Below are 72,089 nucleotides of genomic sequence, written 5' to 3' on the forward strand. Positions count from 1 at the left end.
GTGTTCTGATTTTTAAGGATTTCCATACATCCTGGGCAACTAGGATCAAAAAAAGGCAATTCTAATTGTTCACAACTTGAACATAATGGAGCATCAGAAGTGGGATGAATGATTGGATAAGTCCTCTTTTCCTTTATGTTACAAATGGAATTGTCTTTTTCTCGATGTTTATTTAATGAAACAGTCATGATCTACAATTTTTAAAAAATTTGAAAAAATTAATAAATTATTAATGTTAAATATGAGTTATACAGAGCATTGAACAATTTATTAATTCTCATTTTTTCAATCTTCTGAACTTTTAAAAGTTTAAAAGCACATNTTTTTATTTATGTGAAAGCCCATATTTTACACTACTTTTCTACATAATTCCCATTAATATTGAGACACTTATCGTATCGTGGGACCAGCTTTTGTCCAGGAGATTGCATATTATTAAGATGTAAAAATTCCTCCTAGTGTGGATAAATGGGAAGCAGTTAGATAATGATGTCATTTCAGGATTATTTGTGAGAAAGCTAGGAAAACTGAATAGTGACCTTAAAAAAGGAGACATCACTCCACTCCTAAGGTAAACTACAGTAAATGCAATTTTAATTTAATATTTCCATATTTTATTTACTGTTTTCATGTTTTAATTTTATTATTTAGAGTATTTAATTGAGTTATTTTTATTTTAAATTATTTGTAGTTGTTTAAATTTATTGAAATTGGTATTGGTTATGGTCTGGGAATGGATTAATTCACTTCTATTATTTCTAATGGGATAAAATTAATTTTGACTTCAAATAATTCAGAGTTTGAATGATCTGCTAGAATGAATTAAATTCAAAGTACAAGGTACCACTATATATATGTATATACATATACACACATTATATTCTTTAGTAAGATTATCATCATTAACGATTATAACCAAATTAGTTATATCTTACCTTTGCTCCTCCTACTATAACTTTGTCACCAAGTTTCAGTCTTAAAGATTTTAAAACAGTTCTGCCAGTAATATTGCTATAATCTACTAAATCATATTCAGAATATTGAATTTTATTTTGAAGTAATTTTCTCAAATGACAAATAATATCTACGACATCAGACATACTCTCTACCTCAGAAATTTGTGGAATACAATCTGAAAAAGAATTTGCTTTAATCTAGTACCTATTAACTATTGAAATATTTTTAAAATGTTTAGTTACCATAAGGAGTTCTTTTAAAATCATCTTTTATATTTACATCAGCACCATATTTTATAAGGATTTTTGTAGCTTCGACACACAAATTATATGCTGCAATATGAAGCGATGTTCCACCATCAAATTCTTGGCATGGAATGTTGATATCTATTTTGAAAAATTAGTTATTAGAATATTAGATAAATAAATATTTTAAAATATTCTATTGTAAAGCCAAACCTATATATTATTTTTTACATATTATTAATTAAAGAAATATTTTATGCTTTCTACATGATACTTTGCAAAACAATATTTTTTAATGCTGAAACTGATAACATATTGTAACTTGTTACAACATGAGAGTTGCAATACTTGTGGATACTAACTTGTTAACTATAAAGATATAGTTTACTTTATACTGTATACTAAAAGATTTTTACTGTCTAATCACCAAATATTTCAGATTATGTAGGAAATTTTATATCAATAATTCTGATAAATAAAACCTGTATATTTTTATTGGATTATATATGACCAAAATATATAATAAATAAAAATAAAAACATGTTAACAGTATATTTCCAATACTGATGTGATGTTTGTCATGGAGGACTTCTTTCTTTTGTATAGTCCTGTGATGAGAGATTGGTTAATACTAACTGTCCCCATTTTAGGGGAGATAGGGTGATATGATAGAATAGTTCTTTGAGTATAAACTTTAACTTTTTCTGTTCTTAAATACTGAAATTCATCAAAAAAATGAAAATTTAAAATATAAGTTAAGAAAAAACATTAAGAAAGTTTTATAATACAGAAAAGTATTTAATTTTCTATTATGATTTTTATGTTAAATAAAATATTTTTTTCAGAAATCTTGATTAATTAATCTAAATCTATTCTAGATATGACTCAACAATCATCATCTTCATTTTATTTCATTTTATTGTAATGAATTTATACTAATAAAATTTATTCACAGGTAATTAAAGTGTTGATTTTTGATAAACATTATATTTGAAATTGACTGTTGAAAATCAATTATTCCATGCACAGATGTTTATTTCATTTATATCCCTATGGATACATCATAATTTGAGATTGTGGAGAATCAAAAATATCATTAAACTACATCCATCAACTACTCATGACTAGTGTTCATCACACAACAATATATATAATTGGTGGTAATTTGATTAAGCAGAAAGAATTTCACAAATTTATTCTTTCTGCTTACTCTTTCAACCTTTGTTTTAGATACTCTTTCATAAATGCCAACTTCAATATTTTATGGCATCTCATCTTTGTTACTCCTGAACAAATTGAAAGAGAAAAGATGTAAAACTTGGCATTGTCATTATAAATAAATAAATAAATTATTATTATTTATTTAAAAATTTAAAAAATTTAATGATACAAATAATTTTTGACTATATTTAGATCATCTCTAAACATTCGTGTAAAACTGTTCAGAATGACATTTAGAATGTAAACATAGAAATTATATGCAAATATAGAACAAATAATGCTTTAAATTCTATATATTTTAAAAAAAATATTCTAAATACAAATTTTAAATATGAAAATTTGTTTTCTGTAAAATTTTTAACTGGTTGTTACATAACGATGTTCTAAATGAGATTATATTTTTTAAAAATATGCTTATGTCATAATTTATTATCTTTCATAGAATATTTGCTTGGAAACATCTTTTGTGAAGTGAAAAATCATTATGATTTTAAATCTTCTATTTTTAAAATATTTCCTTTCATTTCAATTTAATAGTAAACAATAGCAAGTCCAACCATTTCTATCAGAAATTCTTCTATATTTCAGTTTGATTTTTCTTAATTTCATTTAACAGTTTCACTATTATTTACAAATATTTGCTTTTCTTAATGTGTTCTGCTGTCCTTTGTTATTTTCATTCATTATCTTGCCTAACAGTTCAAAAAAATATAATTGTAGTAACATTCTATTATTAAATTTCCTGAACTGAGAAAGCTAAGAAGTGATCTTATTTATTTAAATTAAATAAGATCACTTCTCTTTCAGTCACTTTGATAAATGTTAGAGCAATCTCAGTCAGCTCTCCAGTGAATGGTGAACTAGTCAGCAGCATGCTGATTGGTTTGCCATTTTTCTAGTTTTAAAATATTCAATTTGTTAAGTTTTAATTTAGTACAGAATGAAGAATGAAGTTAGTAAAGAGGTGTTTATGTAGCAGAAATCTTATGATGAAAAATTATTATTATGAAAGAATATAGAAAAAGAACAAAGTGGAAGTGAAGACAAGAATTACAAAGAATTAAAATAAAATAAAGTTGATGTATAGAAACAAACAAATACAAAAAGCTTTGACAGAGACAGATGTGCAGTACAATATACAGATTAATAAGAAAAAATAAAAATTAGTTNAAGTTTTTGCATATTTAGGTAGACAAAAGTCTCAAGTTAAAGGTCCACTCTGCCAAAAGACTTGTATTCCTAAAGGTGTGAAAAAGGCAAAGTGAAAGACACTTAACTAATGGGTCCATCAGTGGCCAAGTGGTCTTCGTTCCCTGAACTCTGGAAGTTCGGTTGTGGATTTGTGCCTTGCTTGGATGGGCTGGCCACATTGAGTTTTCTGGTTTTCTCCACATCTGTAACATCTAAATAGGGACCAGTTTCCCTTAAAAAGACCTCCTGGGAGGCATTCCCCCTAGGCAGATAACTCAAGTGTTGCATTGCCATATGTGAACCGCCAGGGAGGGTGTAGGTCTCCCGATCCGGCAACAGGTTGATGAACCTTCTCACTGGTCAGGATGGATTAAAATTTTACTTTTCCCGCGGTAATGGGATTAAATGTTTCGGGTCGAGTGGCGGAGGGAGGAGTGCGTCGGTAAGATGACCGGCGATATACGAGTAAAGATGACACCACTTTAACAGGATAACAACGATTTATTAGCTACATAGAGATTACAATAACCAATTTCAAAAGGGAAAATCTGAGTCCCTGAAACGCGAAGAACCGAGAGAGAGTTCACAAAAATAAGGATCTACAATTTTTAAAAAATTTGAAAAAATTAATAAATTATTAATGTTAAATATGAGTTATACAGAGCATTGAACAATTTATTAATTCTCATTTTTTCAATCTTCTGAACTTTTAAAAGTTTAAAAGCACATTCTAACCAATACCTATAAACTGAAATAAATATCAATTAACTAGTTAAGTATTTTATTTACGTAAAGAAAAATAAAAATAAACACTTGAATTAATCTAAAAAAATTGTTTATTATATTTCAACAGAAATTTTAGTGAAAAGTTAATCAAATTTTATTACAAAAATATAAAAATTTCAGCAAGAACTGTAAGAAAAACTATAAATGTAGTATAATTTCAAATAAGTTGTTAATGTAATTCTTAAATATCATCAATCAAAATCAAAAATTTAGTCTTTTTCTTGATAAAAAAAAAGTTCAAATAATTATAATTAAATTTAACTTTTTACCACTACTTTTTCAGTGTTTCTTCTATTTTTATGAACTTTATAATTAAAGTTCATAAAAATAGAAGAAACACTGAAAAAACAGTGGTAAAAGGAGGGGTAAAAAGTGTTCTCTAGTCTTTTTCAAGTCTCAGGAATATAACAAAGTCATCTTATATAATTTTATCAATATATTTTCATTGAGTCTTGCTAAAAGAAAATTTTTTCAACAAGTTTTTGCATATTTAGGTAGACAAAAGTCTCAAGTTAAAGGTCCACTCTGCCAAAAGACTTGTATTCCTAAAGGTGTGAAAAAGGCAAAGTGAAAGACACTTAACTAATGGGTCCATCAGTGGCCAAGTGGTCTTCGTTCCCTGAACTCTGGAAGTTCGGTTGTGGATTTGTGCCTTGCTTGGATGGGCTGGCCACATTGAGTTTTCTGGTTTTCTCCACATCTGTAACATCTAAATAGGGACCAGTTTCCCTTAAAAAGACCTCCTGGGAGGCATTCCCCCTAGGCAGATAACTCAAGTGTTGCATTGCCATATGTGAACCGCCAGGGAGGGTGTAGGTCTCCCGATCCGGCAACAGGTTGATGAACCTTCTCACTGGTCAGGATGGATTAAAATTTTACTTTTCCCGCGGTAATGGGATTAAATGTTTCGGGTCGAGTGGCGGAGGGAGGAGTGCGTCGGTAAGATGACCGGCGATATACGAGTAAAGATGACACCACTTTAACAGGATAACAACGATTTATTAGCTACATAGAGATTACAATAACCAATTTCAAAAGGGAAAATCTGAGTCCCTGAAACGCGAAGAACCGAGAGAGAGTTCACAAAAATAAGTTCCATACCTCTTTATGTCTTTTAATATTCTTAAGGAAAAAGGTTTTGATATCCAACGGGTTGGTAGGATTAGGATAATAATTTTTCTTCAGGACACAATATCGTATAGGACACAGTATATTAATAGGACACAATATTCTTAGGACACAGTTGTAAAAGTGACGGCGAATGAACGACTCCCCCGAGAAGGGGAAGGAAGGGGTTTTTATAAGTTCGGCGTGGGAGAATGGTCATGTGACCAATTGTTGTGAGGTAAAAGGTATGCAGATGGGTCAGAGTTGTTCCCGGGCCCATGTTAACTATAAACTTTAGCGTTGGAATGTGGGATTAGTTTCGAATTGAACGGATGTTTATGTCGAACATAAACGAAAAGTTTTTTTTCCCGTTAGGTTCCACTTTAAGTTAAAGGAAAATTTAATTAGATTTTAAGCAAATACAGGACAATTGATCGACAAATAGTCGACAAAAATTCCGGATTTCACACATAACTAAACAAACAAACAAACTTAACTAATGATGAGATAATTAATCAGGATGGGAAAAATCAGGTATTTTCCGGCAATCAGAATCAAGCAATCTTGTCATTATTCCGATCTTTAAAATGATTTTTCCACATTTAATAAGAAAATTAATTATTTGTTTCAGTTGAAGATTAATTTTTTTTAATTACAATATTAACAATTAAGTATTAGTTTATTGGAAATTTTTATGTTGACATAGAGAATACTCAATATCCAATACTGATGTGATGTTTGTCATGGAGGACTTCTTTCTTTTGTATAGTCCTGTGATGAGAGATTGGTTAATACTAACTGTCCCCATTTTAGGGGAGATAGGGTGATATGATAGAATAGTTCTTTGAGTATAAACTTTAACTTTTTCTGTTCTTAAATACTGAAATTCATCAAAAAATGAAAATTTAAAATATAAGTTAAGAAAAAACATTAAGAAAGTTTTATAATACAGAAAAGTATTTAATTTTCTATTATGATTTTTATGTTAAATAAAATATTTTTTTCAGAAATCTTGATTAATTAATCTAAATCTATTCTAGATATGACTCAACAATCATCATCTTCATTTTATTTCATTTTATTGTAATGAATTTATACTAATAAAATTTATTCACAGGTAATTAAAGTGTTGATTTTTGATAAACATTATATTTGAAATTGACTGTTGAAAATCAATTATTCCATGCACAGATGTTTATTTCATTTATATCCCTATGGATACATCATAATTTGAGATTGTGGAGAATCAAAAATATCATTAAACTACATCCATCAACTACTCATGACTAGTGTTCATCACACAACAATATATATAATTGGTGGTAATTTGATTAAGCAGAAAGAATTTCACAAATTTATTCTTTCTGCTTACTCTTTCAACCTTTGTTTTAGATACTCTTTCATAAATGCCAACTTCAATATTTTATGGCATCTCATCTTTGTTACTCCTGAACAAATTGAAAGAGAAAAGATGTAAAACTTGGCATTGTCATTATAAATAAATAAATAAATTATTATTATTTATTTAAAAATTTAAAAAATTTANACAGTCCACTTTTTCAATCAAATCGTCGATAATGACTGAAGGTCGCCCACTTCGTTCCTCATCGTGAATGTTTGTGCGGCCATTACTAAAGGTCCTAACCCATTTTCGTATCATTCCTTCACTCATAACGCTTTCACCATAAACTTCACTGATTTGGCGATGAATTTCAGCCACTTTCGAGCCTTTAGCACTGAAAAAATGAATAACGGCACGCACTTCGCAGTCGGCGGGATTCTCAATGAGCGGCGGCATTTCAATAACACACAAACAACAGTAAACACAATCGACTGGCTCCGTAATGGCGTTTGTGGCTTCCCAACAGATGTAGGTACACAGCGCGCATGCGCTAAGTGCCGACTGCAGCGCTCAAGCGGCGTTATATTAAAACGGTATTTACTTTAAAAACACGCCTCGTATATCAAAATTCAAGAAATGTCTAAACATCTTTAAATGATTCTATATAAAACATGTAATAAATTTATATACTAAATATCTTGGTACACTTAAAATTACATTACTAACCATGACCATTCTTTCAGTAAGATTCATTCTCATTGAAAAATACATAACTCTAAAAAACATCCAAAGAATGAATTATATACTTTTATATATTCCAAAATATAGTATTTCTATTTGAGATACATTGCAATCTTTTTTCTAACAAATATTCAATATGAAGATATAATATACACTGAAGGAATATGAAATCCCAACACCAAGAAAAAATTAGTTTAGAGGAATGAAATTCAGGCAAAGCATTTGTCTAGGTAAAATATTTACTTGTTTGAATTTTTAAGGTCACAGGCTAAAGTATGTGTGAGAAGATCCATTTCAAATGTGAAATAATGGTACATTAATAACCGCTGCAGTCACCACGATTTTGAATGCAAGCATGCAAATATGTATGCATTGTGTCGTACAGGTGCCATATGTCATTTTGTGGGATGGAGTTCCATGCCTGCTGCACTTGGCAGTCAAATTAGCAACAGTTAATGTTGGTTGTGGATAATGCTGAATTTGTTGTCCAATAATGTCCCATATGTGCTCAATGGGAGAAAGATCTGGTGATCTCACAGGCCAAGGCAACATGTCAACACTTTGTAGAGCACGTTGGGTAACAGCAGCAGTATGAGGACGATTATCATCCTGTTGGAAAAGCTCCTTGGATATTGCTCACAGATGGCAGTACAACTAGTTCAATCACCAGTCTGACGTACTGATTTGCTGTCAATGTGCTTGGTATAATGATGAGAGTGATCCTGTTGTCATAGGAAATCACCCCCCCCAGACCATAACTCCTGGTGTAGGTCTAGTGTGTCTATGCCACAGACAGCTTGGTTTCAAGTGCTCACCTGGCCTCCTTTAACCAACATACTGCCATCACTGGCACCAAGACAGAAACAGCTCTCATCTGAGAACACAACAGATCTTTCTCCACCCTCCAATGAGCTCTTGCTTGACACCACTGAAGTCGCAGATGGCAGTGATTTGGAGTTAGTGGAATGAACACCACAGGGCATCTGGCTCGGAGTTGTCCCTCAAGTAATCAATTTGTTACAGTTTGCTGGGTCACTCTGGCACTAACAGAAGCTCTAATTTCTGATGCAGATGCAGTACAATATGCCACAGCCATATGCCGAATATGGCGGTCTTCCCTCTCAGTAATGGCCCGTGTGTGGCCGGACCCAGGTCTTCTTGAGACAGCACCTTCCTGTGACCACAGCTGCCAACAATCATGCACAGTAGATACATCCTTGCCAAATCTTTCTGCAACAGTGCGGAAAGAATAATCCACCTTCTCGTAGCCGTATTACACGGCCTTGTTTAAACTCAGTAAGCTGCTGATACTGCCTTCTTCGTCTCCTTAAAGGCATTCTTGACTCAAACCTTAACTCACAACATTCAATCTGAACAATAAATAATGCTCAACAAGTTTACATCCAGTATTTACAGCAAACGTGATTTGCATGTTCATAGTGGCACTACTCGTGCCACTCTTATTCATCTAGCACGAAATTTGAATAGACATCATCTTTCAGATATGAAAACACACCTACCAAGTTTTGTTTATCGAGCACAACTCTTTCTTGGTTTTGGGATTTCATTTTCCACCAATGTATATAAATTCCTATAATAATATTTCAATATAAACTTAATAATATTAAATGAATATTTACACTGAAAGATGTATTGTAGAATATAAATATATGATTTATAAAACTTAAAAATCTGCTATTTTTTGAACTTATTTCTTTCATCAAGAAGCCATACATTTGTTTATTTGTTGGGCGAGTGTGGCTGTTTGACAAAAGGAGGTTTAAAAAGCAGCAGATAAAAAAGAAAAGTGAGTGAAAAAAAAAACTTAAAAAAATATTAAAAATCTGCTTTATCAATTTTAAAGATTGAAGTTTAATTCATTATTTATATTATCTACATTTCAATACAAAAACAACAGTTGTATAAATGTAAAAAATATGAATTCAAAACAGTGAAATGATCAATCCTCATAACAATAAAAATTCTATTGTCATCAATTAATTCCTATTTAATTTGTTTTCATTTTAATTTAATCATCATACTGTTATTGCTTTTTAAATTTCACAAATAAAATATTTTAATGATTTCTTTTCACAAAACTCAATAAATTTGCACAGTAAAGTAAAACTTAAATATCATTACAAAATTTAAAAAATGTTCTATTATAGTATATTCTTAAGTAAAAAGTTGATACTTTCAATATTAGTTATGTTAAATAAATTCAAAGTATAGAAACCGATATGTAGTTTAAAACTGTTAATAGTAAATCAAATGCATTTTCCTTCTAAAAAAAAAAACAAAAAGTAACAAATATATATTCAACTATGTCCAAAAAGTATTTTCATGAGCTTAATGACATTTTTAAATTATATGAATTTTTTGGAATAACTTAAAGAGAGTTTTCTTTTGTTGTCAACACTTAAATTATTACTACTTCCTAAACCAGTGTACATTAAGTTTAAATATTTTAACTATTTTAAAATGCTTTGTTCTATTCTGTTATGTTTTTCAACATAACTTTAGTGATGACATAATTAAATTCAACAAAAGCATTGATGGACAAAGAAAATTTAAATGCAATAAAATTTGTATAAAACAGAATTGCATAGTACCAAATTTTCTTTTCTATTTTGGCAGTTTTTCTATCTTGAATAGGTTTTAGTACTTTTCCTTTTAGGAAAAAAAAATAGTAAAAAAATTTTATTACTTGGATTTAACCCAAATTAATTCAAAATGGTCCAATTTATGATTGTTCCTGAGAACTTGTGCTAGTTATTTGAATACTTCTTGAATATGATACTTATGAGCTCACATGACAACAAACAAGCCAATCTAAATACCAAGAACAACTGTCTCAGCTTGTCACTAAAAATTCTAATTGTATTACAGTAATATAAAAATTACATTATTCTGACTTCTTGAGGAAATTTAATACTCTAGTTAATTATTTACTTCAATTCCTGAAATTGCCAACAATGTTAATCAACTTGTTCTCAAATAATCAATTCTAGTTAGTTTCTAATGATTATACAAGGCAAATTGCAGAACTATATTACCTCATTCTCATTGTTTTCAAGAAATTTCTTGAAAACTTTTTTGATTCTTGAAAGTTTCCAATTCTTAAAAGTATTCAATTCTGTCCCTGGTTAATTCCAATATGTCTTCTTATCACATATCCTTCATTTCTCTAGAAAGGTTTGAAACCATTCTTGGAATATAGTTTGTCATGCTCTGCAATAACCATTATACCTGAAGACGATTTTACTTATTTATCTATAAGTGGAATTGCAATTTTCTGCTTTATTCAGATTAAATTATGTTCTTCCTACCTAAAAACTACTTGTTTCCAAGTAAGACAGATTTCCAGTTTATAGTAAAATTTAACAGAAAATTGCTTCGTTCTGAAGATTTTTTTCTGTTTAGACAGGTTTCCATTTTATTCAGGTTTTACTATATTGTTTAAATATTAAAATTGTATATTCAAACAAAAATGGTATTATATGTAAATATTTATTTGTTTTTTACATATTTGGATTACTTACAACTGAATCTATTTCATTATAGTTTTATTTAATGTAAGAGAAAAGAGGTACAAAATATATAATAATTTTGGATCTTCCTCTTCTACTAGAACCACTTTATTTATGAGTTAGCAATGTGGAATAGATTTTTCTTTCTATTCATCTATTCTGCATTGTATAATAATTTTGTGGTATCAGGCAGAATGATTCAGTTTTTTTTCATAATTTTAATAAAAATATAAGTTACATATGTATAATATAAAAATATAGTTTACATTATTATTTTTTAGTGTATTTTTATTAAAAAAATATAATTTCAAAACAAAATATAAACTAAAAAATAATAATGTAAACTATTTATATAATTTTAAACTAATTAGAAATCAATATACCTATGTTTTTATCAGTTTCTAGGAGAACTTCCAAGACTGGTACAACATCAAAATAAACAGCATAATGGAGAGCAGTCATATCAGTCCATCTACACTTCAGCCGTGTATCTGCTCCTTTATCTAACATCATCTTAACTGTTTCTGTTGCCATGTAAGCATCACCAACACCAATTGCTCCAGCTTTACAAGCATATTGCAAGATTGTCATGTCAGTTAAGCCATCTCTATCATCCACATGAGCACCACGTTTTAATATCTGTACAATAACAACAATTAGTAAATTGTAAAAAATGATTAAATTACTTATACTTTGTATTACTACTTGGAAAAAAAATAATCTAAAATATTTCATTACAAATTAATTGAAATTATAAAATTTCTACAATACTTACCTAATTTTTTAAAAATTTTACTAGCAAAAAGATATTCTAAAATTATTTTTTATTCAAGAGAAACAAATATATATACCTCATTTACAAGAACTTGAATATTTTGTTGGGTTTGTGGCATCCATTGTCGAATTATGGCAAATATCTGACTTATTGAAGTGTTCTGATTTTTAAGGATTTCCATACATCCTGGGCAACTAGGATCAAAAAAAGGCAATTCTAATTGTTCACAACTTGAACATAATGGAGCATCAGAAGTGGGATGAATGATTGGATAAGTCCTCTTTTCCTTTATGTTACAAATGGAATTGTCTTTTTCTCGATGTTTATTTAATGAAACAGTCATGATCTACAATTTTTAAAAAATTTGAAAAAATTAATAAATTATTAATGTTAAATATGAGTTATACAGAGCATTGAACAATTTATTAATTCTCATTTTTTCAATCTTCTGAACTTTTAAAAGTTTAAAAGCACATTCTAACCAATACCTATAAACTGAAATAAATATCAATTAACTAGTTAAGTATTTTATTTACGTAAAGAAAAATAAAAATAAACACTTGAATTAATCTAAAAAAATTGTTTATTATATTTCAACAGAAATTTTAGTGAAAAGTTAATCAAATTTTATTACAAAAATATAAAAATTTCAGCAAGAACTGTAAGAAAAACTATAAATGTAGTATAATTTCAAATAAGTTGTTAATGTAATTCTTAAATATCATCAATCAAAATCAAAAATTTAGTCTTTTTCTTGATAAAAAAAAAGTTCAAATAATTATAATTAAATTTAACTTTTTACCACTACTTTTTCAGTGTTTCTTCTATTTTTATGAACTTTATAATTAAAGTTCATAAAAATAGAAGAAACACTGAAAAAACAGTGGTAAAAGGAGGGGTAAAAAGTGTTCTCTAGTCTTTTTCAAGTCTCAGGAATATAACAAAGTCATCTTATATAATTTTATCAATATATTTTCATTGAGTCTTGCTAAAAGAAAATTTTTTCAACAAGTTTTTGCATATTTAGGTAGACAAAAGTCTCAAGTTAAAGGTCCACTCTGCCAAAAGACTTGTATTCCTAAAGGTGTGAAAAAGGCAAAGTGAAAGACACTTAACTAATGGGTCCATCAGTGGCCAAGTGGTCTTCGTTCCCTGAACTCTGGAAGTTCGGTTGTGGATTTGTGCCTTGCTTGGATGGGCTGGCCACATTGAGTTTTCTGGTTTTCTCCACATCTGTAACATCTAAATAGGGACCAGTTTCCCTTAAAAAGACCTCCTGGGAGGCATTCCCCCTAGGCAGATAACTCAAGTGTTGCATTGCCATATGTGAACCGCCAGGGAGGGTGTAGGTCTCCCGATCCGGCAACAGGTTGATGAACCTTCTCACTGGTCAGGATGGATTAAAATTTTACTTTTCCCGCGGTAATGGGATTAAATGTTTCGGGTCGAGTGGCGGAGGGAGGAGTGCGTCGGTAAGATGACCGGCGATATACGAGTAAAGATGACACCACTTTAACAGGATAACAACGATTTATTAGCTACATAGAGATTACAATAACCAATTTCAAAAGGGAAAATCTGAGTCCCTGAAACGCGAAGAACCGAGAGAGAGTTCACAAAAATAAGTTCCATACCTCTTTATGTCTTTTAATATTCTTAAGGAAAAAGGTTTTGATATCCAACGGGTTGGTAGGATTAGGATAATAATTTTTCTTCAGGACACAATATCGTATAGGACACAGTATATTAATAGGACACAATATTCTTAGGACACAGTTGTAAAAGTGACGGCGAATGAACGACTCCCCCGAGAAGGGGAAGGAAGGGGTTTTTATAAGTTCGGCGTGGGAGAATGGTCATGTGACCAATTGTTGTGAGGTAAAAGGTATGCAGATGGGTCAGAGTTGTTCCCGGGCCCATGTTAACTATAAACTTTAGCGTTGGAATGTGGGATTAGTTTCGAATTGAACGGATGTTTATGTCGAACATAAACGAAAAGTTTTTTTTTCCCGTTAGGTTCCACTTTAAGTTAAAGGAAAATTTAATTAGATTTTAAGCAAATACAGGACAATTGATCGACAAATAGTCGACAAAAATTCCGGATTTCACACATAACTAAACAAACAAACAAACTTAACTAATGATGAGATAATTAATCAGGATGGGAAAAATCAGGTATTTTCCGGCAATCAGAATCAAGCAATCTTGTCATTATTCCGATCTTTAAAATGATTTTTCCACATTTAATAAGAAAATTAATTATTTGTTTCAGTTGAAGATTAATTTTTTTTAATTACAATATTAACAATTAAGTATTAGTTTATTGGAAATTTTTATGTTGACATAGAGAATACTCAATATCCAATACTGATGTGATGTTTGTCATGGAGGACTTCTTTCTTTTGTATAGTCCTGTGATGAGAGATTGGTTAATACTAACTGTCCCCATTTTAGGGGAGATAGGGTGATATGATAGAATAGTTCTTTGAGTATAAACTTTAACTTTTTCTGTTCTTAAATACTGAAATTCATCAAAAAAATGAAAATTTAAAATATAAGTTAAGAAAAAACATTAAGAAAGTTTTATAATACAGAAAAGTATTTAATTTTCTATTATGATTTTTATGTTAAATAAAATATTTTTTTCAGAAATCTTGATTAATTAATCTAAATCTATTCTAGATATGACTCAACAATCATCATCTTCATTTTATTTCATTTTATTGTAATGAATTTATACTAATAAAATTTATTCACAGGTAATTAAAGTGTTGATTTTTGATAAACATTATATTTGAAATTGACTGTTGAAAATCAATTATTCCATGCACAGATGTTTATTTCATTTATATCCCTATGGATACATCATAATTTGAGATTGTGGAGAATCAAAAATATCATTAAACTACATCCATCAACTACTCATGACTAGTGTTCATCACACAACAATATATATAATTGGTGGTAATTTGATTAAGCAGAAAGAATTTCACAAATTTATTCTTTCTGCTTACTCTTTCAACCTTTGTTTTAGATACTCTTTCATAAATGCCAACTTCAATATTTTATGGCATCTCATCTTTGTTACTCCTGAACAAATTGAAAGAGAAAAGATGTAAAACTTGGCATTGTCATTATAAATAAATAAATAAATTATTATTATTTATTTAAAAATTTAAAAAATTTAATGATACAAATAATTTTTGACTATATTTAGATCATCTCTAAACATTCGTGTAAAACTGTTCAGAATGACATTTAGAATGTAAACATAGAAATTATATGCAAATATAGAACAAATAATGCTTTAAATTCTATATATTTTAAAAAAAATATTCTAAATACAAATTTTAAATATGAAAATTTGTTTTCTGTAAAATTTTTAACTGGTTGTTACATAACGATGTTCTAAATGAGATTATATTTTTTAAAAATATGCTTATGTCATAATTTATTATCTTTCATAGAATATTTGCTTGGAAACATCTTTTGTGAAGTGAAAAATCATTATGATTTTAAATCTTCTATTTTTAAAATATTTCCTTTCATTTCAATTTAATAGTAAACAATAGCAAGTCCAACCATTTCTATCAGAAATTCTTCTATATTTCAGTTTGATTTTTCTTAATTTCATTTAACAGTTTCACTATTATTTACAAATATTTGCTTTTCTTAATGTGTTCTGCTGTCCTTTGTTATTTTCATTCATTATCTTGCCTAACAGTTCAAAAAAATATAATTGTAGTAACATTCTATTATTAAATTTCCTGAACTGAGAAAGCTAAGAAGTGATCTTATTTATTTAAATTAAATAAGATCACTTCTCTTTCAGTCACTTTGATAAATGTTAGAGCAATCTCAGTCAGCTCTCCAGTGAATGGTGAACTAGTCAGCAGCATGCTGATTGGTTTGCCATTTTTCTAGTTTTAAAATATTCAATTTGTTAAGTTTTAATTTAGTACAGAATGAAGAATGAAGTTAGTAAAGAGGTGTTTATGTAGCAGAAATCTTATGATGAAAAATTATTATTATGAAAGAATATAGAAAAAGAACAAAGTGGAAGTGAAGACAAGAATTACAAAGAATTAAAATAAAATAAAGTTGATGTATAGAAACAAACAAATACAAAAAGCTTTGACAGAGACAGATGTGCAGTACAATATACAGATTAATAAGAAAAAATAAAAATTAGTTTACACTTTTGATGCTGATTCATACCTACTGAGAGGTGAAAAAGAAAAATTAACAACTATAAAAAATAACAGTAATCCACAGATAAATTCAGCTGCTTTGATAGTGCAAAAATTGATTGGATGTCTGCTGTAAGAAATTAGTTAAATCAGTTGCAAATTTGTTCATAATGAAGACTGACAAAAATTTCTTAAACTACAACAATAATTTTTCTCTATTTACTAAAAAATAAGTTTTTGTAAGAAACTATTCCAACTTGAGTGTTCTTTACTTTATTTTTTTCATAGCTTAAAGCAATTGCTAATTACAAGAAATAAATATAATTCTATATACATTTATCTTGACATATATATAAATATCCCAAAGCCCGATATTATAGTAATATGCCAAACAAAAAACATTTTGACTTAAACTTATTCAACAGACATGATTAATTGGCACATCAGTGCACTAAGACTATTAAAACTACCAAACTTGTAAAGCAACATTAAGATGAAGCAGTATAAACAATAAAAAAAAAACACAGAATGGTCAAAATGATACAAAATATGAAAATTAGAATAGTAGAAAATGAATGCTGATAACAATAATTAGAAATATCTAACAAATGACAGATTTTTGTTAGTGAAAATAATGTTTCATTTAGTATCCAAGTAATTAGAATTTTTTTGTGTTTGTCTATTCTTTCTAAAATTTCATTAATTTAATTTTACTAGTATATTAGAATATTGCATAATTTAGAATATAAATAATGCTCAACAAGTTTACATCCAGTATTTACAGCAAACGTGATTTGCATGTTCATAGTGGCACTACTCGTGCCACTCTTATTCATCTAGCACGAAATTTGAATAGACATCATCTTTCAGATATGAAAACACACCTACCAAGTTTTGTTTATCGAGCACAACTCTTTCTTGGTTTTGGGATTTCATTTTCCACCAATGTATATAAATTCCTATAATAATATTTCAATATAAACTTAATAATATTAAATGAATATTTACACTGAAAGATGTATTGTAGAATATAAATATATGATTTATAAAACTTAAAAATCTGCTATTTTTTGAACTTATTTCTTTCATCAAGAAGCCATACATTTGTTTATTTGTTGGGCGAGTGTGGCTGTTTGACNATATAGATATATATTAAACATTATTGTCCGTAACTTAAAGCTAATGTATATTTATACTTTTACAGTAACTTCTGTAACATCAAACATATGAGAGATATTAAAAATCCATGGTAAATATAATTTCCAAGAATGCTGAATCTTATAATGTTGACAATAATAATAGTAATTCTCCTTTTACAAATACATAAACTTATTATTATTTTACTAAAAATAAAAATCATCTTGGAAAGCTTTAAAAAAACTTGGCAAACTTAATAATAAACTAACATATTAATTAAGTTTATGCACACATACTTGTGTATATGTATATACACGAGTGTATGTGTGTGTGCACATGAACTTAATTAATATATATATTAAATTTGCATTGTATTCACTAATAAATATAAACAATGTAAAGATATTAGCAGATCATAAGTGGATCATACACAGTATATTAAATATGCATCAAAAACATATACAATCTATTATTCAACATATAAAGTTGAATAAAAGACCAAATTGTTTTCATGAACTGAATAAAAAAATAAGCTTCAATTTAATAAAACAGGCACAATTAAAACGTTCAATTGTTTTAAAAGCTATTACATTAAATATTATAATATTAATATATTAAAATCCTAATATTTTACATCCCAAATAAAGATATGATATAATACCTGTCTTTCAAAATTTGTCAGATAAAAATAAATTCTAAACATTCAAAGCAAATTTTAAATCTAATAATTCAGTTCTAAAATAAACACTAGTATTTTAATGCTTATAGTAAAAAAGACACTTGTTATCATTTCCTAATAATGTTTAGACCTAAATTACCTATTTCATACAATAACTTAACTATACAATTCATACACAGATCAACATTTTCAAAAACAATTTTCACAACAAATGCAATTTAATTTCAAAAATTTTAACCTGTATATAAATCTTACAATGATTAAAAGAGCTTTTTGTTCATGCTTATTATATTTTTAGCCAATTCTGCAATGAGGTAAACAATGGTGAAGAATGAAGCTTGCTATATCCCAAATGATCTGGCTTGGAAAAGCTAGACCATTCACAAAACTTTCAGGATCAGATCTAGTTTTGAACCTATAACTATCACAGTAAGCAAGTATATGTGTAATTGTTTCAGTTTCCTAAACATAAAACAGCAATATTTAGTAACAAATATAAATTCAAAATTACTCTCTCTCTTTTAATTTTATTATAAAGTTAGAAAAGAAAATACTTTATAAATATTTTCTATAAAGGCATTTCATTTCAGATTATCAGCTGCCTTAATATATAAAAAATTCAAAAATACATTCCTGGATTTGATATTTCTTCTATAATATTTCCATTTGTAATATATAAATATAAATCAATTGAGATTTTAGAAATATTTCTAGAACTTTGAGTTTTTGTCTATTTTTTAGTTTTTTTTATCTTTTTTTTTTATTAACAAATTTAATCTTAGAAAATTTAATTACAGTAAAATATTAATATTTTTAAATAATTTTTTTCATTTCATGTTTAAAAATCTAAATAATCTGAAAATTCAGTAAATTACTGAAACTTTTTACAAATTTTATTTAGCAACAAATGATATCACAGAATTGGAAGATTACCAATTATTGTGTAGGAAAAATTGAAATTTTAATTAAAAATTAATAAGTATAGCAAAGCCATAGCAAAATTTGAAACCATGGCTAGTAAACAAGAACTCTAACTTTGCTTTGCTTTTTCATTATTTGTAACTCATATATGACATTTGAAATTGATCCAACTCATCTGGAAGACAATTACAAGTATATTAGATAAGACTTGTCATATGTAATCAATATTATTTTTCTAAAACATTTGCTTCATTAAACAGTTATATAACTATTATTTATTAATTAGATTATTAAATATATTACATATTTAAATATTTAGATTGAGGTTTATCTTATATTACAAGATGATAATTTTTCAAATTAAATGGTCTTTGGATCCAAGCAATTATTAAAAACTATAGCTTTATATGTAACTATAAAAAAATATTAGTAATAAAATTAAGTTAAATGATAAATAATTTTGAATTTGTAATATTCTTATTTTAATCTGGTAATGTAATTTTATTATTAAATTAGTGTATCTCAAAGTCATATAGATTCAATGATACAATCAGTAGCATAACTGGAAGAGGGTGTGAATTAGAACATGAAAACCTAGATACATTCACCCTTTACCATTATAACTATAGACACTAGTAGTGTGGATGTAAATGTATGTTTTTGTCACATTTGAATATATTTCCTGTACTTATTGTATTCTTTGTTAATTTATTTACAAACCAGGTCCAGGGGATTTAACAAAAGCATCACCATTTCATTAAAGTTTTTAAATGAAATACTTTATAATAGTTAAACATTAATTCATTAATGTATGGTACATTATGAAGCAGATAAATTAAAAATTTCTTATAAAATTTTAGCATATTCTATTTTTAGTAACACTTCCAAGACCATTANATATAAATTCCTATAATAATATTTCAATATAAACTTAATAATATTAAATGAATATTTACACTGAAAGATGTATTGTAGAATATAAATATATGATTTATAAAACTTAAAAATCTGCTATTTTTTGAACTTATTTCTTTCATCAAGAAGCCATACATTTGTTTATTTGTTGGGCGAGTGTGGCTGTTTGACAAAAGGAGGTTTAAAAAGCAGCAGATAAAAAAGAAAAGTGAGTGAAAAAAAAAACTTAAAAAAATATTAAAAATCTGCTTTATCAATTTTAAAGATTGAAGTTTAATTCATTATTTATATTATCTACATTTCAATACAAAAACAACAGTTGTATAAATGTAAAAAATATGAATTCAAAACAGTGAAATGATCAATCCTCATAACAATAAAAATTCTATTGTCATCAATTAATTCCTATTTAATTTGTTTTCATTTTAATTTAATCATCATACTGTTATTGCTTTTTAAATTTCACAAATAAAATATTTTAATGATTTCTTTTCACAAAACTCAATAAATTTGCACAGTAAAGTAAAACTTAAATATCATTACAAAATTTAAAAAATGTTCTATTATAGTATATTCTTAAGTAAAAAGTTGATACTTTCAATATTAGTTATGTTAAATAAATTCAAAGTATAGAAACCGATATGTAGTTTAAAACTGTTAATAGTAAATCAAATGCATTTTCCTTCTAAAAAAAAAAACAAAAAGTAACAAATATATATTCAACTATGTCCAAAAAGTATTTTCATGAGCTTAATGACATTTTTAAATTATATGAATTTTTTGGAATAACTTAAAGAGAGTTTTCTTTTGTTGTCAACACTTAAATTATTACTACTTCCTAAACCAGTGTACATTAAGTTTAAATATTTTAACTATTTTAAAATGCTTTGTTCTATTCTGTTATGTTTTTCAACATAACTTTAGTGATGACATAATTAAATTCAACAAAAGCATTGATGGACAAAGAAAATTTAAATGCAATAAAATTTGTATAAAACAGAATTGCATAGTACCAAATTTTCTTTTCTATTTTGGCAGTTTTTCTATCTTGAATAGGTTTTAGTACTTTTCCTTTTAGGAAAAAAAAATAGTAAAAAAATTTTATTACTTGGATTTAACCCAAATTAATTCAAAATGGTCCAATTTATGATTGTTCCTGAGAACTTGTGCTAGTTATTTGAATACTTCTTGAATATGATACTTATGAGCTCACATGACAACAAACAAGCCAATCTAAATACCAAGAACAACTGTCTCAGCTTGTCACTAAAAATTCTAATTGTATTACAGTAATATAAAAATTACATTATTCTGACTTCTTGAGGAAATTTAATACTCTAGTTAATTATTTACTTCAATTCCTGAAATTGCCAACAATGTTAATCAACTTGTTCTCAAATAATCAATTCTAGTTAGTTTCTAATGATTATACAAGGCAAATTGCAGAACTATATTACCTCATTCTCATTGTTTTCAAGAAATTTCTTGAAAACTTTTTTGATTCTTGAAAGTTTCCAATTCTTAAAAGTATTCAATTCTGTCCCTGGTTAATTCCAATATGTCTTCTTATCACATATCCTTCATTTCTCTAGAAAGGTTTGAAACCATTCTTGGAATATAGTTTGTCATGCTCTGCAATAACCATTATACCTGAAGACGATTTTACTTATTTATCTATAAGTGGAATTGCAATTTTCTGCTTTATTCAGATTAAATTATGTTCTTCCTACCTAAAAACTACTTGTTTCCAAGTAAGACAGATTTCCAGTTTATAGTAAAATTTAACAGAAAATTGCTTCGTTCTGAAGATTTTTTTCTGTTTAGACAGGTTTCCATTTTATTCAGGTTTTACTATATTGTTTAAATATTAAAATTGTATATTCAAACAAAAATGGTATTATATGTAAATATTTATTTGTTTTTTACATATTTGGATTACTTACAACTGAATCTATTTCATTATAGTTTTATTTAATGTAAGAGAAAAGAGGTACAAAATATATAATAATTTTGGATCTTCCTCTTCTACTAGAACCACTTTATTTATGAGTTAGCAATGTGGAATAGATTTTTCTTTCTATTCATCTATTCTGCATTGTATAATAATTTTGTGGTATCAGGCAGAATGATTCAGTTTTTTTTCATAATTTTAATAAAAATATAAGTTACATATGTATAATATAAAAATATAGTTTACATTATTATTTTTTAGTGTATTTTTATTAAAAAAATATAATTTCAAAACAAAATATAAACTAAAAAATAATAATGTAAACTATTTATATAATTTTAAACTAATTAGAAATCAATATACCTATGTTTTTATCAGTTTCTAGGAGAACTTCCAAGACTGGTACAACATCAAAATAAACAGCATAATGGAGAGCAGTCATATCAGTCCATCTACACTTCAGCCGTGTATCTGCTCCTTTATCTAACATCATCTTAACTGTTTCTGTTGCCATGTAAGCATCACCAACACCAATTGCTCCAGCTTTACAAGCATATTGCAAGATTGTCATGTCAGTTAAGCCATCTCTATCATCCACATGAGCACCACGTTTTAATATCTGTACAATAACAACAATTAGTAAATTGTAAAAAATGATTAAATTACTTATACTTTGTATTACTACTTGGAAAAAAAATAATCTAAAATATTTCATTACAAATTAATTGAAATTATAAAATTTCTACAATACTTACCTAATTTTTTAAAAATTTTACTAGCAAAAAGATATTCTAAAATTATTTTTTATTCAAGAGAAACAAATATATATACCTCATTTACAAGAACTTGAATATTTTGTTGGGTTTGTGGCATCCATTGTCGAATTATGGCAAATATCTGACTTATTGAAGTGTTCTGATTTTTAAGGATTTCCATACATCCTGGGCAACTAGGATCAAAAAAAGGCAATTCTAATTGTTCACAACTTGAACATAATGGAGCATCAGAAGTGGGATGAATGATTGGATAAGTCCTCTTTTCCTTTATGTTACAAATGGAATTGTCTTTTTCTCGATGTTTATTTAATGAAACAGTCATGATCTACAATTTTTAAAAAATTTGAAAAAATTAATAAATTATTAATGTTAAATATGAGTTATACAGAGCATTGAACAATTTATTAATTCTCATTTTTTCAATCTTCTGAACTTTTAAAAGTTTAAAAGCACATTCTAACCAATACCTATAAACTGAAATAAATATCAATTAACTAGTTAAGTATTTTATTTACGTAAAGAAAAATAAAAATAAACACTTGAATTAATCTAAAAAAATTGTTTATTATATTTCAACAGAAATTTTAGTGAAAAGTTAATCAAATTTTATTACAAAAATATAAAAATTTCAGCAAGAACTGTAAGAAAAACTATAAATGTAGTATAATTTCAAATAAGTTGTTAATGTAATTCTTAAATATCATCAATCAAAATCAAAAATTTAGTCTTTTTCTTGATAAAAAAAAAGTTCAAATAATTATAATTAAATTTAACTTTTTACCACTACTTTTTCAGTGTTTCTTCTATTTTTATGAACTTTATAATTAAAGTTCATAAAAATAGAAGAAACACTGAAAAAACAGTGGTAAAAGGAGGGGTAAAAAGTGTTCTCTAGTCTTTTTCAAGTCTCAGGAATATAACAAAGTCATCTTATATAATTTTATCAATATATTTTCATTGAGTCTTGCTAAAAGAAAATTTTTTCAACAAGTTTTTGCATATTTAGGTAGACAAAAGTCTCAAGTTAAAGGTCCACTCTGCCAAAAGACTTGTATTCCTAAAGGTGTGAAAAAGGCAAAGTGAAAGACACTTAACTAATGGGTCCATCAGTGGCCAAGTGGTCTTCGTTCCCTGAACTCTGGAAGTTCGGTTGTGGATTTGTGCCTTGCTTGGATGGGCTGGCCACATTGAGTTTTCTGGTTTTCTCCACATCTGTAACATCTAAATAGGGACCAGTTTCCCTTAAAAAGACCTCCTGGGAGGCATTCCCCCTAGGCAGATAACTCAAGTGTTGCATTGCCATATGTGAACCGCCAGGGAGGGTGTAGGTCTCCCGATCCGGCAACAGGTTGATGAACCTTCTCACTGGTCAGGATGGATTAAAATTTTACTTTTCCCGCGGTAATGGGATTAAATGTTTCGGGTCGAGTGGCGGAGGGAGGAGTGCGTCGGTAAGATGACCGGCGATATACGAGTAAAGATGACACCACTTTAACAGGATAACAACGATTTATTAGCTACATAGAGATTACAATAACCAATTTCAAAAGGGAAAATCTGAGTCCCTGAAACGCGAAGAACCGAGAGAGAGTTCACAAAAATAAGTTCCATACCTCTTTATGTCTTTTAATATTCTTAAGGAAAAAGGTTTTGATATCCAACGGGTTGGTAGGATTAGGATAATAATTTTTCTTCAGGACACAATATCGTATAGGACACAGTATATTANAAGATATTTATCTTAATTATGAAAATATAGTAGCATATTTTTTAATTTTTGGAACCTAACTCTCCTTTTCATACTAGTTCTTTGATTTGCATAACACGGATTCGCAAAACACGGCAATTTTTTGGAACATAACTACCGTATTATACGGGGGTTACCTGTATATAATACTAAAATAAAAAAAAAAGTAATCTAGTTTTAAAAACCATATGTAACAATTATAATTTTGAAAAAATACACACTATATTATAAGGTTGGGCAGGGTAGTTGAGAGGGCCTCTGGTAATATACAGGCCCCTTTTGCTTTTATTTTTTTGAACAAATGAAATACATTGAACATTTTTTTTATTAATAAAAGGCAATATTAAAGATTTTATTTTATGCTAGTAAAATTACTTTATAGGATTAGGCTCCCAATTTTTTTTTCAAGCCTAGGAGAAATTTTCAGCTTCCCCTCCTCCTTGATAGCCCTGGGTTTGGATTTAACTTTGATATTTGAAAAACACAAATCTGTGATTACCTTGCAATTTTGCTATTTGTAATTCACATTGCGTTCACTGAAATAGCTGTAGATATTTTTAATGTTCAAATATAAAAACATTTCTATAAAATTTAACAAAATGAATAAAAGATACAATTCACTTCTGGCATTATAGCTGCTTTGAAATATAATAAATCTCTTTCAGGCGATATATTTTCCCCCCTCCTGTTCAGAATCAAGGTCAAAATATTCGAAAGGGGCATATACATTTTCCATTCATCAATCACTATTAATTCTGTACTGGTGTATAAAATGATGTATATTCTAGCGGTATTTACAATTATAAATATTAAAAAAACTAAACCAAATTATTTAAAAACAATTATTTTAAAAATTTGCTGATTACACAGCATTTTCACAATATTTCAGAAAGTTTATAAAGAGTAACATCACTGATTATTTAAGCACGTGTTTAAGATGAAATCGATGAATTTTTAAAAATTTAAAATTTGAATTGACTTACGTCAGATAGCAATCCACTTCTTTAACCCTAACATAACAGACGATATTCGTGGCACGCATGCGTACGTACACGTAATTCGGACATGGGGGAAAAGCATCCCACGTGACTGAGTTTATCATTAATGTGCGTCTTTTAGTAATTTTATTATTTTATTAAAATATATTTACGCATTAACTTCATAATTCGTATTGATTATGGATTTACATTCTTGATTTTTAACAAAAATGAAACAAAAAATTACAGCGGATGACGTTTAATTAATCCTTTTTACTGTAAATTTCCCTATGTTTAAAACAGGAATTTCCCTAAATTTGACAGCTTAAAGTGTAATTAATCTGTTTAAATGTAAAATATTATTAAGAATATTTACTTAAAAATATTATTTAATTTAAAGAAAGAAAGTGCTAAAATATTTTCAATTATTAAAAACATAGTTTATATAAACTTATAAATGAATCGTAAATAATTTTATTATTAGATATAAACTTTTAAAAGTGTAATAAATTTCCATAATTTTCTTTAAAAAAATTAAAATATATATGAAATTAATTGAAATTTGAATACATAAATTAAGAATGGGGAAAAACGACACTTTAGGGAATATTATCTAATAGTATCTATCTTATTTTACTAATAAGTAGAAGTGTTTTTGACAGGTAGAAGTGGCTACTAAATTAAGTATTAACGAAAAAGTGACGTCGATTTTGACGTGTGGAGGGGAGAGATCCTCAAAATCGTTCGGTGGTCGACTTATTTAATAACCACAACCCGGAAAGATCCCCAATTCCATAATAACCTATAAAGAAAAAGATCCCCAATAAATCAGGCAACGACGGGAAAAAAAACAGGATGCTGACTACAAAAAAATTACATATATTAATTTTTCAACATCCTTTTTTTATTTCGAATAATATATAAAAATCTGAATAATTAAATTCATACATTCATTAAACAATGTTACTTAATGAAACTATATAAACTTTTTAAAATACTATTAAAAGTGTTTTCATATTTTTCTATTATTTATTATTATTAAATAATTTAAATTACATTTATTTGTTTTCTTCGTATTAACAAACAGACAGCGTTATTTATTTCCCTTTAAAACATTAAGACAAAATTTTTAAATATAAAAAAATTTATAAATTAATTAATAAAATACCAAAGTAATTAATTTTTTTTCCTAATTTTTAAAATTGGTTAATTAAAATTAATGTAGAAATTTATTTTAATTTATATTAAAATTTTATATGTAATTATAATCTGTTATGTAATTAATTATAATTTTATTTCACAAATTGAGTTTTAAAAAATAACAAAAATAATTGCTTTTGTGAGAAAGACACAAGTGTGGAAATTTTCCCATAATTATCATCAAAATTGTGTTGTATCTTTGTTGAAGTTCTCTGCTTTATTAAAGAAAAACTTCCTATCAATTATAAAGAAGCTTACAAAACTTTAGACACAAAATATAGAATTGTATTTTAAAAAATTAAAATTTTAACATTAATATAATCAATAAATAATGATAAATAGGAGGGAGTTTAATAAATTGCCATTTCATTTTATTCAGCTTGTTGAATTCAATAGTGAACTTTTTTCTAAATTTTGACTTTAAAAATAGTTTAAAATTGTGCATAATAGCTGATTATATAAAATAGAATCTTTATTAATAACTAACATCAGATAAAAGTACTTAAACTGTATTTAGAAACTTGATATCAAAAACTTTAGAACCTTTTTTTTTGTTTTCATTTTCTATTTATAACATTAAAATGTATGAGAGGCAATTCTAATAACATCTGATGTAAACCAAAATTATAAATTTTCTATAATTAAAGTACAGAAAATGAGTCATTACATTTCGTTTCATTATTCTATCATAATGATTATATTTAATCATGCATTAAAATTAGTTACATTTGCATTATTTGATTTAATTCAAATGTATTGAAATTAAACCAAATACTAATTTAAACTGTAATAATATTTTTACATGCTAAAATTAAATATGGCAACTTGATATTAAATCTTTAAAAAACGTGCGTCATTGTTTATTATTTTTTCCTTTTTTACGGAAATATTTATAAAAATAATTAATTTTTTTAATAAATATTGTATTTGTTTTATAACTTATTTTCATTTTGAATCAGGATTTAAGCGACCAATCAGAATTTCGGTGGAGTAACTTTTGCTTCCGGTTGGTAGACCGACGAGGTTATGACCCCGAGGGACATACGTCACACCTACGATTTTCGACGGCAGCGACATCTCAGTCTGCTCGATACATATTGCCGTCTCCGATTGGCTGATCGTCGTCATGTGACCGCATCAATTTTACCATTGCCGGCATAGGTACTTTCCCGTCCGACTCCAATAAGCGAGTCTCCTATTGGTGGTCGGCTACAGACAAGGATATGGTGGATCCGTCCAGACTATGTCTCGGTTCAGTTGTTGTGACGAGCACGTGGATGAATCAGTGGTCGAAGGAGATGCAACAAAAATAATAACACCCGGTTTCGAACTTCTTACAACATGAGCCATGCTAGAGAATCGCCATTAGTAGGTCCTTGCCTCACCTGACACGATGCGGTCATCTGTGGTTGTCGACTCACCATTAATTATAATGTGCTGGTTAGTAATGTTCGCACTGTCTGTCTTAGAGGCATCAACGGAAGATAATGAAGGTGAGTCTATGTAAATTACATCATTAGTAATAACAGATTGTAAACAAATCAAGTTCTTTGGTTGTAAAACAAAGGCGCGCGTGCTCTCGGGTCACTTCGATTCGGTCTGCCATCGCTCCTCGACGTTGGGCTGCCGTGCAATGCTTTGTATATAAGAACCGTTTCTTAGAAGAGCTACCGTCACGTCGGCGCCCGATTGTGTTACGGATTACTACTACGACCTTGCATTTTTCTTACATCTGTACATGGCATAAACTACAGAGCGATTACTACTCGCTTATCGCTACCTTGAAACTAGAAAAAAGAATATAATGACATCATGAGGATGTAAATCGAATCCTACATCCAGCTGAGTGTTACCCATACAGTAAACTTATACAGTGTTTCACATATCGTTATATAAGTCAGAAGTATTTGAATAGTTTTCCAGAAATTCTTCCTCGGATCCATTTATTCATAACTTCAATTTTGTGTATGGTACTGCCGATTCGGACCCTTGAGGGATTTACTTATATGGAAGAAAAGTTACTGCCCAGAAAGGTTTTCGTTTTAAAGAAGTTTTAACATAAAATAAAAAGTATATATATATTTTTTTTCCAGTTTTTTTTATTCTATGTCCTTCTTTTTTTAAAAAAAATTTATAAAAATAAAAATATTCACTTTACAAAAGTGAATATTTTTGTATGCATTTTCAATACTTTTTTTCCATATTTACTTTGGAAGTTTACTAAAATCTTTATGCGAATTTTTTAGCTTTATACAACTTTTAAAATGTCAAACCGATGTATTATATGTTATATTTTTCCTTAGTTTATAAGTTTAAGATCTATAAAAGTTTATTATTAATTTAAATAGGTTTTTGTATAGCTTTAGGGTATTTTAAAGTATATTTTTAATGCATCTAAGTATATTTTTAAAAATACGGAAAAATTTTAAACCACTTCAACAATTTTAAACCAAAAATTCTAAACCACTACAGAAATTATTACAGGATTTATAGTAATGCCAGTAATTTAATAAAATTTTACTTAGGAAAAATCGTATGTATAAGTTTATTTTCTTCACATTTAGATGCATTTTAAAAATAAATTTTCTTAAAAATCCATTATTTCAATCAAAATAAACTCCTATCCTCTCTGACGAACAATATTTGAGCCTTCATGAAAGCTGAGCGCATTCTGATGAATCAAATAACATTTGTTTCTTCACGAAAGCCCTTCGATTTGTAAGCACTTCGACTAAATTGAAAAATAAAAATTGATCCAAAGATTACTAGACGTAAAATTATGATCCTCAGATCAATTATAATACCTTAAATATATAGAAGAATAGATTTTGCATCAACACAGAATTCTTCTTAAATTGAGGATCGTCAGCTTCCAAGAATATTTTTATTTCAATTAGAAATATATATAACATGTATATTAATTTCCAGACTTTTTGTTAAATAAATACTTTAGTGTGAAATAAGTCATATATTATAAAGAATTAAAAAAGTTCTATCTCGTATCCAATTTTGTTTGTACATTATTTCGTTGGTAGTAACGTCATTACTCTTTATCTCGCAATGGTTACGATAAATGGAAAATTCCGTCAGTTGAATCCGATTCCTATTATACAAAGTAGCAGAATGGTTTATATTGATTATCGTTTCGAGTTTGTAATATCTCTTACTTAATTTATCTAATTATTGCCGACTTGTATTAGTTGGACAATGTCGAAAACGAGATAAAGCACGGAAGTAATATCGGTCATCTGTAAGGCTTTTATCAAAATTCAGAAACATAACAGATGAAAACCAACAGACAGATGACATCTTAAAACAAAAGATCGATAGCTTTTCAACGCACTTCTAACAATACAGACATTGGCTCCACCGTACAACGTACTGTACACTAAACCAGCCTCGTCTTCGGTCTTCAATATACACCACCCTTTAAATGGGAGAAGCATCCCGTCTGTGCCATTAGTCTTTCTATCGCTAGGAAATGTTTTTCTGCCCGTCTAACCGTAAAATATTCTTCCTTATTTTCCCCTATCTCCGCTTCTAAGAGGGGTGGGTTGGCCCTTAGGTTTATTAACGTGTTCCCACTCCTCTCGACTTCCTACCAGCTAGATTACTTCGCCATTTTTATGTTAGAATTGCATAATTTCCCGTCCAGAATCAATAATTAAGCTTGATTTAGTGGTTTAAAAAAAATATATATCTTTAATTCGAAGAGCGTACGGTGGCGCCAATTATCCCCTACCGGCAACGGGAAGTGGTGTTGTTTTAATGGTATAAATGTAATTATCAAAAAGTTTGATCTTCTTTTTTCTTCCTCTATTCGTACACCATCGATTGTACATAAAAGTGGTAGGGTTTCACTTAAGCTTTCTCTTATTGATTATAGTATTCAGATAAAACTTTTATGGCCAGATAGATCGTTAAGACACATTCGAACTTGTCACTATACAAGATTTTTTTTTTTTCACTGGCTCGAAACTAAAAATTGACAAAAGAAAATAAATAAATCAGAAATCTTGAAATTTCGGAGCAAAAGTATCGAATAGTTTCTTCCTATGTTTTATTATTCAACATGCTGTAAAGTTCTCGCTACTTTATTGACTTACATTAATGGAACCTCGAGAATGTTTGAAGAAAATTCACTGTGGCTTTTTTTTTCTTTTTTAATTTTATTTTTATAAAAACACAAAACTTTAATTAAATAATCAAATATAATTCATATATTTTTAAAAATTATATTTATAACAGGTCATTCTTTTGTCTTGATTATTTTCCTGGTGATGTCGACTGTAAATACTCTTTATGATGTGTTTACTTACGTTTTAATGAGGTCAAATTTGACATAAATAACTACTCTGTAGTATTTAATAAATCTTATTTTTTTTATTTATCATCATGTTTTTTTAAAGTTCCTATTCATGTTTATGTTATATATTAGTTCCATCTGTTCGTTTTCCGAATGCAGTTACGGTCTCGAACCTTAATTTGATTTCTCTTCTCTTCATTCTCTGAAAATAATTGACGATAAGTAGCCATTTATAGCTACATCGACAAGGATTATAGTTTCTTATTTTTAATAATAAATAAATATCCAAATTTTTAAGAATGTAATTCGTTAATAAACACGCGATTTAATTAATTCAGAAATTTCATTGAATAATTAAGCTTTAAATGCTCGTAAGTTTGAACTAATTTAAGGAATTGAATAATTGTAATAAATTACAGTTTAATGTGGATAACTGAAATGAGATTTTCCATGGTTTAAATTAAAAATGGGCATGATTTATATGATTTAATTTATTTAAAAATTGAAGAGGTGCAGTGGTATAAAAAGATGTAAAAAAGTTAAGATGTGTAACTCCTTACATAAAATAGAAGTGTTGTATGACAGAAATGTCAAGGCTTTAACTGAAAGAATGCAGGATTTTCTTAAGAACCAGAGACAAATATGTCTACTTTTCTAAGCAGATTACTGCATAATCATTAACAGTTATGCCTCTTTTATGTGTAGTTAATTTATCAAACGACCAGCAAAATCCCTTTTTAAAATACCTTAGCTCATTCTGTGTTTGATAGGCAAGCCACAGCCGCTAACGTTACATTTCTCTTCTCTTTTTTTTTTTCTTAAAAAACGAAGAAGAAAAATGAATTACATAAAATTAAAGTGCACGAACCGTGTAAAACTGGAGTGCAAATCATGTAAACATTGATGAGACGCGTATAAAAATTTGCTCGAGGTCGAGACCTATAAAGAAAACCAAATCTGATATAATGGCTTTTTATTAAATAATTGAACAGCGTGTAAGAAATTATTCAGTGTCACCCCGAAAATTATTTGTAGAAGTGATGCAATAATGTAATAAGGTTATCAATTATTAAAATAATAGTGTAAGACTGTAATAGTGTAATTAAATATAGTGATAAATATAAATTTTTTATATAAGTTATAGAATTTTATGTCAAGATATTAAGCTAAAACAACAGCGATAAGTGTTCTTTATGTAACTAATACACAATCAATTACACAATACTTCCAGAAGCATCGGTTATTCTAGAAGCGAGTTGTAGAATTAATAAAACTAATGTTAGATTTTTTGTGTTAAAAAAAACTGGAAAATTCAATTTAGTTTTGAAAAAACTGAAGATGTTTCGTGCGTGATTTTACATACATATCATCCACTCGCCACGTATATAAGATTTGAAACGCGTTTTGGTTAGTAGCTATTCGCTTTTCACCACCAAAAAATTATAGTTATTGTTCTGTTGGAGGGAAAAGATTTTGAAGTCGATCGAAACTTTTCTGCATCGTTTGGCAAAAAAATTTTTTCCCTACTTTTTTTTTATATATTGTTACCCTTATCTCGTTGGATACTAGCCTATTCAAGAAGCTAATATGATATTTCTGAAAAAAACCTGCTTAAGTAGCTTATCACTATGAGAATAAACAAGGTTATTTTTACCAAATCCAATCCTTTGATAATTGGAAGAGTTTGGGAGCAGAAGTAAAGGGGGAAGAGAAAAAAAGTCTATAGAACCAAAAGAAAAATACCTATCTCATATCCAGTAGATATGGTTTATGCTATCTTTCAGGAAATTGCTAGTTTCTGTAGAAATTTCAACTCTCTTGTTCGAGTCGTTGGAAACTGATAACACAAACTTTGAAATCTCCATCGCTGTAGTATCAATAGAAAAATATTTTTAACTGTAACCGCATCCAAAACTGATAATGTCGACGTCAAGTCGATGGTTGGGGATTGGGTTAAATATACGTGCGAAAATGGCTATTAAACTTGGCTGCTTCCATTGATTAAATAATCTTTCAACGTCTACTGACGTTGCTTAACTTTTAATAAAGAAAACTAGACAGAAAAAACACGAAGTATATGAAATATTACATCGTTATCCCCATCAGATGTAACATAAGTTATATAAAAAAAGAGAGCATCGAATCAGCTTGTTAGTTTATACATAGATGAAAAAAGATAAACAAGATCTTTATTGATATCTTCAGCGCTTGTAAGATAACATTAGATAATTCTTTTAAGATAAAAAAATGCAGTGTTTATATATTATTTTACGAGATTATATTTTTTTAGAATAAGCTACGCGATGACAAAAGTTAGTAAATTTACCTGTCATCGAATCATTAAGATATAAAGTTACGTTCTGATACATTAATTTATCAAAACATAACCCCTGGTATATGAGCGTATCGTGAGAATTTCATCTCATTTTAGCCTTCTATAATGAGCAAGTTTAATTAACAATGTTATTATAAGTCTAACTGTTAACTGTAATTAATTCCCTTGGTAATCAGATAATGGTGCCTTTTGACAGAATTAGTTGAAATCGAATCATCAGATGGGATTGTTAGTCCCTTTGGATTTTTGCTTTTGTAATTTTTCGATTTATGAGATTAAATTTGTTTTAGTCGCTCTGTTTGTCGTGCTTATAAATTAATATAATAAGAAATCATTTTATAAATCTTTTTTTCTGAATTAAGAGGATGATTTTAAGTGAAGAACGAATTTTAAAATCGATTTTAAAAGTTAATCGCTTAAAAATCGTAAGAAAAATTGCTATAAATAAATGATAAATTGGTGGATTGTAAGTTTTTATACTCCACAATTCATTTCTAAAGAGAAAATTGTCATAATTTATTCCTTTTTTATTGTTTCTCGACAGCTTTCGTTCCAAAACTGCACATTGCTACATTGCTACAGGACATCCAAACTTTACTGTTTTAGATGCGCTTTTTTTTTATATTTTCCTGTCTTATATTTCATGTTTTATTAATAGGATCACCTTATATAACGTGTTTTTTTTTCTGTGGAAGGTCCAAATAAATGTCCTCTGCAAGTTTTATCGTTCTAACTCAGTACTTAGCTGCATATAACGAAATGGAGTTTCGTCAGAATAATGGAAGAAGTGGGTCGTTTTAAAATAGTCTTTGTATCATTTACTAGCACTCTATCCTAATTCACAAGAGTTTGATCTCAACAGAAAGCAAGAAAATCCAAACTGTCAAAGCAGCACAAATAAATCTTCTATCTGGAGATCCCATAATGTGAAAGTTTTTTGTTGTCAAAGAAGTGGAGAAGTAGAAACAGCCTTTCTGTTTTCGAAGTTTTTTTCTTTCTAACCCTTCTTAGAAAACTCCTGGTAACGATTGAATATATATATATATATATATATATTTATACATATAGAAAAGATATTGAAAAAAGTATATTTTTCACGTTACAGTCGCTGATAAATTTGAATCCTTGTTTTTGTTTTCTGTGAAGAAAAGTTTATATTAGATGAAACATAAAAATGTAGCCTATAGAATATGTGAAGAAAGGATATTGAAATCTTACATTTTCTATAGATTTTTACTCAAAAAAAATATATGAGGTAATGAAAGAAAATGTAGAAATCAACATAAAAAATGATATATGTCACATTTCTGTTAGCAATTGTATCAGAACAAACTTCTAACTCTCGTTACATGAAACATAAAATATGGAGTTTCTATTAATAGAAGGAAGCTCTCAAAGTATATTTTGTAACAATGATTCATTTAATGTAATTACAATTTGTATTACATGAAATATGAAGTAGATTTGTGCATTAAAGACGAAGAGTCCTGTTAAAGAACGGAAAGCTCTTATTTTTAAACTTAATTAATTACGTGTACAGTTTAAGGAGGGAGTGAAAAGTATATCATTGCATACGATGGGGGGTCGAAACATTGTCTACATGGACTCTTTGCATACGAATTTGTTCTTATGAGTTTACGTACTAGTCGTGTGGTTAAACTATCAGAAAATATTTGCAGAACATTTTAAAGCCATTTCTTCGATGTCAGGGGTATCCGTGAACTATTATACAATATGAAAGGGGAGGAAATCTGCCAAAAATACATCAATGTACACGACAGGGAGGGATGGGTCAAAATTTGCTCAAAAAGTGTAAAAGTAATAATTTGATGACCCCCTTATTATCGGTCTTAAAATAGTTCTTAAGTTTTATTAGATAAAATAAATGCAACAGGTAAGAAGCGTTTATATCTAATTTTAACAGAAATTTTCTGTTTGTTTAAGAAACTAGTGTCATATTTCAGTAAGCAATGTTTTTTATCCAAAATATCTTAATTATAATAACTATAACAGTAAATTCTGCAAGCTATGCTATGCTACACTGATACAGTTATCAAGAAATTTGTGTTATTTTCGATGTTCGATTCAAAAAGTTTGATTTTTTGCACGGAATAAAGTTATACAGTTATAAACAAAATAATTAAGATTCTGTTAATAGTTTTCATACTGCAAAAAAGTATAATTTATATACAGTAAAACCTATTTAAAACGGAACCTGAATAAAACGGAAACCTGCCTAAACGGGAAAAATTCTACGGAGTGTTTTTCTGTTTAAAAAGCTTGTTCAAAACGGAAACCTGCGAAACCGGAAAAAATTTTCGGTACCGTCCGATTCCGGTTTACGCAAGTTTTACTGTAATAATTACGAGATAGACCAGTGGTGCGTGCTTCATGGGGCCCAGGAGAATTTGAATTAGTGAATCCCGTATAGTGTTGACTTCAGATATTTTTTTCGGGGGAATTTTTTGGGGGAAATATTTTCTTATAAAAGATTAGTTTGAGGTCCCCTGTTGGTTGGGGGGCCCGAGCAATTGCCCCTCTTGCCCTTAGGATAACGCACCACTGAGATAGGCAGATAACAAACGAGAAACTTAACGATTAATTACACTTTTAAACTGCAACTTTCACTAAAATTCACGAAATACGTATAATTAACAAAGAGATTATCATCCGAATTAACGATTTGTATGCGTTAATCAATTTTAAAGTAAAAGAAAATTCGAATTACAGTAAACATAAAGCACACAGTTAAGTAAGGTGAACTCGAATGTAACACTTCTTCTAATGATTTGATGCAAAAATTTCCTTTTGTTGTATAGAAAATTTTAAAATAAAGTATCCATTTAAATCGTTCTCCATTCTGGTTTATTAATTTAAGAAATTTTTCAGTATTCATCTGCGAACAGATGGACTTTGTAATTATATAGGAAAGTATGACGTTTTCCACTTAATTAAACGCTCGACTGACTTTACGCATTCCTTCGAATTCGTTTTGAATTTAAAATGTTACAATCTTATTAACGAATTCTTTCATAGAATAAAGTTATCAAGCGTGAATTATATAAGTTATAACCATTTTCCATTCACTAAAATTTAAATTTTCACTATTTAAGTAACGTTTTGTGAATAAAATAATTAAAATTGCAATTTTTTTAAAATTCTATTTTTTAATAAATAAAAATAATAATAATAATAAAACTTTAGGTATGCTAAGACGAGAATTTTGAAAGTGATAAAGGATAGCAGGAAATTAATACAGTCTCTTATTGACTTTAGTGCTACCGAGTGGCAAACGTCCTATCATATATTCGGTATATAAACACTCTAGTAGTAGATGGTACCACTACGAATTTATTACTATCCAAGTCAAACATTTGCTTCGAGCCAAAACTTTGATTTATAAAGATTTTTTTTTTCTTGCGCCATCGCATCTAACCTTTAGCTACTTTAATTGTTAGTATTCCATAAATGCAATGTTTGTATATGAAAGTTTACTGTTTGTGTCATCCTGTCTTCACTTATTTGTGTAATTTCTTCAAACGTTTTCGGCTTACTCAATGTAGAAAGACAAATAAACTCTTGAAAATTATATGCTCCAGTTTATTAAATCACGAGTTTCGAGATAATTTATACTCTAAGTAAATTTTTCTTTTTCTAAATTAAGCTCGTTATCTTAAGGATAAAATTATTTTATAGTTAATCCTTGGACTTATAATATGTATTTAAATTCATTAATTTGTTGTAGAGAAGTTCCGAAAATAAATAATTTTTTAAACTTCTTAGATTGTGTGGATCTTTATGTAAAAAGTATTTTAAAAATGTTTTAATATATATAATTTAATTTAATTTAATTTTTTTTATTATCGTGTTTTATTCTTGATCTTAATTTATTCTGGTTCGATATTTTTAAATATAATTTAATCTGTTTTTTATTATTTTATTTTTACTTTTATTATTATTTTTTTCCTGCGCTCGTTCACGTTTGAGTCAAGTTCTCTTCTCTCTAAAATTATTTTTTAGTGTAGTTTAATTCATTTTTTATTTTTATTTTTATGAAATTTTAGTCCATTTTATTCATTTTCTTCCCCCATTTCTTTCTTCTCAACAACTCCACAATCTTTTTTAATTTATTACATTTTTTCCTATTTTGCTTCTCATTACTTTCTTTAGTTCTCATTCTTTTTTTTATTATTATTACGTTTGACATTTGCATTCATATCAGTTTATTAAAATTCAAAACATTTTTTTTTCTTTAAATGCAGATTACTTGTGATTTTTCTTACAGAAACGGTCATTTTGGAAGGACCATCCAATCAAACAGTCCTTATTGATAGCGCAGTGACATTTACATGTCGCACCAAAGGATTGCCTCCTACTCAGATTTTTTGGAAACGTAATGGTCGTAATTTGAAGTCTCACGGACAGGCAACTTATAGGACGATAGATGGTGGATCATTAGTTTTGGAGAATGTTGGACCAGCAGATGACGGTGATTATCAATGTGTAGTTGTTAGCAGTTCTGGAGAGATATATTCTCAAGTAGCCATCCTTACTATCGAAGGTAAGTGTGCTTTCTGACTAAAACTTCTCGGTATAACGCTAGTAACACCATTAATAACAATCGTTAATCACAGTGGGTCTAATTATTGTCAAAGTTGGCTTATTTTTTTTCTTACTTCGTCGTTTTAGAATTTTCTCAAAGTTTTAACTTAGTTCAAGCCTACACTTTGTGTCGAGTTACTTTCATATATCAGTTTGGTAGAGGTATGATTACTTGTCTACAGATTTCCAATATATCTAGTTGTCTTTTCTTCAAACTGTAGATTGTTGCTGCCGTTGGAATGAAAGATGGCAGCTGAAACTTTCTTTCTTATTTTCAGAGAATAAGACAAATTGGGATTTTTTTCCCCTCTTTTTGAAGTTTAGATAAATAGAAGTTTGGTGGGTCATTCCGAAAATGAATTGCTCTCGGACTACTCTAAGTAATGATTTACACTATACAGGTTATTTTTAAACTATTTTTTCCCCTCTCCTTTGATTAAAAAAAAAAAAAATGTATACTTCCCTCGGCTAAAACTTTTATTAAAAGTTTAATAAATCAGTTATAAATAAAATTTCATTTATAATCTTATTGGGTTGTTTTAAAATTTAATTTAAAATTTCGGTCGTTTTATTGGTTAGTTCGAATTTAAACAGCTAATACAGTTAACGCGTGAAATTATATGACCAATAAAACGGATATAGTATAATTACGTATTAAACACAATAACCAATAAAACACGATTATTAAAACTGATCAATAAAATGACTTTAATTTAAAATACGTGTAGAATACATTAACCAATAGAACACGATCGTTAAAATTGACTAATAAACTGGTTAAATTTACATTTGAAATTGACCAATAGATGCAACGTAGTTTAAACTAACCAATTAGCTTTTTTTTTTTTTTTGAAGAAATGAACCAATAAAACGATTAAAAAATTTATACTCAGACGGCTTAGAAGGTTTAAACTAGCCAATCAAGTGTAAAATATACAGTATTATTAGTTTCCTTATAGAAAAATTTGAGAATATTAAAAAGAAATAAATCGATGAATTGTTTTAATTCTTAAAAAAAAAATTCTTTCGTTGGAAAATTTAATGTTCCTAGTTAAATCCCCAAAAATCCATTTAAGATACAGAGCATACACTAATTTCATTCAAGATTAATCCGTGTGTTATTGGTTAAGGCATAAAGTCGAAGTAGAAAAGTGTCAAGAAACTCAATTTTCAAATGACAACCAAAGTAATTATCTCCCCACACTTCATGAATAATGCATAATGAGAACAATCTTAAATCAAACTATACACATTTTGATTTTGTAACGATTTTTGGGGAATTTCAAAATCGACCGTCAAACTTTTTTCCCTCTTTCACTTCCCCTTCTTCTTTTTAAGTAAGGCTACTTTGGCGATGTCATAACCGATAATGACGTTTACTTGGTACTAAACTGCTCTATAAAATAAAACTAAAATGGTGGAAGAACAGCGGTAAAGTTTGCTATTTTTTTTCTGTTTTGGATCATTCGTTTGTAAGTGGTAAAGATTCTATTATTTTACCCTTATCAGAGATAATTTAATTACTCTGGCTCGCCCTCTTAAATAAAGAAAATTTGTTTATTTTGAGTCAAATTTTGTAAATTGAAAGTTTGTCTAATTGGCTCACTCTGTGATGAACGGAGATACAGTAATTTGATTACTTTGCTTTACTTTAATCTTTAAGCTGTAAAATTGTGTTTACTGTAATTTATCAATATTTGAATCATAAAACGTAATTTATTCAATCTTTGAGTAGTAAAAAGTTTTTTATTTGACCCGCTCAAAGTTAGTTTGAATCAAAGATGTTCACTCACTTAGACAATTTTTGACTTTTAAGAAGGTCTTTACTGTTCTTGATCGTCTATTTTTATTTTTAGAATTAAAAATTAAATTATTTTATTCTCAAAACATTGCGAATATTTTATATTTTATATACTTCTCGAAAATAAAAGTTAGTTTAGTTCAATTTAGTAAATAAAAATATTCACTCTCTCCGACACTCTTCCACTTAATCTTTGCTATTTGGGTGGTTATTTTTATCTTAATAATCGAAATTTAATTATTTTATACCGAAAAATTTCTGAATATTTTAGCTTATTCAATTTTTATGTGATACAATTAATTTTGTCGGTTTTATAGTTTTGGAGCGTGTTTTAAGCTAAATGAATCACTCAAAATGATTCATGTCTGGATTAGCTCGATGGAGTAGAGATTTGAGTTTTTGAATGAATGATTCAACATATTTATTTTATATAACATATAATAATATTCAACTATTTATTTTCTACAAAGAGTCAATTTCGAGTGGCCAAAAAATTGCATGTTTTTATACCTTTCATTGCATAAAATTCCAATTTTTCACTTTCATATAACAAATGGATCTAGTATATATTTTATGGAAAGTAATATTTTAATAATTATGTATTTAATTCACTTATAATTAATCATGTGTATAACAAATTTATTCCCGAATTATAATAATGCATAGACTGTAATTAGCTTCGAAATCCATTTGTTATCGAGCCCACTTCCTGCGTTTATATTGATAGACTTAGTAATAATTACCAAACACTTTGCCACTTCATTAAGTTGGGATTAATGGATGAAAATCGGATTAATATCCAAGATGGTCGATCAGATTTATCAAAATTCTATTTTCAAGCTAATAATAATAATAATAATAATAACAATTTTTTAAAGATAATTAAAAAACATACCTCACTTTCTCTTTCACTACTTAGTGTAATGGTAAGAAAAACTGTAATGAATTTTTTTTCGTCGGTGGCATGGGGCTAATTGCCCAAAGTGTCACAAGTATCTGCTTTGGGAACACGTGATGTCGACAGTCGATACAATCTAATTACTTGTTTTAGCTAACTGTTACATCAGCAGCTGTGGGAATGAAGGCTTCATTCTGCTTCGTTAGACTAATTCATTTTCTAAGAATAAGAAACGTTACTTGTAAACTCGTGTAATTTTATCGATAAATATTTTAATTAATGCTCTAGCAAATATTGAAACTCGACTGTTAACTAAATTGCCCTCTGGACGGCTCTATATTCTTTATTTATGCAACGAGGTGCGCATTATACGTGGAGAGTAAATAACCTAACCCATTTCCACTGTTCAAATTTCGTACTTAGTTGCTCCAGAACAAATATCGAGTAGAATTTTCGATGATTGCGATGTTAAATTTAGCGTTTATTTGCCCATAACTATATTCTTTGCCATTTTAATCGCTTAAGTTTTGAACGAAACAAGAGGGATATCCATTCTGACATTCAATTTTTGGAGGATTTGGGGAAAATTATTGCTTCTATATCCTTGGCTTTACGGTTTAACGCTATATCGACACCTGAATTTCGTTTTAAACCAATATATTTTAATGCTTCCGGCTCATTTTGTAAAGGTGTTTAGATGTATTAAGAATTGTTAACATATATATGAAAAATAACAAAGTGTCGTAATAGTGGAATGAAAATCTACAGAATTCACTTCTAGTCCCGCAGGAGAAACACAAAGAAACAAGCAGTATTGTCTGTTAGGACAGGAAATATTTTTCATTCATCTTTCTTTACCGTTAATCTTAACGTTTGAATGAGCTCAGGATGCCATTCATTGTACGAACAATGCGCTGTTTCCACAGCGTTTTTAGGCTCGCAAACCATTATAAATCAAGCTTATGTAGATATCTGATTACCATTTAGGATACAGAACGTAGAAATCGAAAAAAAAAGAAAAAATATAAAAAAAATCTGTCACTAAGACCGGTCTGCAAACGTTTAAACGTGATATACTTACGACATTAGCCATTCTGTAATTTAGATATTTAATATGCCGTGCCTTACTAATCGGTTGGAATTCCGGTCACGTGACCGACCTTCCGTGACCGAAATCTTCTCGAATTTTTCATTCCAATATTTTTCATGCAAATGCATTTATTTTCCATTTTATTTACATCACGCATTCTACTTCAAACACGCGTGAATACGAAAGAAGAATTCATTTTTTTAGCACTTTTTACACTTCAACAAAATAGTTTACACGACAGAAATATATTTTATTCTTTAAATTAATTAATTTTATCGTTATTTTATTAATTTTTTTTTAAAGTTCCGGCCAAGATAAAGGGTGGAAGAAGCGTTTACAACGTAAGCTGGGGTTCGAATGTTACTCTAGAATGTGCAGCCACGGGGGAACCACCCCCATTGATAACTTGGTGGAAAGATGGAGAAGTGGTAAGCGTAATAAATTATATCTTAGAAAAAGGTAAAATTACCCACTAGAAGTGATATTATACAAATTGATTCGTGTAATGTTCGTGCCTTTGATTACACAGTAATTTTCCCCGTACTAAGTTATTTCAAGTATTACCGAAACTGTAATTACGAACCAGCTGTGCTTAAATGACCTTTTTTCCTCTTAGTTAAGTTTTAACAGAATCTCCAAGACAATTTGCATTTTGTATATATTTTTTAATTTTAATTTTTATTTTTAAATTGGTTAAATCCGTCACGTATTTCTATAATTTGCATATAATAACTGTTTATTGTCTCGTGTATATGCTTTTAAAACGAAATTTTATTATATTTATCTTCTGAAATCCTTTACAAACAATTGTTCTTTTATTTAAATAAATAAAACATTTTCGTGTGGAAGAATTAAAGTAAAAAAAATTATTCTAGAAACATTTAGATTTTTCTTCCTTCCCTTTTAAACTGTAATTTTATTTTATTTAAATTCTAACTTTTTTATTGTTACTAAAATAGCATTTTTGTTGCTTGAATAATAATGTTATTATTATTATTATTGCAAAATTAGGAAGTAATGTTAAAGTGCAGAAAGGAAAAAAATGAATTGTTGAGTTATTAATAAAAGAAAGGCAACAATTATTACTGTAAATAGCGTGCATTATAATTGTTATCACTTGAACGTAAACAAACAATTGAAGCAATGTTTGAACTTAATCAACAATAGAACAATAACAAAAAAAGGAAAGGTTGTTGCAACATAAAATTTGTTATTTTGCCAAAATTTTGTAACATTGTCTCTCTTCCGTAACACTCGAGAGCAATTTACGTTTTGTTTTTGTAAATTTGGCATATTTATTAAATTATTTAAGTAAATTTTCCTAGTTATTGTTGATAAATGACGTTAGTTATGCAACGATTAAGATATAGACTATATTTGCTCAATTAGTGCAACAACTAGTTGCTATTTACAGCGAAAACGTTGTTAAAATCGTTTTGTTTTATAAAATACTGTGGATAAAATTCTCTACTTTCTATTTATTTATACACTCCACGTTTAATAACGTAATTGTCGGTTCTCTAAATCTTCTCTATACTTTACTGCTCATAATTTTCTATTTAAATACAAGAACATAAATCATGAAAAAATTATAGAAAAGAAAATAATTTATTTTATTGCTACAAATAAAATAAGTGAGCAAAAATTATCATTTAAAAAATAAAATGGTTGATCAATAATACAGTAAAACCTGTACCAAACCGGAAAAAATATTCGGTACCGTGCGAGTCCGGTTTACATAGGTCTTACTGTACATTAATGTAATAGGCAATATTTATAAATAACTCAATACAAAATGGCTTATACTAAATTTCTTAAAGATAAAATTTATTACTTCACTATACATTTTTATATAGTAAAACTTGTTTAAAACGGAAATGTACCGAGTGATTCCAGTTTAAACAGGCTCTACTGTACACCAATTTTACTAAATTAGTCAAAAATGTTTATAATTGAATTCAAAGATAAAGCAATTCTCTTAGATTTTTTTTTTAATTTGAATGAATGTAATAACAATTTTAATGTTTGAAAATTCTTTTTTTTCAGATGGAAGATAAGGAAGTCACCAAATTTCATTCCGTTCTTATTATTAACGCTACAACAACATCAGTTTTTACATGTAGAGCAACAAACTACTTAAGCAGTATCAATAATACAGCGCAGGATAGTAAAGATTTTCACGTCTCCGTCTTGCCAGTTGCTGGTAAATAATGATTATAATTTAATTTTAAAAAACAAAATTACATTACATTCTAACGTAATTAAATCCGTTAGAAAACATCGAAAGAGTCGAACCAAACAGCGACAATCGTAGAAATCACCAGAAAGAAAAAGTAGAACCAGAAGGTTACTGCGCTCCGTATTCGGGTACAGTCTGCAGGAAGTATCTGTCCGGAAATCGCATGGTTTACTATAATTTTACAGGGGATGCCTCTGTTACGCCAATGAACGAAGAGATAACTGCCGCATTATCTGCCGAATTAATATCTTCTTTGTTAGAACCTTGTCGCACACCAGCAGAGAAAATGATGTGTTTGTACGCTTTTCCTTCCTGTAGCTGGATAGAAGGCTTAGCTATAAGCAAACCAATTTGTAGGTAAGTGAAAAATACCTCATTTTTACTTTTCTAAAACTTCAAAAAACAGACAATTTAATGAGGGATTTTTGTAGGACGTGTGTAGAACGGAATGCTTATTTTGTGATGTGCTTTGCTGTAACTCTTGTAATCTGTTAGTTGGCAGAAACAGATTGACGTGCACTTTAATTGACAAAAATTCTGTCTGAAAAGTCAATAGATGTCAAAAGTTGACAACTAGAAGGGATAAATTTTTATCTAGAAAGTAACAGTAATTGGTACTAAGATTTTTACATTTTTTTTCCTTCTTTCTTTCAGGGAAGATTGCATTGCAGTGCGTGAGCTTTTCTGTTATAACGAATGGGCTCTTATAGAGGATAATAAGCAGAGAGGGATATTTTTCAAGTCACGTGGACATTTTCGATTGCCCGATTGCAATGTGTTGCCGTACAGAGGAATGTCTTCTAATCCTAATTGTTCTCCTGCATTTCTAACTGAAATGAAGGATGATGAGATTACAGGTAACCTCTTTTTTTTCCTAGACAAATTCTCTAGTTCATCAGGTTATCGAACGAAAACTCCATTAAAAATCTGTTAAGAGCTATTTGTAATTAATTAAAATTAAGATTTTTTAGTGATATTTTAATGCATCTAAAGCTTGAAAAAGTTTAGAAGGGTGGAGATGCATAAAAAGTCACTTTAACATGAAGAATAGTCGGATCGATAGCACGTTGGAATTTTTATCTCATAAAGACATGACTCTGTATCGTCAAAAAAGTTTTCTTTACAAAATACTCGTACAACAGGCTCCATTAAAGAAGCCAAACATGTCTTACTTTTGTTAAGTTTCTTTCAAGAACAACAGATTTGTCATTCTGTTCGTCTTGTTCCATTGGACGTGCTATTTGTTTCCTTGGATCCTCGTTGTTATTCTACACTTTTCGCTGCGATAACGAAAAAGTTTGATTAAAGGAGAAGGTTTTTTTTTTTTTTTTACTTTTCCAGCATAAACTTTCATGTTCCTTTCCTTTAAGATACTTAAAAAATATTATTTTTCTCTAGTGGATTGCATCAGAGGTCGAGGGCGATATTACCAAGGTACTGTTAATCAAACAAAATCCGGTATACCCTGTCAACGTTGGGATTCCCAGGTAAGTTTTGTGTATTTATAATAAGATTTTCTGTCCATTTAATGTGTTAAAACTTGGAAAAATGGAAGAGATAATTTTTCATCCCATTTTTATTACTGAAGTTTCACTTAATGCTCCTACTAGTAACGATCACTTACTTGTAGCGATTAAAAAGAATTAAAGAGCCGTATAACAAGATTATTTGTCGAGCTTTCTAGTAATTAATATCTTAATGTTGTTATAAGATAATTTTACAGTATTCTAAAGGTTAATGCTTTCTCATACAGAAGCTTTAGATGGAGGTTGTAAAAAGTATTTTTAAAACATTTTTAGGAACCGCATCACCATAACCGACCACCAAAAGTTTTCCCTGAAGTATTAAATTCGGAAAATTATTGCCGAAATGCCGGAGGGGAAGAACCACTTCCTTGGTGTTACACTTTAGATCCACAAATTCGTTGGCAGCATTGCGATATACCCAGATGTGGTAAGTAATCGATAACATAGCTTCTTTGGTTGTCTGGTAACTTTAAAATAGTAAATTTGCTGAGTTTGTAAATGTAATCATGTTGCAGAGAACAACAGCGACGTGACCGATTTCGAATCAGATATGTTTGACATATTCGAGCCTCCCACAGATCCACTTTTTACGCCTACCTTCATTCTGATTGTGTGCTCCTTCGTACTGGCAGCTGCAGTAGTTTTGATCGTTGGAATCCTTGTTTGCAGGCATCTTAAAAGGCATCATTGCGGGTACAGCACCACAACGCAGGATGTCGAAATTGATCTGGATAAATTACCATCGAACATGGCTTACCATCGCACCACGGCTCAACTTAATCCCAAGTTAGAAGCGCTGGAGTATCAGAGAAATAATATCATTTACATTCGAGATATTGGGCAAGGAGCATTCGGTAGGGTATTTCAAGCAAAAGCTCCAGGTTTGATTAAAGAAGAGGAATTCACTATGGTGGCCGTTAAGATGTTGAAAGAGGAAGCTACTGAAGATCTTCAAAGCGATTTCGAAAGGGAAGCTTGCCTGATGGCCGAATTTGATCATCCCAACATAGTCAAGCTGTTAGGGGTATGTGCTGTGGGTAAACCCATGTGTTTGCTATTCGAATATATGGGGAAAGGAGATCTGAACGAGTTCCTCAGATCCTGTTCGCCCACTAATTACATAGTTCGGACGGGAAACGGTGATGTCTACAGTGACGTCAGACTGACTCATCTCGATTTAATCAATTTAGCAAGGCAAATAGCCGCAGGCATGGTTTATCTTTCTGAAAGGAAATTCGTTCATCGTGACTTAGCCACGAGAAATTGCCTCATCAACGACGATATGGTTGTCAAAATTGCAGACTTTGGCCTCTCTCAGAAGATCTACACGGCTAATTATTATAAAGGTAACGAGCACGATGCTATACCCATAAGGTGGATGCCTCTAGAATCGATACTCTATAGCAAATTTACTGTCGAGTCGGACGTGTGGGCGTTTGGAGTGGTGCTTTGGGAGATATTTTCTTTTGCCCTCCAACCTTATTACGGTATGACACACGAAGAGGTTGTCAAGTACATACAGAATAATAACGTTCTAACGTGCCCCGACGGATGTCCAGCGAACATATATCATTTGATGAAAACGTGTTGGCACAAGAAATCGTCAAACAGACCAAGTTTCAAGTCAATTTATAAAAGTTTAGGTTCCATACACGACGATCTGGCCAAACAGCAGGTTAAAAATAGAAGGACTCACGTATGAACACAGCTAACATAGTTAAGGGACCACAATCACAGTGTACAGTGTACAGATTATATATAATCTGATATCGAACATATGTGTGGACTAGTCAACTAAAAAAAATCCCAAAGAACAATTCAGTATTTACACTTTATGGTGCAGATATCAATGCTAAAATTCCATACCACACTACGTATCTTGGTGCTTTCGGAGTAATTTGTGGATTTTTTACACGTGATTAATAATCAATTTTTCTCGGATGTTTGTTTTGTATGGAGAGAAAAAAAATAAGTCAAAAAACAAGAATTTTTTTGATGTAAACTATGCAACAAAAAATGCAGAGAATGGATATATAACCGTTCTATACTTTTATGGACGGATAAACTCGTACAAGAGATGATACTTCACTTTTCCTATATATAAAAGTCCAGGAAACATCGTTATTCTTCAAGATTTATGGAAGTATCCTTTTTAAATTTCGATCTTTATCCCGTATTCCGATCTTAGTGAAAAGAAATCATATCTTTGAAACGTACAGACACTCGAAACAGTCTTTTTATTCAATTCTGAATAAGAAAAAAATGATCCTTTTTAAAGATTCTTTTAGAATTTATATATATATATATATACTTTATAAGATCAACCAGGTTTGAGTTATGTTGTTCTTCAGTGGTTGTGTAAAACTGTCTATTAAAGGCATTTGTCTTGAAAATAAATTTTGTACACTAAAATTACATTGTAGTACTGAGTAACATAGAAAATTTTTTAAAAAATACAGTAGAGCGTCGATTATCCGAATCAATTGGAGACTGGGGTTCGGGGGGAAATCGATATTTCGGATAACAGATTATGCACGAAAAAATATATTAATTTATCCCATGTTGAAATTTCTCTCTGTTGCGTGTCGCTTTGCGTTGAATTTTCGTCGATTTTAAGCCTAACGAAGACTATTGTATCGTTAAAAATTATTTTTTATTTTGTACAAACAAAATAAATAATTGAAAAATATAAAAACAATAAAAAATTATACTTCAGAAGTTAATTTAGTATCAAAAACGTAAAATATTTCAGTAGCCGAAGACATAACCAAAGATTTCAGCGCCACAGCACTGGCGAAAATTTAAATTTGCCGACTGGAATTCTTTCGGATAATTGACGCTCTACTGTATTCAAATTTTCAGTGACTTTCAAGAGATATTCTGCCATTAGGTCCATTAAACTCTGTAATCTCATAACAATTGTAGAGCCTGCAAGAATACATTAACTTGGTTTCTTTTGAACTTCTAAACACATATGGCAGATATGATTTTCAGACTCATGACCCATAATTTCTCATAGCCTGACCTATCAACCTCTAAATTAATCACCTGTCACCTATAATTAATTACCTGTCTTAAATACAGGAAAAATTCAAAACTTTAGAGTAATTTTTCCTAGAAAATTGGAAAAATGAGTTAATGTGTTCTCATCCCAAAATCTTCAGTTGTATACTGGTGTACAGCACAGCAGTATACAACTGTTTTCATGCTATATTATTATTAAATAAGCATTATTTAATTCTAATATGCAATATCTTTCATCTATAATATAAAATATTAATAAGAGAAAGAGATACCTTTTCTTATAGAAGATTAATATAGAAAATAATGTAATCTAGATAAGATTTGAGATCAATTTTGACCCATATTTAGGCTAAAATTTAGGAAATTTCTCTAGATTTTATTGCCATCAAGTATTTTTTCCTCTATCAGGATCTTATCTTAAAATGAAACTACAAAATGAGGTTTAAATGTTATTGATTACTGTCAGTTAATCAATACTGATCCATTTACAGTTAAATTAAGATATTTTCCAAGTTTACTAACACACACTGATACTGATATTTTTTAATTTTATAATTGACTCATATTGTAATTATTAAAGCTTATAAAGGAATAAAACAGACAAAATTACATTATATGAATGTAATTTAAGTAAAAAATAAACGGTTTTTTCCCCAGAAATTCGATACATATGCACACCATTAATTGAGAAAAATCAATAATTTATTTAAATTAACTCCATTTTTTGTAAGCCTAATAAAGGGTGCATAATATGGATTTTATCTTGAGTGTTTCCTGCTTCTCTATTTGATTTCAATCACATTTTCTACAGAATTTTTTTGTCTAGTTTCGAATTATTTTAAAGTAATTTTTATTGATTTTAAGCTTTGTTTTCATAGTATTATCTAGTAAATAAATGGGTGCATTTATAAAGGATTATCACAAATCTCTAAGTTGCTCTTCCTGCACATCTTTCGTCTCATAATTTCACTTGCAAAGATTGAAATTAGAATTAAATTCTCCACACTTAAGTAAAGGGAATTAGGAAAGGACTAGGCAGAAATTTGATAATTTTCTAGTTTTTTTAGCATTCTTATAAAGGATGAGAAAGATGTAAATTCCAAATTTGTAATTTTTATGACTTTTTTTACAATAAAAAAATTTAAATATTAAAGAAATTAAATTAAAAAGTGAAAAAGTTCAAAAATTGCTAAATTTGCATTAAATAAGTTTTATAAATTCTTATTATTTGGATTTTGACCTGCGCGTTTTTTATCTCTACTTCTCTTCCTTTTTCTTCTGACTTCTTAACAACGTCTTTTTTGTTAAATGGAACAAAAATTTAGTTCTTTCTAGATTTTGGTACTTCAAATAAGAGCTTTTCTAACACGATCGTGCTGAAGTTTATAAGCGAACTTTTTAATTTTGTTTAAATAAAAAACAAAAAAAAACTTTTTTCCTCTTCATTTTTTCTTTTTTCGCATCCTTCCTTTTTCCTTCTTTTCCTCTCTCTTCTCATTTTTGTTATTATTTGCTTCCATTTCTTCCTCATCTCTTTTCGCTTTCCCCCTCTCCCTCTCTCCTCCTTTTCTTCCTCTTTCTTCTCGTCTTCCTTCTCCTCTTCCTCTTCCTTTCTTCTTCTTCGCTTGTTCTTTTTACGTTTTTTTTCCTTTTCCTCTTCTCTGTTCACCTTCATCTTCTCCATCTCTTCCTTTTTCCTCTCCCTTTTTCTTTCTCTTACTTCTTCTTTTTTTCCTTTTTTGATCATCAAGAAAGATTGTTTCTTTCAGGGATCTTAATCTTACCATTTTTATGGTTTATGCAAATTTATCCCTTTCGTAAAATTCTGAATGAGATGTTTTGTTTAACGAAACTCTGCAGACTCGATTTTTATAGACGATCTGGGTAATAGCCACTTGATTACTAAATTTATGTTTTGATATTCTTTTTTTAAAGGTAAACAAATTTTTTTAATCAAAGAAGTTATTAAGTTCTCTAGAGATAAATAAAATAATAAATTTCACGTTTTTTAAATAGGTTAACATTTTTCTGTGCAATGTATATATATTTTTCGTGTCCATAACGATAAAAATTGCTGTTTTTTAGTTAATTTGTTGCTTGGTTTTATAACGTTTACAGCATAAAATTTTTGTATACTTTATTAAATTTTCGAATAAATTAAGCATGTTTATTATTTTTTTATGCAATTAATCTATATAACCTTGTCAGAGCTTTTATTTCTGCGAAGTAAGGCAATTTACACGATGTACAGTACTATAAGCGTTGATGTAACTTTTGCAAGTAAAATTAGTAAAAAAAATGACCAGTAACGCATCGTAAACTGTACATTTTACGTGTGCATTATTTTATAATATAAAATATTCGAAAATTATACGTATTATAACGTTATAGACAATACATGGTGGCCCAAAAGTCTGTTAACTAGCTTTAAAAGTTGTTGTAGTTTATATTATTCCTAATGTTCAATAAACGATTTTAATAGCGTTCTCTGGTTAACTGAGTTACGGGCCACGCTATATGTGCATTCATTGATTTTTGGCTGTTATAATATTAGATTTATGTAGAGGGTATTTATCTTAATGAAAATTTAATAAGAAAAGTATTAAATAAATTGTTTTATTTAAATAATAATAATTTCTCTCGTAAAGAAACTTATAAAAGCTCTACTTGAAGCACCAAACTGTAGGAAAATTTACTAAAGTTTTGTTTCAACTAACAAAATATTTTTGGAAGCAAAATTGAACATTTTAACATAAATTTGAGTAAATATAAATATAAAAACTAAATAAAAACTAAAGAAAAATTTAGTCGAAACATTCCATCATATTGAAAATGCATACAAACTTAACGAACTTTCAAAAGACTAATCCGTTTCTTGTATCTTAACAAAAGGTTCGAGTACTATTTTCCATTCTCTGAATTAAAAACAATGAATTTCCTTGATTTTGTAGTCATAAATCTTAAGTAGAAAGATTTTTGAGGAAGTTAACAGTTGATTTAGTATCGTTTCGAATCTATCTAGTACGTAACACTGCGGTTGGGGAAATCGATCATTCTACAAATTTATTGACTAAACAAATAGTACTGAAAACTCTAGAAGGGAAGAACAAGTTGTTCAGTTTTTGTTTTACTAAAAATAATCAACAAAATCTGTTTTGTAAAGCAGATTTTGATACTTTATTCAGCAACTTTTCAGCATCTTCTTGAAGATGCTGAAGAGTTGCTGGATAAAGTATCAAAATCCATGCACTCGACTTCCAATTAAATTTATTAAACTATATCTCAAATATAATATGCTATGCTATATATGCTAAACTAGAAGATATCTTCTAGTTTAGCATATTTTCCCCTTAATTTATCGAATGTTTTTAATGTTTTCTATTTTATATACTCATATTTTATGTAAATATTCAAATAGTTTCATAACGCATCAGCTCCAGTCTACCCTTACTAAGGCAGTTGACGTTAAACAATCTTAAAATATCACGATATATCATGCAAAACAGTGATGCATCATGGAAAAAGTTGTTAAATTTCTTACATTTTTTTAAAGATTTCAACAGCTTTGCTTCGCACGAATGCTTCAAGTCGTGAGACTGTTTCACTTGCAGGCTGCTGCATAATCATTTTACACAGCAGTTTTTTGCAGTATCTTAGCTAATTAATTGAAACATTTAATATCAACAGCATTAAATTACATCTGTGGCATGTTTTTTTTTTCTAAATTAAATTAAACAAATTTCTTATAAATTTACTTCCAAAACAACAAAGTTAGGTCTTCCTAGGCTGAAGGACTCTATAAAGAAGAACTCTATTGAAATAAATATCACTTGGTCCGATTGACTTATGTTATTGCAGTTTAACTACCACACAACGATTTTACTACTGTGGCAGCTTCTACAGAAGTGCAATTATACAGGCTACAGGAAGCTTACAGTTGTTACACGCCATTAATAAAAGTAAGATAGTAACGTTATAATTGCATTAGTACAATTTATAGACGAAATTTCATTAATCCGATAGCGTATTATTACTACAACTGCACGCAATAGTTCGAAAAAACTAGAAAAGGTTTAATTATCAGCTGTATTGTAATGAAATCGTCAGTTAATTTTATTGCTGTAACAAAATTGTTCCTCTAATGGCAAGTGTATAGAAGAGAGTAGACGAGTTTGTTATACTAATTAACGCCAGTTGTATGATACAAACACCTTTAACGGCATAAAAGTTTACATAAATAAAGTACAGACAGTAATAATATTTTGTAACAAGATCAGTAACATCCAGCGTTACTTTTACACAACAAATTTTGAGTTACCGTGCGTTTTTCTTATAAAAAAATCGATACAATTCTACAGAACGTAACCTCCCTATACAGTTTATGCGCTCCAAACTAATGATAAACACTCTAAAACACTTTTACAAGCTTCTTCACCTTATATTTTACAATATCTTACATTTTACCGCTAAAAAAAGTTTTAAATATACCAAAAAAAAAAAAAAAACGAGTGGAAGTAGGTATAAATTTAATACTGTAACAGCATCCACTGCTCCTGTTACTGTTACAGTATTAAATTTCGATACTCTAGTAGTAAAAATGTAATTCTAGCCACGAAATATCGTTATTTAAAACGTAAAAATGCAGTTTTTTTGGACAATAACGTTGCCAAATTGTTGCTAGTTAATAGGAATATTGCTCGATATTGTTAATACAGTCGCTACTAATTAAGATGATTGCTGCATTGTGTATTAGTAGATATCAAGCAATTGCATGCATGATTAATCATCGTTACGAATTATTACTAGTTAATGAGTAATATATTAATTAGTAGCATACATAACAACATTAACTAGTAACAGCAAGGACAATATCGACAAGTATTCTCGGCATACAAAGTCGTTATGTCTATATAACAAAGGAATATAATGGAAGGTAACTTTAGATACCTGCCAACATCATACAAACATTAACCCGCAGTGACTTCAATTATCAAAATTCTGCTAACGAGCAAGATGGAGGAGTTTGTTTACCTTCAAAAGCCATCTAATAATTAACAATATATCTTTAAAAAATTCGGAATTAATGAGGTTTTTTGAGGGGAAAAAACCCGTAAAATTCACTAAACTTTTCTCTAAGAGGGGAAGAAAAGAAGCACAAAGGAGTCATAATTGCACATCTTTAAAGTCGAATGACATCGCACCAATGTCATTTAATTAGATAGAAGTCAAAAGTTAATGACAGGCGTAATTATGCTGTAAATTGAAATCTAACGAGCAAATGAATATTCATATAAAAGTTTCACCACTCTGCGAAACTATCAATACGACTTTTTCCACTGCGCCAATCACCTCAAATGCACTTCTACAAGAAGTGGATCGCTTCCTGAGCCATTTTTTCCTTCTTCTATACTTTTTTTCTATCAGCACCGGTTGATAAGTGTAATTAAATAGCAATTTTCTCAGAAAATAGCTTTTCTAAACGTCTATATCTTCTTCATTATTTTCACCGCGGGCAAAAAAAAAATTTCAAGATTGTGTGTGTAATTCGTCCCCGTTGCAACCCTTAACTACATAAGTGATGTGCTACAGTGGAGTAGCGAGATTCTCGAGGGATGTTGAATGATACACTCTCGTGTGAACTGTCAAATCTGTGGTATTTTATCGACTAATCAGTACGATTGATCATTCCGTCATGTTGAGTCAGCACGGTTTGATTCACGAAAGTAATTATTTCAATTCTTATCTCGACATGATTTAATGCAATATTTTATCAATTTGACATACGACACTATCGTATATCATTGTTGGCAAGACGTACTTTCCTTTATTATAGATATTCTTTGAATACAGTAAAAAGAGGTAAAGGCACGTGTCAAAGTCTTAACAAAACTGAAAAAAAAATTACGTGAAATATTCACTTGCCAGATTGGCAACAATGATAAATGTTTATTGTGGGGTTGGTGCACAACACGGGTATCTTATCGTGTTGTGTGTTCCCCCTTTTGAACGAGAATGCCCTTTAGTGGTGTATAGTTACATCACGTAAACTGCCTCGAGATAGGTACGAGTTTAGTGATTCTACGCCATTTCTGACGTTCTGTGTTTTTAGATTCCTTCTAAAAAAACTACAAAAGAGTATTTTTTACAATTTAAAAGTGAAATTTTATCAAATTCATTTACAATAAAGGGACTCTTTTTCAGTTTACTGTTTCACTCTATTCACTACCATTTGTAATTTTAAAAAGATTGCTTTTTTTTCTATAGAAGCGGAAGACTTTGCTGTTTTCATTTTCCGAAAAGAACACATTTTTTTTATATTTTTTTATATTTTTTTTTATTACAAAGTGAATCGCGTTTAGTGCACGTGTTCGTTATTCTCCCCCCCCTTTTGCAGAAACAGAAAAGGTATTTTTGCAACGAAAATGATTCGATTTTTTGTGTTTTTTAAAATTTTTTTTGGCTACAAAAATTAAACATGATTTTATTTTATATTCTTTTAAAAATAAATTTGTTTATTATAAATATGAAACACTCGCTTGTATCCTTTGTATTTTTTTTTTGTAATAGAACTGTTCAATATTTTCAATTTTTAACTTTATTTTTCATTTTTTTAAATATTTTTTTTTGCTTTTTTTATAAAAAAATTTAGCGCAGAAATGTATATGTATGTATATTTTTAAATTTTTATCACTTTTAATATGCATTTTGTATATATTTTCTCATCTTTTTACTAATTTATGTCCTTAAATGGCTCTACCATTTTTTATACTATTATTTTCATTTTTGTAATAAAAATTAATGTAAAAAATTCATTTTTTCTCTAATTTTTACAACTTTTAATGAGCGTTTTATATATGCTTTTTTTTGCATTTTTCTTTATTCATTTTTACAAAAACTGCAAAACATCAAAATCTTATAAATTTTTTCTCTCAATTTTTTTAGCTTTATTAAGTATTTTCTGTATACATTCTTTTTTTTACCGCTTTATTATTCGTTTCTTTAAATTACTTTCCCATTTTTTCACATAATTCTTTTTATTTTTGCATTAAAAATTAATAAAAAAAATACATTTTTTTAAGCTATGAATAAATATTTTATATATTTTTTCCTCCATTTTTACGAATTTATTCTCCATTTTCTTAAATAATTTTTAAAGTGTTTTACATCATTCTTCACATTTTCATGGTAAAAATTAGCGCAGAAATGCAAACTTTTTAAAAAATTTTTGCAGCTTTTAACACAGATTTTCCATTTTTTTACAGCTTTACTCTTCGTTTTCTTAAATTACTTTTTCATTTTTTCCCACATTTTGCCGCATTCTTCACAACTACGAAAATTTCCTCGCATATTTAATTATATATTCTCATGCTCTTCCTCATCATTTTTCCTTTCTTTAATTATAATTTATTCGCGCTTAAACATGCTATAAATTAGTTAAGTTGTAGACATCGGGCGGTACCGAGTTGTTAAAAGGAATTCGTAGGAGGGAACCTCTTATCACTGTAAGAGAGCTCACTTTATATTGCAGTTGCGTGTATGTCCTCAATAATGTTGACATTATAGTAAGAAAACACGTTATTACCTTATTGGACTGAGCCGAACACACACATACACACACACAACAAAAAAATATAATTCCTACGACGCTCGATCACGTGATGATGCCATTCCTTTTTCTTTGTCACGGCTCTTAGGAGTATTTAGTGGGAAATCTAACAAATTGAAAACTACTACAACCCACTACTACGGGGGCAGGAACTAATCGATTTTTGCTGCGCTTTATGGGGGAAGGAAGGTCGAAGAGAGTGGAATTGTGTGTATTTTTTTAAACTCTGTTTTGTTTTGTTAAAGGTTATTGTTTATGGGGGGACGATCCGAGTCGAATCAAAACCATCCTTTATCTCACATTTTGATCTGAAAGATGAAGTCGGTTCCCTCACATCAGACCTTTCATCTGTATAGCAATAGGTAAAGTACGTTGACATTTTAACGTAGGGAAGTTTGTCCTCGGGGACAATTCGACACAGCAAATATTTTCGGCAGGAAACGAATTCGATCAACCTCTGTAGAAAGGAAAACAATCTCATTTCGCAGACGTCAAAAACTTTGAAATGTTGTACTTTTGGGGGGTTGCAGTAGAAACAGAGAAGAGGCAGAAGAAGAAGTAGAGGAAGAAGAAGAAGAAGAAGAAAGGGAAAAAATATAATAAAATAAATCGTATACGGTTCTCTACGTGAATCACGCGTGACGCGAATAAATGATGGTTCCCTTTCTGGACTTTGATGGATTATACTTTTCTGTATGCAACAAATCAACCATATGCACATAGAAATTTATGTATGTGTAGTAGAATAGTAGATTTATAAGCCTACTCGTCAAGTTTACTGTATTTTAGTTTAAAAAAATATTGTAAAAATTGGGTAATTGAATTGTAATATTTGATAATTGTTACAAGTAGAAATTCCTGGAGTATTTTTCCCTGCATGGGTCATAAGTTTTTTCTTTTTTTTTTTTTCGATCGATAGAGTTAGGAATTCTTCCCTCTGACAAATGGGTTTTACCATTAACACGCGGTCACGTGACTGCCAGTCATTTACCCAAGCTAAATTCGTTACAGCTCTTTATATAAGGAAATATAGAGACGTGAAAGTAATGAGACGAAACCCTGTAATGCTGATGGAATATACGGTCCACCTATAGATGCATAATTATGATACGTAATGGTATATTTATGCGTGAAAAATTTCAATTTTCTGATTTTAATTGGGATTTATCGTGTTTTAAATTATTTAAATGACTTTTTATTGTAAAGTTTAACTTTTGTTATGCTTGAAAATTACCATAGATATGTCAGATTTTCCATTTATGTATCAATGTATAGTAGTATATGACGAGTAGCAATGCATAATGATGATGATGAATTCGGAAAAGTAGAAGAGTGATATAGCAATGTAGATTCTTAGGCGGCGATGATGATGATGAATTCAAGAAAGTAAAATAGAGATATTGACATAAAATGGAAAATCCATTTTCAAGATTTGTAGATACAACGATGGTAATGCACGGTGATGATGATGATGATAGCGACGACGACGAATGCAGAAAAGTAGGAGAAGAGAAATAGATTGCAATAAAAATGGCAGATTTTCTACTTGTATGACATTATACACTCGTAGAGTACGATGATGATGAATTCAGGAAGGTAAAAGAGAGATATTGACGTAAAATGGAAAATCCATTTCTAAGATTTGTATGTAAGGTGATGACAATGCAAGATGATGATGATGATAAATTTAAAAAAAGCAAGAGAAAGAATGCCATAAAAATGGAAGATTTACCATAAAAGTTTATCTTTCTTCTTTCCTCCTTTCCGTCTGCTTTTTCCCCTCTGGCATTGCATCTTCATTTCATTATTGTATCATAGCTAAATTTCGTTTGGTTTTAATCATTATTTTCTGCATTTTCTATTTTATTTTATTCAATTTCAACATATGTAACTACTCACTATTATATTTAGCAATGCCCTGTTACAATATTATGTTATAACATAGATGAAATTTCTGTCACAAAGTCAATTCTCTCTCCGTTCTATCTGTAATGAGTTCTATTACTTCAAAGCGAACCTTAACAATTCCCATTCAGTCAATGTAATGAGAGTTTACCGTTTCACTCTTTAATGTGATTTTAACTGTCTAAATTGTACGTTAATAAATTCTATTGTCTGGAGCATTATATATAATTTCACAGCATTGATTTAAAATATTAAAACTATTTAAATTTTAATTCAATTTAAAAATCAGAAATTACGTAAATTTAAATGGGAAATTACGAAATAAAAATCTCATTTAAGACAATGTGATTTGCTTGCCTTTTATTTAAATTTTTGTTTATATTATTTTAATTTTTAAGCTATTAAAATTGATTTTTTTAATTAGATTAAACTTTTTATATAAATCTAATTAAATATAGCCTACATATATGCAGTGCTGATTTACATAGAAGCTAAACAATTTACAGCGTAGAGCCTCTTATTATGAGATTATAATTTAGTGTTAAGACCCATACCACGAAGCTAAAAATTAGACCTGGCATTGTGAGACTACATATTAGTGCCTCATAGTATACGACTGACTACAGGCACACACTACGAGGCTTCAAATTAGGCCTCATACTATGTAATTACAGATTAGTACCCACCCACAATACGAGGTTGTAAATTAGACCTGACACTATGAGACTGTAGAGAGTGCCTCACACGGTAAGCTCTCACAATACAGTAAGGCCTCGCATTATGAGGTTGTAGGTTAATGTTTTACTGTATAAAGCTACAGAGAGATTCACGAAGCTTTTTATGAGATTAAAGTATAGAACTTCAACTACCAGAGTTTAGATTAGTGCCTCAAAGTGCAAGATTATAAGGTTATGAGGCTACAGGACCTCACATTACAAGGCTATAGCTTAGACGCTTACGCTTTTAAATTATTATTAATTAACTATGAGGGAAATCTCTCTTATAAGATCTAAATTTAGCCTAGAATAAGGAGGTTGAAAGGAAAAAAAGCGAGAAAAAAACTGTTTTAAATCAGCAACATTATTTAATGTTAAAGAAGTAGAAGAAACCTCGAAGAAAACTTTTCAATATACTTTTAATTTTTGTTTTTTTTCTTTATATATTTTTTATGTTTTTTTCCTTCTTGTGTCAGGTGAACTGTGCAGCCTTTTAACACTAACAGCAAAACATAAATTGAATCTCGCAAGCGTGGGATAATTTAATTATAGAGTAGACAAATGGACTTTAATCTTATTACTACAACTGAAACTCTACAGAAAAAAAAATGAAAGCTAGAAAAAATGCTTTCAGTTATCAATAGAAATAATTCCTTATTTTTTTTCCTTTTTAATTTTAAATTACTTTAATATAATCGTTTTAATATATTTAATTAATTCGAAATTTTATAATAGAATTAATAACGATTAACAAAAGCTTTCGTATAAGCGGATTAAAGACTTTTAATTAGTCTTGAATGATGCAAATGTCCAGCATCATCATAACAGAATGAAGTCCTAGTTTCTATACAAGTTATTAGCATATAAATGTAGTAATATAGTAGAAAAATTTTCGCATTTTTCCCTCCCCTTCGATAGAAAAATCGATTCTTTGACATGCTTCACGTATATGAATGATTTTCTGATGATGCCAGAAACTAATCAGCTCTAGTTATTGTGATAACTTATGGATTTCCAAAACTAACAAGCCATATTTTCATTAATTCTGTGATCGATTGAGCGCATATTTTTGTGATTAAATGTCAAGTTGAAGCTGTTTTTTTTCAGGTGTGTGGCTTGTAGATTCGAAAAAATAACGTGTCCCATCTAAAATATTGATGTTAATGGAGTGTCAATGCTTATTCAATGGATCAATTAAGATCAATGATCGAGATGTGATCAATTAAGCGCATATTTTTATGATTAAATGCCAAATCGAAGCTCTTTTTTTTAAGTGTGTGGCTCGTAGAAAAAATAACGTGTCCCACCTAAAATATCGATATTAATGGAGTGTCAATGCTTAGTCGATGGGTGTGTTCTCTATACAGAATTATTGTAGGGTACGAAAGTCACGTGAATCACTTTCTTTGCTTTGCAAAATAGAGCAATTTATCGCTTCTACAAAACTTTGCAGCATTGCGTGATTGTTAGAAACGATTATTTTTTTAATATTTTGATTATTAAAAATGGAATTTTTTTATTTTTTTTTTATTTTTGAAAGTAGAATATTCTCGTTTATGCAAATGTCGATAATGGGAGGTGAAGAATACTTTTCTGGCGTAATGTTTAATTCAGTTTTCGAATGCATAACTTTACAACGTTAAAACAGAAGTTTTAGATTTTCGAAAATGTTAAGATCGATTATTCGATCAATGGATTGAAATGCGAGTTTAGCTACCAAAAAAAAAGGGAAATTTTTTCTTGGATAGTCTATCCTTGATTGCAAAGTCGAATATCGGATCGAAATGCACTAGGAAAAACCTCGCTTCTTCTACTAAACTAGAGCCAATATAATAATAAACATATTTAATAATGATTTTAATACATTTTACTTTTCCGGCTGTTATATATAACAGAGGAAAAGTATGGCGAGGGATCAAAAAAATGACACCACAAGGTTTTTAATTTTTGGGCTCAGGGGATCTTGAAACGTCGAGGAATGCAAAAAATTCGGGTTTTTTTTTCTGTATGTATGAATGTTAGTGTGTGTATGCGTGTGTATGTGTGCGGGGCACGATTTTGTTCAAGCTTAATAACAATTGTGCTTTTCGTCGAAACTTTTTGAAATTTTGCAGGGAGGTTTGTGTATCAGGAGGATAAACGCTATTAAATTTTGGTGGTAAAAGATCGAGGGGTGGGAAGATAAACGGGGTCGTATGTATATCCCGTAGAGTCAGAGTTAATGACGATTTTATTCGTTACTAACTCTGCATTAGCATTTACAATTTTCTATAAAACCCACCCCTACTCTCAAAATTAAGTTGTTTGCTATTTTATAATAATTAATAATATAAAAAGTTCTTTTAAATAAAATATCGTAACAGATGGCATCACTAAAAGTTCTCGGGAAAGTTAAGCAACTCGTTGCTGGATTTTTTTTTTTTAATTTTTTTCGTCTATTTTCCAGCATTCTTCCTTTCCACTTTCTCTTCAACAGATGATAAAATTGAATTTTTCTATGGATAAAATAGTAACATGTTTATTGTTAGAATAAATAATGTACTGTACGTAGTGCGGTAGGAGAAGTTGATGTTTTCTGCCTGTCCGTCTGTCCATCCTCTACTCTTTTCTCTATTTTATTTTTATTTTTTTTCCGAGTAAAAAAGTAAAAAAAACTTAAAGTTATATATAAATATATTATGGAATCTCTTTTAAGAATGCCATCTTGCAATAGTCGAGATTTAAATCATCGAAATACAGAGCTGCCATCATGAATTTTTAAGATTTGAAAATGTAAATGCGTAACTTCAAACAACTCTCGAGTTTTCTCTACGTATTTAAATTGGCCAAAATTGTGCAAATGTTATTTTTGGATAGGGGAAAAAATGAGAAATTTTCGATAAAATTTACTCTTTTTTTCACAAATATGTAAAGAGAAAAATTCGTAATTTGTATATTTATATATATATATATTTTTCTCATCGTCTAAAAACTGTAGCAGAGAACGTTGTAGAAGTATATAACATGATGATTGTGATTAATGTGTTTTCAATATAGATCTTTTTTTATTGCTGTTTGTTTTATTGCGAGTGTTGCTTATTTATTGCATTACATGTTTCGTCTTCTTATAATATCCTTTTATTATTTTATTGTGTATTATTTTTTGTAGTTGTACGTGTATCATACATTTTACTATAATAAGAAAGTGATCTTATCTATGTTGATATTGAATACACGAAAAACTTTTCCCAACGTTTTATATTATTGCGAGCTTCTACTTTTTCCTTAATATTTTGTATTATTTACAAATCCTTTAAACTTGTGTTTTAGGTATTTTTTATTTTATATTATTAAAAGTTTTCTAAAATTTTAAAATAGTTTTTATTATTAAGTACCTTTTAATGTTTGTTTTTCTTTTTTGGATATTTTCTATCATTATAAATTTTCAATATTTTATTTTATCAAGAGCCTTATAAACTTGTTTTTGTTGGTTATTTTATATTATTAAAAGCTTTCTAAACTTGCTTTCCTTGACTACTTTATATTATTATGAACCTCCTAAATATTGATATTCCATTTCATTATAAACTCTCTACATTTTGTTTTTTGAATGATCTATATTATTGTGAACATCCTAAACTTGTGTTTTATTATTATAATTCCTCTAAATTTCTTTTTTAAAGATATTTTACATTATTCCGCGCCTTTCAAGCGTCTTCTTTCGTATACTTTATTATTAAATACGTAGCAGAGACCCATTTTTATCCATTGTTTCTAATTATAAGTTCAGAAAATGTAAATTTTTAATCCCTATTGTTCATTGATTTCTCACAATTCAACTAATTATTTTCATATCGCAACTTATTATGTTTATTCCGCTATTTAAATGTAACTATTCTGCTTTGATTGTATGAATATTCTATTCAATATTAAAGTGATTAGAGACCGTTCTAGTTGTTCCGCTCATTCATCTGCTTATTCCTAATCACTAATTTAATCATTCCGTTACATTACAAAGCTACTGTTTCCTTTAGATATATACTCGTTTCCTTAGAAAAGTTAGTTAATTTCTAGATAATTTATATTTAAAAAAATAAGTAAATTTAAACTCATTCGTGGTAGGATCTGTGACGTTTTAGAGAAGGTTAACTAATGACGTTTCCATAGTAACAAGCCTTTTAAAAATGGCGACCACCTGGCAAAAGCACAATGTTTGACTACTTAATTGAAACAAAATGCTGATGTAACGGTTTCAAGTTGTTACACGAAGTTAAGAAAGCAAGTAAAGTTTATGGTTGTTAGAAACAATCAAGTTTTATCGCGTGGTGAGATGTTTAGGTTCCAGATAAACCTGATGATGCGTGTTGCTTCATACTCCACTCTTGAAAGTCTTCACTACACGATTTTTAAATCTAGAAGACACTTATCCATCAAAATTCCGTGTAGATCCGTTCAAAACTTCACAAAAATAGTTTTAATTATACTTAAAGTACTATAGGTTTCTTTGTATGCATGCATCAATCAGCGTTAAATGACGTCATTTAACGCCGTAAAGTTAAAGTATATGTAGCTAACTTAATTAAACACTCAACACTTTTAAATATTTTCCAAATTTATTTCAAATATTACTTATTATTTTTGTATAAATTAAGAAATTTCACATTAAAATTGCCGCGAGGAAATGGAATTTTTGCACAGGAAGCGCTACAAAAGTGGTGCGATGAGTTAGTTAATCGCATTTACCCGATTTTACGCCACTTGATCCCCATTTTTCTCTCGGGATTTACGCAACAGCAGTTCTGATTTTCGTGTTTCTTCGAGGGAGAAGATATACTCTTCCTGACCTCTTACACTGTTGCGTCTCACCATTTTGAGATCGAATATCGCTCGATGGCTCTATAAGCAAAGGAAAGAATATATATATATACAGAGACGTGTGACAAAACTTTGAAACTTTCTTTAATATTTCTCATATGAAAAACGCTTTCTGAGCAAAAAACAAAAAAACCAACAACATTTTTATTATTAAACTTTAAAATTGATGCAAAAAAACTGGAATTTTACGAGGCAAACGTGAGAAAATACGAGATAAATCCGTAAAATTTACGTTGAAATTCGAAGCTGTAAAGCTGGAGAAATAAATTTTAATCAAAATTAATTAATAAATAAATCATAAATGTCAAATAAGGAATAAATGATAAGTAATGAAAATTTAATTATACAAAAATTTTACCCGAAAACACGGTAAAAATCGATCGATTTTATACGCAAATTATCAAAGGAATAACATAAAACCAACGTAATAATTCTTAATTAAAACTTTACGTTGATTATTCTAAATACATTTCAATTTTTTTAAATATACGGAAATTTACATTTTAATCCTCATTTAAATTTTAATCAGCTTTAAAATTAACGAGCGAAGGTAATTTAAAAAAGGGGGTACAGTACATAAATAATAATTAACAGCAAATAACTCTATTATATAAATTTGGAAGATGATAATTATAATCATTTAAATTTCATTTATTCAATTAATTAAATTAATTTATATTTATTATCATTATAAAGAAGAGATGAAGAAGAAGAGGAGGAGGAGGAGGAGGAAGAAGAAGAAAAACATTTAGAATAAATGATAATTTCATCTTTATGCGAAAGAAAAAGTTGATGAATATTTTAAGTCGTTATATATGTAAAAGTTTTTAACGTCATTGTACTTGCAAATAAGTTTCTCATCATCCATCATGTCCATACAAATAGGAAAGACAATGTGACATCTATGTTCTCCATACAATTATAATCATCCCAGAGGATTTCACTACACATGACAATTTTGACAGCCATTCTAAGTGGCCGTATTTCAACATTAAATTCTCGAAACTATTTCCTTTAATGCCTGTCTAGCTACTAACAGATTTCTATTACTTATCCTGTCCTGTTACATTTTTCTGTTGCAAGATTTTAATTTTTTTTTTCTTTCTGATTTTTTTAAAGTCGAAAATCTAGAGATACACTCAAATAAATTGTTTTATTTTGTATTTAAATATTTGTTTTATATTTCTAAGTTCTTTTACTTGTCTTAATTGCTTATAAATTATAATTTTAGCTTATTTATAGTTTATAAAATGATGGGTTTTTTGGTGTGAATAAATTAAAAAAAATAAATATTATGATTGATAAAAATTAATATTAAATTATTAAATAAATGTTTAATGTTTTTTACCTTCAATCTGTCGGTCTGTCCGTATTTTCTAGAAAATAATTTAGAATTGGCTTAATAGATTTCTGATCAAATTTAAATATATTTTATTTTATGATAGGTTTATAAATTTGAATACTTTTATACGTCGTTTCCTTCTTGATCAATTAGATTCAAATATAAATTAATCTCTTACGTCACAATTATAATTCTATTCGAATTTTATTGGTTAATTTCTACACTTATTATAATTTAAATTATCTAAAGTTTTAAAATAATTATTAATAAATAAATATATGTAATTTAATTCAAGCACACTAGAGGGTGATTTCTGTAATTTGACCGGACTCCAGACGGAGAGTCGGTCCCGAAATTTATTCTTTTATATATAAAAACTTAAAAATAGTGGAAAAAAACAATATAAATTAGACAATATAAATTCGAGACGTGGGCCTACATTTATAACTAGTGCAGGCCTCGATTTAATTAACTTTATACACCAATTATATCCATTGAGCATTAATTTTAACGTTAAAAAGGACATAAAATATAAGCTCAGGAGTGATTGAAAGAAGAATAAATCCACGTATTGTCTTCAATCAGTGTTGAAATGAGTAGATGGATCAAAGGACAACTTCAAGATACTCGTGTGATACTTCACTTAATTGTTTTTTATGTGATGTAGGGTCCTCGAACTCGTAGAAAATCTTAAATTGTAGAGATAAAACAGTAATGGCGGCTATTCGTGATACGAAATAATGTCCAGTACTAAAATTACTAAGCAATTATAATATTAAACTTTAAAAATTTAATTTTAAAATGGCTACACTTGCAGAAATTATGTTAGTTCCAATTTAATAATTATATAAAAAGCTATTTTTTTCTATATTTTTTAATTAAAAGTTTTCTTTCTTATTCTATTAATTGGCCTTCTGAATATTGTAATTTCGGTAATATTCATACGTCAATGCGTACGTCAAACATACGTCAGGGATAAGAATGGAGAAATTTTTGGTAACAATTTATTACAGGAGTTAAATTTAAAAAAAAATAAAATAAAATAAACTGAAAAGCTTATAAACATTAAATATAAAACATTCATAAAATATAGATAGAAAAAGATGAGTTGTTATTTATTTATTAAATGTTCTATATAAAATATAAAAAATATAAAAATATTTTATACTTAACTTAAAAATTAATTGGATAAATGTTATAACACATGTTATAACTTTACTTGAATATTTAGGCTTAATATAAGGCTCAACGTAAGCTCAGCAAGCCTATAATTGGGCTGTAATTTGAAAAAATTAAAGGCCTATAAATTTCCGCTGTCTGTCTTTCCTTAGTTTTGAGAATGGAGTCAGATAGATGAAAGAGGAGACCAGATGTAGAAACCTTAGGGACAGGAGGCCCCGATTAACTATACATGAACTTCCGATGCAAACAGGAAAGTCACGTTGTTTCAATTCAAAACGTTTTCCCTGAAAGAAGTTAATACATGACCGGCACGGCTCTATTGTTAAAGGAAAAGTATGATGTACAGGGGCAAGCCATTACTAATTGTGGTGGAAAGCATATATTTTAAATTAAATAAATTAAAAATATGATTAAAACTTGTAGTCCGACATTATAACGATGCGACAATAAATAATTGCTCGTTCTATATTATTATATTACACCTTACATAAAAACAGGTAAAGTGATAAATTACGTATAAATTTAATCTATTTTTATATTTCTTTTTATTTAATTCACCTATATATTTTGCAAGAAAAAAAAATTTAATTTACTTTTTTATACCTCTACATTCGTTTTACCTCTGTACTATACATTCTGTAAAAACAATTTAATATACTTTTATGTACTCTACATATTATGTAAAAAAATTTAATCTATCCCTATGTGTATAGTTTACCTTTGTATATTGAATAATGTAAGGCAGTCTGTTTATCTTTGTATATTTTAGTATACCTCTGTACTTAGTTTAATTCTACATTTTTAAAAGAAAAAATTATTCAGTTTAACTTTTTATACTTCTATATTCTTTTTATCTGTGTATATTTTGTAAAGAGAGGAAATTTAATTTACTTTTGTGTACTCCATACATTCTACATGATAGAAAAAAATTTCCTTTCCCTTTACCTCTCCCCTCCAGTTTGCCTTTCTTCCTTACCTCTTCAATTTACCTTTTTATACCTCTATATTCGCTTTACCTTTGTACACTCTGTAAAAAAACGGAGAAAATTTAATGTACTTTTCTATACCTCTGTATATTTTCTGTAAGAAAGAGAACCCAGTTTGTTTCTGTGTACCTCCAGTTTATCCTTTGAGCAGAGTTTAATCTACTCAAACAACTTCTGGATAAATTACGTAAATTTTATAATTAATTCGGAAATTTCTTCATGAAAAATGATCATTATTAACTCTTCTGTTAAGAAATAAAAGCAATTGTAGATATAGAAATCGATATGAAAGCGATAACCAGGAAAATTATGAAAACTGAATCAAGCTACTGTATAATGGTAAAATATTATGAATGAGTCGATAATAGCTTTGTATCACGCATTATTTTACATTATTTATCACCATTTTACTTATAATAATGTATCTTTTTTTCTTATAAATTTATTTATTACACTTATCATACTTTGTATCCGCTTTTTGAGTAGGTCTACATATTCTTGAGATCGATATTTTCTCAGAAGCGACTAAACTGCTCGTATATTTTTATATTTATAATAAGATAAATTGTCCCCCTTCATGTTTTAGTAAATGAATTAATGGAGTATATATATAATGCCATTTTTTATGAGGGTATTTTTAATAGCATTTTTCTATATATAACGTAACAAATGACTCAATAAATTTCAACTGATAAGCATATAGGAAAACGCATTGACAACTGTATTTTTCATTAAATTAGGTACAAATTATGGGTGTGGAATTTAAATAAAGACGATTTTTGAGCCAACATAATGCCATCTTTTTATTTATTTATTTATAAAGGCTTACTTAATTACATTATTCTATATGTAACAAACGTATAATGCGTATATTTTTCATTAAATTGTGAACAAATTATAGAAATTGTAGACTCAGAAATTGCTCATAATTTCCATTTCATAATGGCTTTATGTATATACTTTGTTGAATAAATACAGAATGTCATTTTCCATTAACTTGTGAACAAAAAATGGACATTAAGGAATTTTTAAGTCATCAATTTGGCTCAATTTTTGAATGAATTTTTCAAAGGAATTTATGAGCCAAAATGTTGACCCAAAAATTACTCATAATGGTTTTAATGTATATACTTTTTTAATTATATAGACTATATAATACCATTTTTATGAGGATATTTATAAAATCACTGTTTTATAATATAACGACTGATATAAAAACACATTGGCAACAAACTTTTGATTAAATTGTGGGCAAAGTATAGGGTATGAAATTGAAATAAAAGTAATTTTTGAGCCAATGGTATATATACATAACGGCATTTTTTATAACAGCATTATTAATGGCATTTTTCTGTAGGTCTATGTAAGAAAACGAATGACACAATCAATTTCAGTATAGGACCTATATGGAAACATATTGACAGCAATATTTCTCAGTAAATTAGGGTACAAGTATGGGTGTGAAATTTAAATAAAGTCAGTTTTTTGAACAAAAGTTTTATACTTACTTCCATTTATCAACACGTATACAACTGTTGCTTACAGCATGTATGCTTTTCCTTTAATAATCGAAGCATACATATAAAATTTACACATCAAGCTTAATTTTACCTTTATATATATATATAATTACTATTACTTTAATATAATTACTTAAATATTAATCTAATTAAAAATTGGTTTCAAAATGAAATTATCTTATTATTAACGATTTCTGTTTGTAATTAAGTCAATTATAACCAAGAGAAATCGCTCACAGCTAAACAAATGTAAAGTTTTATTAAATAATGCGCTCGACTTGTTTTCTTAATTATTAACTTTACCTTCGATTTAATTCAATTAAACAATAAAGAATAAGAAAAGAAAAGAATCTTATAATAAAAATTCTTTGAATTTATTTCATTTTTTATTTAGAAACAATCAATTTTTTATTTATTTTTTTCGATCATTCGAGAGCAAATATACCTTTATTATTGCTTAAGAGTGATTAAAAAATTATTTTTTACAAACATAAATTACATTAAAATTTTTTTTAAAAGCTTTTATAATTTAAAAATAAGATTTTAATATATTTTATGTTTGTTTAATTTATTTATGATTTTATGTAAAATCATCATCATCTTTATCATGTTAGAAAACTTAGCTGGTTCATCCTTTCGTAAAATATTTATATGGTTTTTAATATATTTTAATATAATTTATTATATATGTAATTTATGAGACTTTTTATATAATTTTAAAAAATATTAACGTAGTTTATATTGCTGTTTATTCGATTTATATATAATTTGTATTAAATTATCATCGTCATCATCATCATCAGCAGCAGCAATAACACCACCTCCACTATCATTACCCTCATCATCATTACTACCATCACATTAAGTATCACCAGCAAAAGGCACCATCACCACCAGTACCATATCATCATCATCATCATCATCATCATCATCACCATCTCCCTCTTCTTACATCACTTCTCTAAGTCAAAATTCATTCTTTATGTAAAATATTTATATAGTTTTTAGATTAAAAATATTTTAATATAATTTATATAAATGTTCATGTGATTTATATGTCATTTTAAGTGAACATTTTATTATTTCATATGAATAAACTGAAGAGTTATGTAACTTTTTGAATGTTGCAGATCTATAAATTTTGAAAAAAATAAATTAATATATAATTCTTATCCCAAAATTTGAATAATTTCAAAAGATATTTTCTAAAAAATATCTAAAAGTTAATCATACATCTGAAAACTTTTTATTTATATAAAAATAAACAAAAATATTACGAATATATATTTACAAGTCTACAATCTTTCATATAAAATTAAATAATTCGAATTATTTACATACATTTATTTAAATTTTAATGTTTAAAAATAATTTAAAATGTAATACATTTTAAAATCCCGTGTAGAACATTGAATCAATGTTATACAGGTTTGCATATACTGTATTGCGTTATTGCATAAGCCTACAGTTGTAGAATATTGATACATTTGATACACTGTCAAACTTCTTAACAACAACCACTAACGGGAATATAAAAATAGCCGTTGCTCGGAGTTGGCCGTTATACGGAGGTTATTCTGTATGTTTTCAAAAACAGTTCTTGGAAAAAATTGCCGCTGTTTAGAGGTGGCCGTTATTGGAGGTTCGACTATATATACTGTATAGGGCCTATATAGTAGAACCTGTGTAAACCGGAATCGCACAGTAATAAATATTTTTTCCGGTTTTCGTTTTGGACAGGTTTCACTGTATAAAGCTTCTTTTCCATTTATAATATTGAACAATTTGTAATATAATGATAATGATAATGATTTTTGATAATATTAGTACAAGAGCATTTTACAAATTTCAATTTATATTGCAATAAAAAAATTCTAAAAGAAAGAATATTTTTCTTTTAATTTTAAGAAAAATCAAATAATATTTTATAAAAATATTTCAATTATAAAATAAAAAATTATAAGATTTTTAAAAGGATTTTTAAAAAAAAATTGTTTAAAATATTATATTCTTTAAACCTGTAGAACATTGAATCAATGCTTTCTAACGCAAGAACGATTATAAATTTATTACTCGAAAGATATTGAAACTTATAAATAATCGAACATCGATGCTTATCCATAATAAAAATACTAAAATATATTCCTTACGTCACAATGGTACTCATCTATAATAAAACATTGAAATGAATCCATAAAGTAGTATAATGCCATTGGAACAACAAAATCCATTTATAACGCTACATTGAAAACCATCAAAGAGAGAAAGTGAAAGCAATTTATAACAGAAAACTCGACAGATTAAAATCTGCCGTTACTTGCAACGGCAACAATTTTTAAAGATATGGCATTTATCAGAATTAAAAGGCAAGTTTTTAATGTATACAAATCTTAGGACGTAAAGCAGATTACCATCTTCCATGTTACTTATCTATGGAAGGATGACTGACGAATTGCATGCCTCCTACTTATCTTTTAATATGTAACCGATGTCGAAATTGTCCCGAACAATACTTGACATTCATTTTATGTTAAGTTTATCCATTTTAATGCATCATACATCACTTGTCGTGGTAGGGCAGAGTGCAGGATGCCGCTGAATCTAAAAATGTCGTAGTGGTAAAGGCTTCTGTTTGTGCTTGGACACTCGCTAGCATCGTATGACTAACGCTGTGTACATCATAATGTATCTGGTCGAACAAATTGTACGTCCGATTATACAGAAAGCCATCTTTTACATTCAATATAAGTGCTTGGTACATAAATATTTAAGTGGTATAAGTATAAGGAAAAGAATACATCGCCTATTTTCCTGTGCTGAACTTTATGTGGATTAAAAAAATAAAATAAAAAAATAGGAACGGAGGGGTGGGAGGAAGGAAAAAAAAAAGGAAATTGTTTAACGTTACGTGAATGGAAAGACAAAATTTCGAAACAAATTGGCACACGGGAGACATTTATGCTATTTGTACCCGGGAGAATACAATTGGGAATCTGCACGTGGATTCTACACCATAGTAAATAAACATCACACTCCCGGAGTATTGATTATTCGTGCTTTACAACAAAAGAAAAAGCTTTTCCATTGATTATCAACCCCGCCGAGTGATCAATGAAAGGGGCTCTTGTTGTAATTCACAAGAATACTAGTAATTAGCAAACTCAATATTTCAGAAAATTGATATTTTTCCTGAGATAAGTACAGAGGAATGGAGGGCATCAGCATTAAAATTGCTTCTAGTGTTTTATATAGTTAGTAAGGTTTATTGCCCCCAGTTGTAGTTGCTTGCTCCTTCTTTCTGCTTCACCCTCACTCTAGGGAGCAATGTTATACATAAAAGAAAATGCGTAACAAAAACTGTGACTGGATGCGGTCAGATTGATAAGAATTTTACTCTTTGTTCCATTCTTTTACGTTATAATTTAACACTCCAATTTTACATTTCATCTAAAAATGTTAGTTTAACACCGACTTATCGATTTTCTTGTTTGGTTCTGCTCTTGTGTAGCTACAGTTCAACTAGTTAGTTTTTCTTTTTTAGTTGTAAATCTAAGATGTCAAAGTATATAATAATAACAATAATTTTATAAATTTTATTGTTTAACTTGTATTAAATTTCTTTTCTTTAAACTCTCTCCATTTTGTCATTTTATTAATCTATCAAAGCTAAGATGTAGTTTAGAGTGGGTCAATTTTCGTGTAGTAGGGTTTCTAGAGGATTTTTAACGTGAAAAATACGTTTAAAATGCTAAAATTAAGTAATAAAACT

At 28.7% G+C, this 72,089-nt stretch overlaps 4 protein-coding genes across 4 annotated transcripts in view; 1 reads left to right on the forward strand and 3 right to left on the reverse strand.

Moving 5' to 3' along the window:
• Positions 1-195, reverse strand: part of LOC111629804 (CAP-Gly domain-containing linker protein 4-like) — a 28,616-nt gene extending 28,421 nt beyond the window's left edge. Inside the window, exon 1 of the mRNA XM_023373716.1 lies at positions 1-195. This exon is cut by the window's left edge and continues 79 nt beyond it. Within this exon, the coding sequence (XP_023229484.1) occupies positions 1-188 (188 nt within the window). The 5' untranslated portion in view covers positions 189-195.
• Positions 196-905: 710 nt separating this feature from the next.
• On the reverse strand, positions 906-12,245 carry LOC111629812 (CAP-Gly domain-containing linker protein 4-like). The gene is made up of 4 exons (XM_023373722.1): positions 11,972-12,245; positions 11,504-11,759; positions 1,200-1,343; positions 906-1,132 (listed from the first exon to the last, which is right to left on the reverse strand). Exons 1-4 carry the CDS (start codon positions 12,236-12,238, stop codon positions 921-923), a joined length of 879 nt encoding a protein of 292 aa, XP_023229490.1. The 5' UTR covers positions 12,239-12,245; the 3' UTR covers positions 906-920.
• A 9,057-nt stretch (positions 12,246-21,302) lies between these two features.
• LOC111629808 (CAP-Gly domain-containing linker protein 3-like) lies at positions 21,303-25,328 on the reverse strand. The gene is made up of 4 exons (XM_023373720.1): positions 25,195-25,328; positions 22,520-22,789; positions 22,052-22,307; positions 21,303-21,325 (listed from the first exon to the last, which is right to left on the reverse strand). The coding sequence occupies exons 2-4, from the start codon at positions 22,784-22,786 to the stop codon at positions 21,318-21,320; spliced, it is 531 nt and encodes a 176-aa protein (XP_023229488.1). The 5' UTR covers positions 22,787-22,789; positions 25,195-25,328; the 3' UTR covers positions 21,303-21,317.
• A 2,191-nt stretch (positions 25,329-27,519) lies between these two features.
• On the forward strand, positions 27,520-47,259 carry LOC111629805 (tyrosine-protein kinase transmembrane receptor Ror2-like). Its single transcript, XM_023373717.1, has 9 exons — positions 27,520-27,881; positions 37,315-37,590; positions 41,724-41,848; positions 43,467-43,623; positions 43,695-44,016; positions 44,314-44,516; positions 45,058-45,146; positions 45,459-45,612; positions 45,701-47,259. Exons 1-9 carry the CDS (start codon positions 27,782-27,784, stop codon positions 46,885-46,887), a joined length of 2,613 nt encoding a protein of 870 aa, XP_023229485.1. The 5' UTR covers positions 27,520-27,781; the 3' UTR covers positions 46,888-47,259.
• Positions 47,260-72,089: the final 24,830 nt, after the last annotated feature.

This window comes from Centruroides sculpturatus, unplaced genomic scaffold (assembly GCF_000671375.1).
Source record: "Centruroides sculpturatus isolate CEXI.00-Female unplaced genomic scaffold, Cexi_2.0 scaffold446, whole genome shotgun sequence".
Lineage (NCBI taxonomy): Eukaryota > Metazoa > Arthropoda > Arachnida > Scorpiones > Buthidae > Centruroides > Centruroides sculpturatus.

Excerpts from the sequence above, each read along its gene's own strand:
- LOC111629808 (XM_023373720.1), bottom strand. The coding sequence starts at position 22,786 with ATGACTGTTTCATTAAATAAACATCGAGAAAAAGACAATTCCATTTGT. Across the intron at positions 22,308-22,519 it reads TTCAAGTTCTTGTAAATGAG|ATATTAAAACGTGGTGCTCA; the intron begins GTATATATATTT and ends GTTATTGTACAG.
- LOC111629812 (XM_023373722.1), bottom strand. The coding sequence starts at position 12,238 with ATGACTGTTTCATTAAATAAACATCGAGAAAAAGACAATTCCATTTGT. Across the intron at positions 11,760-11,971 it reads TTCAAGTTCTTGTAAATGAG|ATATTAAAACGTGGTGCTCA; the intron begins GTATATATATTT and ends GTTATTGTACAG. Across the intron at positions 1,344-11,503 it reads AGAAACTGATAAAAACATAG|ATATCAACATTCCATGCCAA; the intron begins GTATATTGATTT and ends TTTTCAAAATAG.
- LOC111629805 (XM_023373717.1), top strand. The coding sequence starts at position 27,782 with ATGCGGTCATCTGTGGTTGTCGACTCACCATTAATTATAATGTGCTGG. Across the intron at positions 37,591-41,723 it reads AGCCATCCTTACTATCGAAG|TTCCGGCCAAGATAAAGGGT; the intron begins GTAAGTGTGCTT and ends TTTTTTTTAAAG. Across the intron at positions 43,624-43,694 it reads CTCCGTCTTGCCAGTTGCTG|AAAACATCGAAAGAGTCGAA; the intron begins GTAAATAATGAT and ends TAAATCCGTTAG.